Below are 72,089 nucleotides of genomic sequence, written 5' to 3' on the forward strand. Positions count from 1 at the left end.
GGGTGCTCAACCTGTGGCCCTCCAGCTGTTGCTGAACTACAAGTCCCTTGCAAGGCTGACAGTTACAAAGCATGACTCCCAAAATCTGAGGCTGAGGCATGATGGGACTTGTAGTTCCCCAAGAGCTAGAGGGCCACAGGTTAAGCACTCGGAAATCTATGCGTGACCATGGACTGCAATCGCAAATTTTTTACTGAACTCGCCTCCAGGACAAAAAAAAAAAAGATTTTGCGAACAACTTCCCGATCCAGATCAGGAGCCGCGTTATCTGATTCGTACGATCGAAAACCTTAATCACGCCATTTTGAGAATTTGGGGTTTTACTGTCACATGACCGCGGACCGGTAACCAAGCCCGTTTTTTTTTTTTACTGGACTCGCTTTCCAAGAGAAAAAAAAAATCCAGATTTCCTAATAACTTCCCGATCCAGACCACGAGTCGCGTTATCTCATCCGTACGATCGAAACCTGCAAAAATCACGCCATTGTGAGCGATTTGCATAATTGCCCCCGCTAGGTTGGTCTGATTGACTTTTCATTCCCGGGCCGCTGGATTCACAACGCAGCACAATAAGAAATCCGTATAATAGAAGTTCCAGTCTATGCCGGGAATAATCAAACAATGAAATATCTTTCCCCGGACAATGGCAGCAGATACGCTCCGGGGAATTTACAATAGTGAATGAAATTCATCATCATATCAGTAAATATAACCGAGAGAGAAAATATTTTCTGATAAAAGCTGCCGAGCAACACAAAGAACTCCAAAAATATACAAAGAATGGATTGGAGAAACATTTCACTTTTATCAGAGCTGCAGTCTGGATCATGGAGGATTTCATTCATGTCAGAGACCGCCATCTAGTGGATTGAAGCCACTACTACAGGGGTTCATTTACTACAACTTGGAGAGTGCAAAATCTGGTGCAGCTCTGCATAGAAACCAATCAGCTTCCAGATTTTTTTTTGTCAAAGCTTAACCACTTAACCACTTCAGCCCCGGACCATTTTGCTGGTCAATGACAGGGGCCACTTTTTGCGATTCGGCACTGCGTGTCCTTAACTGACAATTGCGCGGACGTGCGACGTGGCTCCCAAACAAAATTGGCGTCCTTTTTTTTCCCCAAGGACGCCTTCTCTATCTCTCTATCCCCCTCATCCTTCCTGGATTCTCTCTCTCTCCTGCCCCCCCCCCACCTCCTCTTTCCCCTCCCCCTCTTTCTGTCGCCACTCTCTCTACCTTTACCCCCCCCCCCCCATTCTTCCTCTCTTTCTATCGCTTCTATTACTCCACTTTTCCCCTCTACTCTCTTGCCGCCCCCCCCCCCTTCACTTCTCTTCTTCTCTCCCTCCCTCCCTCCCTTCTCCCCCTTTTCCACCTCCCCCTCCCTGTCTCTGTCCCCTTCCTCTTTCCTTCTCTCTCTCTCTCCCCCTTCTTCCCATCTCACCATTCTTGCTCCCCCCTCTTTTTCATCTCTCCTCCTGTCTCTCTATTCCCCCTCTCTCTCCCATCTGTTTATCTCATTCTCCTTCTCCTCTTCTTGTCTCTCATCTCACCTCTCCTCTTTTCTCCTCTTTCTGTCTTTCCTCGTCTCTCTTTTCCTCTCCTCTACATGCCCCTCATCTCTCTTCTTCTTTCCTCTCCTCTCCATGTCTCTCCTCTCCTTATCTCTCTCTCTTTTCTCCTCCTCTGCCTGTCTCTTTTCTCCTCCTCTGCCTGTCTCCCCCTTGCTCTCCTCGTGTCTCTTCCCCTCTCCTCTCCTCTCCTCATCTCTTTCTCTCTCCTCCCCCTGTTTCTCTTCCCCTCTACCCTCCTCTCCTCTCCCTGTCTTTCTTCTTTCTTTTCCTCTCCTCTCTCTGTGCCTCTTCTCCTCTCCTCTCTTCCTCTCTCCCTCTGCTCTCCTCTCTCTGATCCCTGTTTATTTATCTCCATCTTTTTTTCTAAATATCCCCCCCCCCCTCTGTGAGTGAGTGTCTCTCCCCTCTCTATCTTGTGCCTGTCTCCCTCCTCTCTCACCCTCTCCACTGTGTGTCTCTATCTGCTCTCTCTCCACCCTGTGTGCCTGTCTCTCTCCCCTGTGCCTGTCTCTCCCCCTCTCTCTCTCTCTCTCCCCTGTGCCTTACTTTTTTCCTCCTCTCTCTCTCTCTCTCTCTCTCTCTCTCCCTCTCTCTCTCACCACTGTGTGTCTCTCTCTCCCCTCTCTATCTCCCCTGTGTTCATGTCTCTCTCTCCTGTGTGCCTGTTTATCTCTCTCCCCCATGTGCCTGTCTCTCTCTCTGCTCTCTCACCCCCCCTCACCTTCTCTCTCTCTCTCTCTCTCCCCTGTGCCTGTCTTTCTCTCCCCTGTGCCTGTCTCTCTCTCTCTCACTCCCCCCTCTCACCTTATCTCTCTCTCTCTCTCCCCTGTGCCTGTCTTTCTCTCCCCTGTGCCTGTCTCTCTCTCTCTCTCTCCTTCTCTCTCTACCCCCTGTGCCTGTTTCTCTCCCCCCCCCCTCGCCTTCTCTCTGTCTCTCTCCCCTGGTGCCTGTCTCTCTCTTCTCTCTCTCTCTCTCTCTCTCCCTGTGCCTCTCTCTCTCTCCCCCTCTCACCTTCTCTCTCCCTGTGCCTGTCTTTCTCTCCCCTGTGCCTGTCTCTCTCTCTCACTCCCCCTCTCACCTTATCTCTCTCTCTCCCTGGGCCTGTCTTTCTCTCCCCTGTGCCTGTCTCTCTCTCTCTCTCCTTCTCTCTCTACCCCCTGTGCCTGTTTCCCCCCCCCCCCCCCTCGCCTTCTCTCTGTCTCTCTCCCCTGTGCTTGTCTCTCTCTCTCCTTCTCACTCTCTCTCCTCTCTCCCCTTGTGCCTGTCTCTCTCTCTCCTTCTCTCTCTACCCCTGTGCCTGTTTCTCTCCCCCCCTCGCCTTCTCTCTGTCTCTCTCCCCTGTTGCCTGTCTCTCTCTCTCTCTCTCCCCTGTGCCTCTCTCTCTCCTCTCTCTCTCTCCCTCTCCTCTCTCCTCTCTCTCTCTCCCACCTGTTTCTCTCCCCCTCTCTCCTCCCTGTTGATCTTTCTCCACCACTTTAAAGAATTGGTCTCTTTGTAGTGATTTCCCTCAGCTGGATGGGGTGGGGGGGGGGGGGGGGGGTCGCTGTGTCCTCGCCATCCATGTACAGGGGGGTCCGGGGGTCTCCAGCACACGATGATTAAACATGGAGTGGGAAGCTCTGGTCACAGTGGAGGGGTGATTTGCATTGAAGTGAGGATGAAGAGTGAATCCCAATTATGGGAGATGATGGAGGACCGGCGGCGAAGAGGCGGATGTGGGTGGGAACAACTCGGATTTTGTAACCCCCCCAATAAGATGGAAATGTAGAATCAATGTGCGGCGGACACGGCTCATTGGTGGCTCCGTCCAATACTGAGGCCTGTCTATGTAGCTCTATAGATGGATCCCGGCACGGGGCTCATAGGAATGTGTATATAGTTCCGCTTCTCTATGGGAGGGAAATAGTGGAGCAATGAGATTATGATTATGATAATGATGATCCCAACCAGTTCAGCCCCAGTCTGCCCAGTTCTGTGTTGGTTACCCAGCCAGGAAATGAATAATGTGAACCTGTCTAATGTTACAAGTCTGCATGAATACATCCCTGACAGGTCACAATATACAGCAACGGGGACCCCTGTCTCCCCCAGGGCAAAAAAAGAAAAAAAATGGGGAATGTTATTAGGCTGCTTCCTGTACTGGTTGAATATTTTTCATTGATTTAAAAAGCAAATACCACAATTGGCTACTAGATGGCGCCAAGTATCATACACATTTCTTACTATACTTAGTGCCATCTAGTGGCCAAATGCTGTAAGTATCATAGGAATTTTCTGTGATGCTTAGTGCCATCTAGGGGAAAAAAAATACAGCAAGTATCATAGGAACTTAGTGCCATCTAGTGGCCAAATGTGATATAATAGGAATTGCCTCTTATGCTTCTGAAAATATCACATTTGGTTATTAGAAGGCGCTGAGTATCATACAAATCTCCTATGATACTTAGTGCCATCTAGTGAAAAAATTCAGCAGGTATCATACAAATTTCCTATGATGACTTAGTGCCAACTAGTGGCCAAATGTGGTATCATAGGAATTGATTATTATACTTAACGCCATCTGGTAGAAAAATACAGGAAGTAGCATAGGAATTTCCACTGATACTTAGTGCAATCTAGTGGCCAAATGTGGTATCATTGATATTGCCTCTGAAATGTCTGAAAATATCAAATTTGCTACTAGATGGCGCCATACAGATCTCCTATGATACTTAGTGCCATCTAGTGGCCAAATGCAGCAAGTATCTCAGGAATTTTCTACAAGCTTAGTGCCACCTGGTGGAAAAATATGGCAAGTATTATAGAATGACGTTCACGTCGTAAGCATTGGCTTGTTGCGGGTTAATTTCGAGCATGCGCACTGGGATACCCCCATGGACGGCGATTGCGCCGTTCAGAAAAAACGTCATTTACGTCGGGTCAAGACGTATTGCCATAAAACACGCCCCCCATCTCATCCATTTGAATTGCGCGCCCTTACGCCGACACAGTTACACTACGCCGCCGTAACTTACGGCACAAATTCTTTGAGGATACGGGAAATACGTTGTAAGTTACGGCGGCGTAGTGTATCTGAGATACTCTACGCCGGCCATAAAGAAGCGCTGCACTTCGTGGATCTGGCCCCTAGTGGCCAAATGTGGTATCATGGGAATTGCTTATGATACTTGACGCCATCTAGTGGAAAAATGCGGGAAGTATCATACTTTGATACTTAGTGCAATCTAGTAGTGGCCAAATGTGAATTTAGTAAGTGCCTCAGATACTTCTGAAAATATTACATTTGGCTGCTAGATAGCGCCAAGTATCATACAAATCTCCTATGATACTTAGTGCCATCTAGTGGCCAAATGTGGCACGTATCATAGGCATTTTCTGTAATGCTTAGTTCCACCTAGGGGAAAAATACCGGAAGTATCATAGGAATTTTCTTAGTGCAATCTAGTGGCCAAATGTGGTATCAGAGGCATTGCCTCTGATATGTATGAAAATATCACATTTGGCTACTAGATGGCACCAAATATCATACAGATCTCCTATGATACTTAGTGCCATCTAGTGGCCAAATGCAGCAAGTATCTCAGGAATTTTATACGACCCTAGTGCCACCTAGTGGAAAAATATGGCAAGTATTAAAGGAATTTCCTATGATACTGCAATCTAGTGGCCAAATGTGGCATTATAGGAATTGCTTATAATACTTAACTTCATCTAGTGGAAAAATACAGGAAGTATCATAGGAATTTGCAATCTAGAGGCTAAATGTGGAATCATAGGACTTGCCTCTGATACGTCTGAAAATATTACATTTGGCTACTAGATGGCGCTAAATATATAAATCTCCTCTAAATCTTCTATGGTATTTAGTGCCATCTAGTGGCCAAATGCAGTAAGTATCATAAGAATTTTTCTACGATGCTATCTCAGGAATTTTTGAAGATGCCTAGTGCCATCTAGTGAAAAATATGGCAAGTATTAAAGGAATTTCCTCTGATACTTAGTGCAATCTAGTGGCCAAAGGTGGCATCATAGGAATTAGCTCTGATACTTCTGAAAATATTACATTTGGCTACTAGATGGCGCCAAGTATCACACAAATCTCCTATGATACTTAGTGCCATCTAGTGGCCAAATGCGGTAAGTATCATAGGCATTTTCTACAATGCTTAGTGCCATCTAGTGAAAAAATACAGCAAGTATCAGACAGATCTCCTATGCCACTTGGTGCCATCTAGTGGCCAAATGTGGTAAGTATCTCAGGAATACGATGCTTAGTGCCATCTAGTGGAAAAATCTGGCAATTATTAAAGGAATTTTCTATGATACTTAGTACAATCTAGTGGAAAAAAATGGCAAGTATCATAGGAATGTCCTCTGATACTTAGTGCAATCTAGTGGCCAAATATGGTATAATAGGAATTGCCTCTGATTATGTCTGAAAATATCACATTTAGCTACTAGATGGCGCTAAATGTCATACAAATCTCCTTTGACATTTAGTGCCATCTAGTGGCCAAATGAGGTAAGTATCTCAGGAGTTTTCAAAAATGCTTAGTGCCATCTAGTGAAAAAATACGGCAAGTATCATAGGAATTTCCTCTGATACTTTGTGCAATCTAGTGGCCAAATGTGGCATCATAGGAATTGCCTCTGATACTTTTGAAAATATTACATTTGGCTGCTAGATGCCGCCAAGTGCCATACAAATCTCATGTGATACTCAGTGCCATCTAGTGGCCAAATGCGGTAAGTATCATAGGAATTTTCTTTGATGCTTAGTGCCATCTAGTGAAAAAATATGGCAAGTATCATAAATTTCCTATAATACTTAGTGCAATCTAGTGGCCAAATGTGGTGTCATAGGAATTGCCTCTGATTCATAGTGCCATCTAGTGTCCAAATGCAGTAAGTATTAAAGGACTTTCCTGTTACTTAGCGCCATCTAGTGGCCAATGAAAAACATTCGACCAGCACAGTAAATAGTGTAAAAGACTTTTTGCCCCACTCACACAAAACAACTGTACATGCCCTTTCCCTTGGCGAATTGCTATGCAATTTTTCATAAATGGACCCCCTAGTGTTTTTTTCCCCCTTTTTGTGTATTTATGTATAACTACTTTTATCTATTTGTTATCTTTTTTTCCATAATTTTTATTGTTTTCTGGATAATTTGTAAAAACAAAAGGTTATCATACAGAATGTGGCAAAAAAACGCTTATATCTGAAAAACATAAAGTGCCAGATCCACGTAGCGGATTGTATTTTTATGCAGGCGTAGCGCATCCTAGTAACGCTACGCCGCCGCAACTTTGAGAGGCAAATGCTGTATTCACAAAGCATTTACCTCTAAAGTTACGGCGGCGTAGCGTAATTCTCCCGGCGTAAGGGAGCGGAATTCAAATCTATGTGATGGGGGCGTGTTTTATGTTAATACGTCGTGACCCGACGTAAATGACGTTTTTTTTTTAACGGCGCATGCGCTGTCCGTAGGAGTATCCCAGTGCGCATGCTCGAAATTAAACCGGAACAAGCCAACGCTTACGACGGTGACGTCATTCTACGCAAATCCCTATTCGCGAACGACTTACGCAAAAGACGTAACATTTTCAAAATTCGACGCGGGAACGACGGCCATACTTAACATTGAGTACGCCTCATGTAGCAGGGGTAACTATACGCCAGAAAAAGCCGAACGCAAACGACGTAAAAAAAAAGCGCCGGCCGGACGTACGTTCGTGGATCGCCGTATCTAGCTAATTTGCATACTCGACGCGGAATTCAAAGGAAACGCCACCTAGCGGCCGGCGTAAATATGCACCTACGATCCGACGGCGTACTAAGATGGCGTACTTTTATTGATTTATTGCTTTATTTGATGTTTTATTTGCGCTGCACTAATTTTTTACTTATTCACTTTGAGATATTTTTTGAGTTATATCTGCAGTGCTGGCTTGCAATTTAGTTTCATTTGTACTTATTTTCCAGCGCTGAATCACTTTTTATTTATTTTTGTACTAAGACGTACGCCTGTCGGATCGATCCCTTATTCCGTCGTATCTTGTTTTGTGGATACAAAAACAAAGATACGACGCGGGAACTTTGAAATTACGCGGCGTATCCATAGATACGCCAGCGTAATTCGTTTGAGGATCTGGCCCAAAATGTTGTTTTCGTTGTCTTTTTTTTTTTCCTGTCTGTGGATAGAACATAAAACGATGAGGACAATAAGGGGCCATTTTTTTGTTTCAATAATAGATTCAGGATAGATGAAAGGAGCCTCAGGAGACATTTAAAGCCCCTTAAAAACCTTTATTTCTCTTTTTTTTTTACTTGTTGACACTGAAACATTTCTCGAAAATTTTACCAAAATTTCCAATTTTTTTGCTGACATTTCTGGTAAATGAAAACTCTGGGTCTTCTTCCCAATAGAAGGATGATGGAGGAGGAGGAGGGGGAAGGCGATCGGTGAACTGTTCTTTTCTCCGACTTTGAAAGCCGTGGCGTATTAAGCGTGCGCTCTACTGGAAGCGAAGCCTTTTCTCTCTCATCCTGACATTTAGCGGACGAGCATCTCTCCCCCCCCCTCCTTTCCCCCCTCGTCAGCCTGTCACACATGACAAGCCCTTATAGCGTGGAGCTGCGCTCAGATCAATGCAGAGACTTCTCATTGGGTGCTGGGGATGGAGCAGGACGCCAGGCGAGGAGCAGCTCCCATCCTCAGTCTGGTGTTGGGGATCTCAGGGCTCGGCTCTGGACGTCGCTGAGCTCCATGGACAGACGTAGAAGGGCCACCCTGGCGCTGACTCTGAATTTCCTCTCTCTCCTCTTCTCCATCACCGCCTTCAGCAGCAGCTACTGGTGCGAGGGGATCCGCAAAGTGCCCAAACCCTTCTGCCAGGGCAGCTCCAGGGAGAAACAGACCTTCTGCATCCGCTTCAACAACTCCGACACCAACGGCAGCAACGTGGTCCAATACACCTGGGAGACCGGCGACGACAAATTCATCGAAAGGCATTTCCACGCCGGGATCTGGTATTCCTGCGAGGAGAACATCAGCGGAGACGGTGAGTGCCGGGAGAACTTAGAGGACCGAGGCTTGGATTTGTTAGTGGTTCGCAGAGCGCCGACGTTGTCCATAGAGTTGTAGGGGGGGGGGGGGAGCACTACACCACAGGAGCTTACAATCCATTACCATAATGTAGTATTTTTATTTTAAATTGATAAAGCTTTGCGAATAATATAACACACACATCAGTCTCTGCACCACAGGAGCTTACAATCCATTATCCCAACCATACTATATAATAATAATAATATTTTTTATTTTATAAAATAATTATTATTATTAGTAGAAGTATTCTTAGGACAATAGAACATAAACATCCAGTCTCTGCACCGGAGGAGCTTACACTCCATTATCCCAACCATACTATATAATAATAATAATAATATATATATATATATATATATATATACATATATATATATATATATATATATTTTTTTTTTTTTTTATAAAATAATAATTATTATTAGTAGTAGTATTCTTAAAACAATATAACATAAACATCCAGTCTCTGCACCAGAGGAGCTTACACTCCATTATCCCAACCATACTATATAATAATAATAATAATATTTTTTATTTTATAAAATAATAATTATTATTATTAGTAGTAGTATTCTTAGAACAATATAACACACGTCCAGTCTCTGCACCAGAGGAGCTTACAATCCATTATCCCAGCCATACTATATAATAATAATAATAATAATATTTTTTATATTTATTTTATAAAATAATAATTATTATTATTAGTAGAATTATTCTTAGAACAATATAACATAAACATCCAATCTCTGCACCAGAGGAGCTTACACTCCATTATCCCAACCATACTATATAATATATATATATATATATATTATAAAATAATAATTATTATTAGTAGTAGAAGTATTCTTACAATATAACTTATACATCCAGTCTCTGCACCAGAGGAGCGTACTATCCATTATCCCAGCCATACTATATAATAATAATAATATTTTTTATTTTTATTTTATAAAAAAAATAATTATTATTAGTAGTAGAAGTATTCTTAGAACAATATAACATACACATCCAGTCTCTGCACCGGAGGAGCTTACACTCCATTATCCCAGCCATACTATATAATAATAATAATAATAATATTTTTTATTTTTATTTTATAAAATAATAATTATTATTATTAGCAGTAGTATTCTTAGAATAATATAACATATAAATTCAGTCTCTGCACCAGAGGAGCTTACAATCCATTATCCCATCCATGAAAAAAAAAATTATATATGGCTGGGATAATGGATTGTAAGCTCCTCTGGCGCAGAGACTGATGTGTGTGTAATATTGTTACTGTTACTACTACTACTAATAATAATCATAATAATTATTATTTTATAAAAAATATATATTAGCATAATGATTATTATTAGTAGTACTATTCTTAGAACAATATAACACACACATCAGTCTCTGCACCAGAGGAGCTTACAATCCATTATCCCAGCCATACTCTATAATAATATAATATTAATGATCATTATTTTTAGTAGTATTCTGAGAACAACATACACATCAGTTTCTGCACCAGAGGAGCTTACAATCCAATACCATACTGTATGATGAATATTACTTTTATTATTATAGATCTGAGAATAATACAACACACACATTAGTCTCTGCACCAGAAGAGCTTACAATTTGTTACCCCAACCATACTTAATAATAATAATTATTTTAATTATTTATTTTATAATATATTATAATATTATTATTGTTTTTATTAGAACAATATAAAACATACACATCAGTCTCTGCACCAGAGGAGCTTACAATCCATTATCCCAACCATACTACATTATAATAATAATAATAACAATAATACAATTAATTAATTATTATTATTATATGTATTATTATTAGAACAATATAACATACACATTACACTCCATTATACCAACCATACTATATAATAATAATAAGATTAATAATATTATTATTATTATTATATTTTTTATTATTATTATTAGAACAATAGAACATAAACCTCAGTTTCTGCACCAGAGGAGCTTACAATCCATTTCCATACTGTATGATGATTATCACTATTATTATATAGTTTAAAGAACAATATGCCATTACACATCAGCCTCTGCACCAGAAGAGCTTACAATCTATTACCATACTGTATGACGATAAATATCAGTACAGTATTATATGTTTATAGCTTCAAAAACAATACTATATTATAATTATTTGTATTAGTGTTAGTATTATTTACCTCAGAGAACAATATACCATATACATCAGTCACTGCACCAGAAGAGCTTACAATCTATTAGCATACTGTATGATGACAAATATCATTATTATTATTATTATTATTATTCATTTATAAAGCTTTGAGAACAATATAACCTGCACCACAGGAGCTTACAATTCATTATCCTGATCCTTACTATATAATTATTATTTGTATTTTTTTTTTTTTTTTTATAGCTCAGAGAACAATATAACACACACATAAGTCTCTGCACCACATGAGCTTACAATTCATTATCCCAACCATTCTATGTTTTTATTATTATTATTATTATTATTATTATTATTATATGTATTTGTATTATTATTTTATAGCTCAGAAAACAATATAACATACAAATCAGTCTCGGCACCAGAGACGCTTACACCACATTATTATTATACATTTATATATCTCTGACATATACTGTAGTGCTGTACAGAGAACACTGAACCAGTCACATCCGTCTCTGCACCAGAAGAGCTTACAATCCTTTACCAAACTCTATTATTATTATTATACATTTCTATGCTTCCGACATGAGCTACAGTGAGTGTTATACAGAGAGCACAGAGCCATTCATATCAGTCTCTGTACCACAGGAGCTTACACTCTAATGTGCCCCCCACAGTCACGCATGATTATTATACATTTAAAAAGCTCTGACATATTCTTCAGTGTTGTACGGAGAACATTGAACCAGAGGAGCTTACACTCTAATGCCCCCCCGCCCCCACAAGTCACACACTATTATCATGATACATTTATATAGCTCTGACATATACTGTAGTGCTGTACAGAGAACACTGAGCCGGTCACATCAGGGCCAGATCCACGTACATCGGCGCATATATCCGTCGGGCCTAGCGTACCTCTGATACACTACGCCGCCGTAACTTACTTTTTTTTTTTTAATCCTCAAAGAATTTGCGCCGTAAGGTGGCGTAGTGTATCTTTAGCGGCGTAAGGGCGCGCCATTCAAATGAATGTGATGGGGGCGTGTTTTATGTAAATACGTCTTGACCCAACGTAAATAACGTTTTTTTTCAACTGCGCATGCGCCATCCGTGGGGGTATCCCAGTGCGCATGCTCGAAATTAACCCGCAACAAGCCAATGCTTACGACGTGAACGTCATTCTACGCAAAGCCCTATTCGCAAACGACTTACGCAAGCGACGTAAAATGTTCTAAATTTGACGCGGGAACGACGTCCATACTTAACATAGGATACGCCTCATAGACCCAGGGGTAACTATACGCCGAAAAAAGCCTTACGGAAACGACATAAAAAAATGCGCCGCCCGGACGTACGTTCGTGGATCGTCGTATCTAGCTAATTTGCATACTCAACGCGGAAATCGACTAAAACGTCACCTAGCGGCCAGCGTAAATATGCACCTTAGATCCGACGGCGTACTAGGACGTACGCCAGTCGGATCTAGCCCAGCTTCAGGCGTATCTTGTTTTGTGGATACAAAACAAAGATACGCCGGAGCATCCTAGAAGTTACGCGTAAACGCTTCGTGGATCTGGCCCATATTCTTCAGTGTTGTACGGAGAACATTGAACCAGAGGGGCTTACACTCTAATGCCCCCCCCCCCCCACAAGTCACACACTATTATTATGATACATTCCTATAGCTCTGACATGTACTGTAGCGCTGTACAGAGAACGCTGAGCCGGTCACATCAGTCTCTGCACCACAGGAGCTTACACTCTAATGCCCCCCCCACGTTATAGACACACACACACACACACTCGGCTGGTGTTGGGTGGATTCCAGTTGCCCGGCTCGATGAATTTTGGAGAAAACACGAGGGGAACATCCCGACTCCTGGCAGATGGGATTCTGGTTAGAATCGCTGAGTCAAAAACAAGATCCTCCGGCGCCCCCATCTGTTCGGAACACAAAAGTGTATAAAAATTCATCAGAAGAAATTAAATAACAGATTTTAATTTTTTTACGTTAATTCTAAGAGCAATAATGTGCTAGGGAACCAATCAGAAACCAGCTTACAGCGAATAAAGAAAACTAAAAGGAGGCGTTGGCAGCGTCTCTCCGCGGGGAACAGCCCCGGGTGGAGAGATGAGATTGTTCAGGCACATCGTGCTGGTTATGTATTTGATGGAGAATTTTTTTTAGTGCCATCTGTCGCCCCCTGGTGTGCGGGTATGGGGTGTTTTGAAGAAAGGTCGTATGACCATCTGCCTGACACTGTGGGGAATATTTATGGAAGGTCATCGTTGATTTTTGTTCATATATCTATTTATAAAGCGGCTTTGGGCAAAAGGTGGGAATAATCTGGCATGATCTGGGCAACTGCTGAGATAAAACGAATTTCAGGATAAGCCACCTAGAGGGTGTAATGTGTGTGACTCCGTAGGCAGTTATTCCATACACCTCTGGATCAGCTGTGGGTATAGAATTGGGTATAGGGGATTGTATGATATTATTATTATTATTATTATTATTATTATTATTATTATTATATTATTATTATTATTATTATTATATTATTATTATTATTATTATTATTATTATTATATTATTATTATTATTATTATTATTATTATTATATTATTATTATTATATTATTATATTATTATTATTTTTATGGTTGAACATTGACCTGTGTCTTTTTTCAACCTCACTAACCATGAAAGTTAAGGGTCTGTTTATAATTAATTTGCATAGCCATGCATCCAATGAATCTGCATGGGCCGCCATCAGGGGGGTACAGGCAGTACACCTGTAAGGGGCCCGGAGGACCCCAGGGGCCCGGGTGGCAACCCCCCTTTTTTTTATTTAAAAAAATGTTTTATTTTATATTATATATATATATATATATATATATATATATATATATATATATATATATATATATATATAATTTATTTATTTTTTTATTAAAGGGCCAAGAGGTCCGCAGGGGCCATTTTTGTTTTAAAAAAAAAAATTTAATATTTTTTTATTTTTATTAAAGGGCCCAAAGGAAGGTCCCCAGGAGCCCGGATGGCCACCCCCTTATTTTTTTTTGTTTTTTTTATAAATGTTTTACTAAAGGGCCCAGAGGGCCCCAGGTGGCCATCAGGTTTTTCAACGACTAGCGCCATTTGGATTCCAAGTCGCTCAGGTGTGAACAGGGCCTAATTGTATCTGTTGCTACAAAGTTGCATGTATTCCTTATGCTCCTCAGCTCCATCTAGTGGTCATAGTGCAGTATTTTACCACTGCCCATAAAAAAGAAAAGAAAAAAGTTCAGAAGGGAAAACAGTGGCGGCTGATGTTTTTTTTTTTTGGGTGGGCGGTAAACACCCCCCCCCCCCATACTGTCGGTTGGTTCACATGCCCCCACCCATGGGCAGTCAGTCATCCAGCCCCGCACGTGCCCCATCTAGGTTGAGGGGGGCAGCGGCCCTACGGGAGGCGGCGGGCGGTAGCTTCCATCGCGCCTCCTTCTCCTAGGCGCCCGATAGGATCACCTGTCCTTTCAGCCGATCGGGCGGTGTTCTGCGCCCCGAGCCCACCCTTTTTCAAAGCCTATTAGAGCCTCAGGCTTAAAAAAAAACACCCCCGCCATTGGAATCCATGTGTCCGGTGCCCTGCATGTAGATTAGGGGGTCGGACGCACAGATGGGGGGGGCAGCGCCCGTGCGCCCCTTATATACGGGCCGCCACTTTTAAAGAACATTTGTTTGGGCTCAGTTCCCACAGAACGAATGTACACGCAGATTCGCTGGACAAATGGCTATGCTAATTTTATCTAAATAGACCCCCCCTTGGTGAATTTTGGCTGATTCCTGATTAACTTGGTAAAGTTCGCTCAATGGGTAGCCCCGCGTCCCTGCTCTGTTTTTGTGGCTGCAATTGATGGGCACAGTAGCTGCGTTTGATGGGCACAGTAGCTGCAATTGATGGGTACGGTGGCTGCAATTGATGGGCACAGTGGCTGCAATTGATGGGCACAGTCGCTGCGTTTCATGGGCACAGTGGCTGCAATTGATGGGTATGGTGACTGCAATTGATGGGCACTGTGGCTGCAATTGATGGGCACAGTGGCTGCAATTGATGGGCACAGTCGCTGCGTTTCATGGGCACAGTGGCTGCAATTGATGGGCACAGTAGCTTCGTTTCATTGGCACAGTAGCTGCAATTGATGGGTACGGTGGCTGCAATTGATGGGAAAGGTGGCTGCAATTGATGGGCACAGTGGCTGCAATTGATGGGTACGGTGGCTGCAATTGATGGGCACGGTGGCTGCAATTGATGGGCACAGTAGCTGCGTTTCATGGGCACAGTGGCTGCAATTGATGGGCACAGTAGCTGCGTTTCATTGGCACAGTGGCTGCAATTGATGGGAACAGTTGCTGCAATTGATGGGCACAGTAGCTGTGTTTCATGCGCACAGTGGCTGCAATTGATGGGCACAGTAGCTGCGTTTCATTGGCACAGTGGCTGCAATTGATGCGCATGGTGGCTGCAATTGATGGGCACAGTGGCTGCAATTGATGGGCACAGTATCTGCGTTTCATGGGCACAGTGGCTGCAATTGATGGGCACAGTAGCTGCGTTTCATTGGCACAGTGGCTGCAATTGATGGGCACAGTGGCTGCAATTGATGGGCACAGTGGCTGCAATTGATGGGCACGGTGGCTGCAATTGATGGGCACAGTAGCTGCGTTTCATGGGCACAGTGGCTGCAATTGATGGGCACAGTGTCTGCATTTCATGGGCACAGTGGCTGCAATTGATGGGCACCGTATCTGCATTTCATGGGCACAGTGGCTGCAATTGATGGGCACAGTGGCTGCAATTGATGTTGAGTTTTGAGCACCAGCCGTCACTGCTCAGAACCCTTGTAATTCATATCTGTTCGGTTTTAAAGGGATGAGGTGGCAACCCTAGGGGGGGGGGGCACAATTTGCCATCTCTGCCCTGGGTACTGGATGATCCCGTCCCAGTACTGGATGGAGGAATCTGTCAGATCTCATTTGCTCAGCCTGCAGAGTGTGGCGAGCTTTGCACTGCGAAGGAGGAAGAGTAAAGCGCAGTCACTATATAATGGGCCAATATGGCCGCCCCCTGCTCATATATAAAGAGAAACATTATTTCTGACCTTGATACTTTTATATACGCCCCCCCCCCCCCCCCCCAATCACACGAGTTTCCTGATGTAAAGATGATAAATCCTTAGCCGTTCCTTGAGCTATTAGTTACCTGACATGAGACGCGCTGCGTTGGCTGATGGCGTTCGCCGACTCAAGTTTAATTAGATGGAAAAGGAAAAAAAAAAAATGAATCCACTTTACTGGAATGAAGAGCCGATCAATCTTCCCCGGGTCACTAATGCTGAGCGAACATCAAATCATTTCTGGTGTCTGCTGTGCGCTGGATTCGCAATATCTGGGAAGGAGCGGTGATGAGCGAGGGGGACGCAGCACCTGGAATGGCCTGGGGGAGGCAGTATAGTGTAATCATTGTGTATATAGTTCAGGGGGTATGAAATCTATCAAGGCAGCAAAGCCCATTTATTATATCATAGAACCCAATCCATGTGTGTGGCTCAGCCTGTCCTGGTCTTACCGACTGACCATTACCCAACTGCGCTGCTGCAAGTCTACTTATGTGGCTGCAATAACCTTACCAATGTAACAATGATAGAGAACGCTAGAGGGAATAATATAAAAATGTAAAACATTGGGGCAGATTCAGGTACCGCTGCGCACTTCTTACGGAGGCGCAGCGTCCCGTTTTTGCCCTGCGCCCCCGCAAATTATCTGCGCTGCACTTCATTCACAAAACAGTAGCCACGTAATTTGCGTGGGCGCTCCTCAAAAATGCCCGGCGTAAGGGCGCGTAATTTAAATGATCCCGTAGGGGGCGTGGATCATTTAAATTAGGCGCGTTCCCGCGCCGAACGTAGTGTGCATGCTCTGTCGGGAAACTTTCCCGACGTGCATTGCGGCAAATGACGTCGCAAGGACGTCATTTGCTTCAAAGTGAACGTAAATGGCGTCCAGCGCCATTCACGATTCACTTACGCAAACGACGTAAAATTCGAACGTCGCGACGCGGGAACGCCGGGTATAGTTTAGCATTGGCTGCCCCTGCTATTAGAAGGGGCAGCCTTACGCTAAACACGCCGTACGGAAACGACATAACTTGCGTATGCAGGGGGCGCGCAACATTGTGAATCGGCGTAAGTATGCAATTTGCATACTATACGCTGACCACAATGGGAACGCCCCCCCTAGCGGTCATCGCAAGAATGCAGCCTAAAATCTGCGTAGCATAAGAGCCTTATGCCACGCAGATTTTAGGCTGCAGTCGGCGTAACGAGTTCTCTGAATCAGGAGAACTCGTTACGCCGGCGCAAGTCAGCAATTGCGCTGCGTAACTATGGTTACGCAGGCGCAATTGCTTACTGAATCTGGGCCAGTGTGTATATAGTTCAGGCGATATAAAATCTATCAAGGCAGCAAAGCCCATTTATTATATCATAGAACCCAATCCATGTGTGTGGCTCAGCGATTTTCAAAATTTGCGTCGTTTGCGTAACTCGTTCGTGAATGGCGCTGGACGCCATTTACGTTCACGTCGAAGCCAATGACGTCCTTGCGACGTCATTTACCGCAATGCAGGTCGGAAAATTTTCCCGACGGAGCATGCGCAGTACGTTCGGCGCGGGAACGCGCCTAATTTAAATGATCCACGCCCCCTACGGGATCATTTAAATTCCGCGCACTTACGCCGGCCCCTTTTACGAAACGCCGCCGCAAATTACGGAGCAAATGCTTCGTGAATGAAGCGTAGCTCCAGTAATTTACGGAGGCGTAGCGTAAAAACGGTACGCTGCGCCGCCGTATCAGTGCGCGCCCCTAGCTGAATCTACCCCACTGTTTATTTTTGAATCAGCCTCTGATTCTGGAGGCTTTACACAGCATTATGGCCACTAGATGGAGCTGAGGAGCACAGGCAATACATATGTCTTTGCAACAAGAGATACAGGGCCAGATTCAGAAAGATTGGCTTAAGTTTAAGCGGGCGTATCGCGTCCCATTTACGCTACGCCGCAGTAACTTAGAGGGGCGAGTACCGTATTCACAAAGAACTTGCGCCCTAAGTTACGGCGGCGTAGCGTAAAAGGGGCCGGCGTAAGCCCGCGTAATTCAAAGTAGGCTGGTAGGGGGCGTGTTGTATGGAAATGAACCCCCCCCTCACATGATACCACAGTGCCCAGGGCAGCCACCTCTCCTGCCCACCCCTTGTCCCAGCCCTGGCATAGTGGCATAGTGGTTAGCACTGGGATTCAAGTCCTAAGCTGGACATTATCTGCATGGAGTTAGCATGTTCTCCCCGTGCGGGTCTCCTCGGGGAGCTCCAGAGCACCCACACACAAGACTTTAACCCTTTCCTGGGGAATCTCAGTGCTGCCCTCCCCATGTTACAGCTGGTATTGCACTTTCATACACCAGCTCCATCATTCGGGGGGGGGGGGGGGGGGTTTCATCTTCTGCCGACAAGTGTGATCCCCCCGGAGAGTCGTCCATCACAGATATTCCGCGATCATTACGGAGTCCCCGGGGGGAGGGGGGGGCTTAGGGGACGACGCCGACTAAATGTCATCCGTCTCCGATGACACCCGCGCCGTCCGCGGCAAAAAAAATTCTCGCAGTAAGCTCCGATGGTTATTAACATTTTCTGCGTGTCGGCAATAAGCCGGCGGAGTTTATTGCGCAGCGCTGCGTATTCAGCACCTGAGTTGTGTTTATTGTATTTTCCGTATCAGCTTCACTCTAATGGAACAACAACGAGACCGCCGGGGACCAATCAGCAAAATGCTCAGCCGGGGTCTGATGTCCTTGCAAATTGCATGGCTGTCCTCCCCTCTGTGAATGTTGATGGACGGCATGGCTCATGCAGGAACAGAGCTGGAACTTGGCATATTATATATATATATATATATATATATATATATATATATATATATATATATATATATACAGGGCCGATCCTGGGCAGGTGCACGGGGCGCAGCGCACCCAGGCGCCACAGAGGTGGGGGCGCTGAAGCACCAGAGTGCTACCCTTCCGCCTCCTCCTCCTCTTCTTGCCTGTGTCCAGAGGCAGCTCTCCCTGCTGGCAACTGACAGGAGCGGATCAGAGGACGAGAGACTGTGCCGCCGCCGCTGTGTTTCCTGCCCAAGTCCATCCTCCTTCCCTCCTCCTGTCAGAGGAGGAGAGCAAAGCAGCCGAAAACCATAGGCGGGAGTCTCTGACCATCTCCTGTATTATATCTGCAGTCTCTGATCATCTCCTGTACTATGTCTTCAGTCTCTGACCATCTCCTGTACTATGTCTGCAGTCTCTGATCATCTCCTGTACTGTGTCTGCAGTCTCTGACCATCTCCTGTACTATATCTGCAGTCTCTGACCATCTCCTGTACTATATCTGCAGTCTCTGACCATCTCCTGTACTATATCTGCAGTCTCTGACCATCTCCTGTACTATATCTGCAGTCTCTGACCATCTCCTGTACTATATCTGCAGTCTCTGACCATCTCCTGTACTATATCTGCAGTCTCTAATCAGCTCCTGTACTATGTCTGCAGTCTCTGACCATCTTCTGTACCATATCTGCAGTCTCTGACCGTCTCCTGTACTATATCTGCAGTCTCTAATCAGCTCCTGTACTATGTCTGCAGTCTCTGACCATCTCCTGTATTATATATGCAGTCTCTGACCATCTCCTGTACTATGTCTGCAGTCTCTGACCATCTCCTGTATTATATATGCAGTCTCTGACCATCTCCTGTATCATGTCTGCAGTCTCTGACCATCTCCTGTACTATATCTGCAGTCTCTGAGCAAAAAATTAACAGCAAAAAATAAATAAAAATAAACATGACGCAAATTGCTGCCTGAAAGTTGGAGTTGAACCCACTTCTATCTTGCCTTCAACATGCTAATGAATTCTTTTTTTTTAAATAAAACTTTTCAGTTTGCGTTAAATGCCTTATTTTCGTCCCAGTGATGTCATCAATGGATCTCTGCGCTTCTCTATGCAATACATGGCTGGGTCTGGTGGGAGGAGCCATACATAGCTTCCTGAAAAGCCCTCAGCAGTGGGATGAGTTATGCAAATATCAAAAGGTCTCCATTGGCGGATGTCAGTCTGGAGGGGCGGCGTTCTTAGGTTCCAATAGTTTGATGTCCTCGCTGTTGGACGTCCTCGGGTTGGATATAATTGGTTGGATGTCCTCGGGTTGGACGTCCTTGGGTTGTATGTACTTGGTTGGACGTCCTTGGGTTGGATGTCCTCGGGTTGGATGTCCTCGGGTTGGACGTCCTCGGGTTGGATGTCCTCGGGTTGGATGTCTTCGGGTTGGACGTCCTCGGGTTGGATGTACTCGGGTTGGACGTCCTTGGGTTGGACGTCCTCGGGTTGGACGGCCTCAGGTTGGACGGCCTCAGGTTGGACGGCCTCAGGTTGGAAGTCCTTGGGTTGGACGTCCTCGGGTTGGATGTCCTTGTGTTGGACGGCCTCGGGTTGGACGGCCTTGTGTTGGAAGTCCTCGGGTTGGATGTCCTTAGGTTGGACGTCCTCGGGTTGGACGTCCTCGGATTGGACGTCCTTGTGTTGGAGGGCCTCGGGTTGGACGGCCTCGTGTTGGAAGTCCTTGGGTTGGACGTCCTTGGGTTGGACGTCCTCGTGTTGGATGGCCTCGGGTTGGAAGTCCTCGTGTTGGATGTTCGCGGGTTGGATGTCCTTGTGTTGGACGTCCTTGTGTTGGACGGCCTCGGGTTGGACGTCCTTGGGTTGGATGTCCTCGGGTTGGACGTCCTCGGGTTGGACGTCCTCGTGTTGGACGGCCTCGGGTTGGACGGCCTCGAGTTGGAAGTCTTCGTGTTGGATGTTCGCGGGTTGGACAGCCTCGGGTTGGACAGCCTCAGGTTGCAGTGGTTATACCGGAATGATGCCTGCACCTACAGGCATCATGCCAGTATCAATTTTTTTTCAGCCGGCGATTCTGAGTAAGACAGCAGTGGTCTGATTGGCTAATTAGCCACTTAATCACTTCTGTGGGTGGCAGAAGGGGGTCCCACCTCCGTCCCATCGCTGCCGCCTCTCCTGGGCTCTCCGGTCCCATCGCCAGGTAAGTAGCTGATCAGACAGATCTGTGTCTGATGATCGGCTGCATTGGAGGCTAGAGGAGAGGTAGACCCTTAGGCAGAGAATTTTTCTCTGCACTCTCACCCAGACGCGGCGCTCAGCCGAGGTTTTTAATCACCGGGGAGAATTGTATACAGCTGGTGCCAAAATTAAAATCAATATTTATTCATTTTACAATGGAGCGCGATGATTGTACGGGAACCGCAAAATCGCCTAAAGCCGCCAGAAGTGGAAGTTTATAATCTACAGCCGGGAGGTGAGTATATGGAGCGAGACGCCCGCGTGGGTGCGATGAGTGGGGGAGGGGTATGCTGTCGCAGAGGAAACTCAGGGCCAGTGTAAATATAACAATAAATAACAATATATTATAGATATATATATATATATATATATATATATATATATATATATATATATATATATATAAATAAAAAAAATTATAAAATATATAATAATAAATATAATGATATAATATACTGTAATATTATAACATGCTACAACTACTACCAATAATATTATTATATATAATAAATTGAATAATACAATAATATCATTATGCACAGGACGTACGGAGATATAAGCAAGAGTTTCCATTTATTTGGAAAGATATCAAGATAAAATATTTGGGAGTTAATATCACAGCATCCCCGGAGCTAATTTACCCACAGAATTTTATCCCGTTATTAAATGATATTAAAATTGATTTAAAGAGAATTGCATCTAGACAAAGATCTCTACTAGGGAGAATAAATTGTTTTAAAATGTTTATTCTCCCTAAGATATTATATATAATTCAAATGTTACCAATCGTATTACCGGGTGCTTACTTTAAAATATTAAAACAGTTATTAAATAGGTTTATATGGCGGAGCAAAAAACCGCGCATAAGTATGGAAATATTAATTAGAGATAAGGAACGTGGTGGTTTGGGGGTACCTGATATTTACACATATTATACGGCTATTCACATGGCACGGGTGGTTGATTGGGTTAGAGATAACAATGAGAAAAGGTGGGTTAGATTAGAAAGTTGCTCAAACAAGTCACTGTTAGGAAAAGAGATTTGGATACCGCCACATTTCAGACAACAAAATACGCACATGCACACGATCACATTGGCATCCATGTCCATATGGGATAGGACACACAAAAAGCATAGATGGGGCTTTAACTCCCCATTAATCCCTCTATTCGACACAAATTTTTTTGCACCAGGGAAAATAGGCCTGTTTGGTAACTGGATTAAAAAAACAGATGCACAATTAAAAGATATATTAAAAGACGGCAAAATTCTTACCTACCAGGAATTAAGTAAAAAAAAAAGAATTGTTTGAGCTGAACTGGTGGCGATATATGCAGCTGACGCATTTTGTAGATTCCTTCCCCTCCCCCCCGAGGTCAGATAGATATTTGCTCCCTTTGGAGCGTTTGTGTTTGGCACCAAAAGGAAGAGGCGGGATCTCCTCAATTTACAAAATTTTGATGGGATTGAAAGATCCCGGTTTCCCTCCTTATATTAATAAATGGGAAGAGGAATTGGAAACGGGTAAAACCGAGTTAGAGGTCAGGAAAATATTAAAAAAGACGCATACTAGTTCAACTAACTGTGCATTAATCGAAATGAACTTCAAATGTTTAGCACGGTGGTATATAACCCCGGTCATAGCACACCGTTTTCGAGATGATACCTCCAAATATTGTTGGAGGAGTTGTCTTGAAGTGGGTACTATGTCACATATATGGTGGACCTGCCCAAAAATTAAAACATACTGGAATAACGTATTATTAGTAATTGAGGAGATAACCGGAATTAAAATACCTCCTGATCCATGGGTCTGTCTGTTCCACGGGACAGAAATGTCAACCAAACAGTACATGAGAACTTTACTTCCCCACGTACTAGATGCAGCAAAGAGTCTGATCCCCAAACAATGGAAGGACCCTATGAGTCCAACAGAGAGGAGCTGGTTTTGCAGAATCAATGATATATATTATGCTGAACAGCTCAGGTTCATGGGAGAGGAAGGAGAAGGAGGATTTAAATTAAAATGGCAGGATTGGGTTAATTTTAAACTTTCACCGAGGTATATAGATAGGATGATATAGTGTAAGAAGTATAACGGGCAAAGAGAGATACAATACGAGACAGAATTTCGGAGAGAGGGGAGGGCGGGAGGGTGGGGTTAAGGGATGAGGGTGGGATGAGGGTCTGTTCGGCTAGGGGAAATTAATGTATTCATTCACATATTTAAGTATTTTTTTTCTCTTTTGTATATTTATTGACATATATTTAAATGCACTTTTGCAATAACAAAATAACCAAAAAAAAAAAAAAGTTTCCCACCACGATGTGAATTAAGGAGACTGCGAATGAACGCAAATTGATTAAGTCTCCTGATAGTTCTCTGAGGCGGAACAAAAAAAAAAAAATAAAGAAAAAAAAAAAAAAAAAAATATTAATAATATACTACTAGTAGTAATAATATAAATAATATAATAATGAAAAATATATATATATATATATATATATATATATATTATATTACTAGTAGTAGCATATTATATATTATGCTACTACTAGTAACAATATTTTATATATATATATATATATATATATATATATATATATATATATATATATATATATATATATATATATATATATATAGATATATATAAAATATGCTACTACTTGTAATATAATAATAATAATATTTTATGAGCCTTTCATCTTGTGTGAACAACGACAGCCAAAAAAACGGTATAACGAGAGCGCCAAACAAGCCGCGGGTGAGGGTCCAACAACTATAAAGTGGCCACAGCACAGACCTATGGATTTCTAATCAATCTGAGCACGAGCGATCACAAGCCAAGTGATCCATCATCAATTTACATATCAGGCCAGGGCAGAAAATGATCAATCATATGGCCTCTCCCAGCCGCCCTGATATACATCTGATCATGAAGATTGCCTGTGGAAATGCAGATGTGATTACCTACTGATTGTATGTCTATTGATCGAGACCCGCCTGTCATGTGTTCTATCAATCCAATGGATTGAGAGTTATCAATCAATTCTCTTGATTGGAGAAAAATCAGTGATTTATACAAAAGCGCATGTCACCACCGTTGGTCTCATCAATACACAAGTGACCGCCTTTAGGCTCTGTTTCCACTATTGCAAACGCAAAGTCGCGTGATTATTTGCCACTGCTTGAAGCAATGCCTGTGTAAACAAGAGGTCTATGGACCTCAAGTCGCATCAAAGTCGGACCAAAGTAGTGCAGGGACTACTTTGAAGTCACACAGAAATGAACGGTACTCATTGGAAATCATGGGGTACGACTTGTCATGCGACTTTTCAGTCCCAAGTCGCATGACAAGTCGCACAAGTGAAATAAGAGCCTTAGGCTCCGTTCACACCTAGGCGTTTTCCTGCGTTTTTCTGCTGTAATTAGTGGTGCAAAGGATCACAGTTAATCCGTGATCCGAACGGGTCACCCCATTCGGATCGGCACACACTGTGATCCGCGGATTGCCGCGGCTCCGGAGCTAGGCCGAAGCCGCGGCCTTTCCTACTGTTATGGCCGCGGCTCCAGAGCTTGGCCGAGGCCTTTCCTAATGTTATGTCCGTAGCTCCGGAGCTAGGCCGAGGCCTTTCCTAATGTTATGGCCGCGGCTCCGGAGCTAGGCCGAAGCCGCATCCATAACATTAGGAAAGGCCGCGGCTTCGGCCTAGCTCCGGAGCCGCAGCCATCTTGGTACACCCGGAGGTGGCCCTCTTCTCTGTTTACACCCACAGAGGAGGAGGAGCCAGCACTCGTGGGACACACCGCTGGGAGCACTACCTGGGGGGGGGGTCTGTCTGCACTACCTGGGGGGGGCTTGTCTGCCTGTTACTACCTGGGGGGGTGTCTGCCTGTTACTACCTGGGGGGGGGGTCTGTCTGCACTACCTGGGGGGGGCTTGTCTGCCTGTTACTACCTGGGGGGGTGTCTGCCTGTTACTACCTGGGGGGGGGTCTGTCTGCACTACCTGGGGGGGGGCTTGTCTGCCTGTTACTACCTGGGGGGGTGTCTGCCTGTTACTACCTGGGGGGGGGTGTCTGCATGTTACTACCTGGGGGGGTGTCTGCCTGTTACTACCTGGGGGGGGGTGTCTGCATGTTACTACCTGGGGGGGTGTCTGCCTGTTACTACCTGGGGGGGGTCTGTCTGCACTACCTGGGGGGGGCTTGTCTGCCTGTTACTACCTGGGGGGGGGCTTGTCTGCCTGTTACTACCTGGGGGGGTGTCTGCCTGTTACTACCTGGGGGGGGTGTCTGCATGTTACTACCTGGGGGGGTGTCTGCCTGTTACTACCTGGGGGGGGTGTCTGCCTGTTACTACCTGGGGGGGGGTGTCTGCCTGTTACTACCTGGGGGGGTTGTCTGCCTGTTACTACCTGGGGGGGGTCTGTCTGCACTACCTGGGGGGGGGGTCTGCCTGTTACTACCTGGGGGGGTGTCTGCCTGTTACTACCTGGGGGGGTGTCTGCCTGTTACTACCTGGGGGGGGGGGTCTGCACCGAGGGGGTTCTTTACTGAGGGGGGACTATAGTTGGTGGGAGGGGGGGTGACACCATTTTTTTCTGCACCGGGTGACACCAACCCTAGTGACGCCACTGCAGTGGGGGAGAAGTGGATATTACAGTGGGGGGGGGGGGAGAAGTGGATATTACAGTGGGGGGGGGGGAGATGTGGATATTACAGTGGGGGGGGGGAGATGTGGATATTACAGTGGGGGGGGGGAGATGTGGATTTTACAGTGGGGGGGGGGAGATGTGGATATTACAGTGGGGGGGGAGATGTGGATATTACAGTGGGGGGGGGAGATGTGGATATTACAGTGGGGGGGGAGATGTGGATATTACAGTGGGGGGGGGAGATGTGGATATTACAGTGGGGGGGGAGATGTGGATATTACAGTGGGGGGGGGAGATGTGGATATTACAGTGGGGGGGGAGATGTGGATATTACAGTGGGGGGGGAGATGTGGATATTACAGTGGGGGGGGGAGAGATGTGGATATTACAGTGGGGGGGGGGGAGATGTGGATATTACAGTGGGGGAGAATTTTTTATTGTTTTTGCCGATCCAAAAAATTATCCGATCCGTGACTCCTGATCCGAGGAACGATCCGAACCGTGAGTTTTTTGATCCGTTGCATAAAAAATGGATACACAAATAGGACATCAATACCGAAATCAAAGGTTAAAAGTTGAAACTTTTCATTCCAACGAACATCATTTTTTCGATCTACACTTCTTCCAATGTGTGGAGTCAGTGAAGGAATCATCGAATGCCCCGAGGAATAATCTTCAGATATACGAACGTTCTGATCAATAATCCGACTATCTGGGGACCCTTATTACTGGCATTGTGTTTACAATTGATTTCAGTTACATTGTGTCACAATGAAGGGATTCCAGTGATTTCTGTCTGACACATTGTTACAATTACTGTCAGCACAGTGCGCAGATCAGACCCGGCTCATCAACTTTTGTTTCATGTTATCTGTATTGTGGAAGGTGTTCTGTAGTCCACAGAAAACAAACAGCCCCCCCCCATCAGATGAACCCTGGTGCCAAACCTAACCCCCTTGTATATAAACAAAACCATGTGATCATGTCAGTAAGCCCCCCTTCTCAAAAAGAAAAATGGAGCCCCAACCTGCTTGGTTACCCCCATACAAGTCCTCTCCCTGTTTAAATCCCTTTCCCAGCAAAAATCTTTGCCCCCCAACCCTCCCAGCTCAAATCCTCTCATTCCTCATATGCCCCCAGTCATTTTTTTTTTTTTTACAAAATATTTGGTGTCAGTAGGGCAGAGGACGGTGTCAGTAGGGCAGAGGACGGTGTCAGTAGAGCAGAGGATGGTGTCACTAGGACAGACATTGGTGTCACTAGGACAGACATTGGTGTCACTAGGGCAGAGGACGGTGTCACTGGGACAGACATTGGTGTCAGTAGGGCAGAGGACGGTGTCAGTAGGGCAGAGGACGGTGTCAGTAGGACAGACATTGGTGTCAGTAGGGCAGAGGACGGTGTCAGTAGGGCAGAGGACGGTGTCAGTAGGGCAGAGGACGGTGTCACTAGGACAGACATTGGTGTCAGTAGGGCAGAGGACGGTGTCACTAGGACAGACATTGGTGTCAGTAGGGCAGAGGACGGTGTCAGTAGGGCAGAGGACGGTGTCAGTAGGACAGACATTGGTGTCAGTAGGGCAGAGGACGGTGTCAGTAGGGCAGAGGACGGTGTCACTAGGACAGACATTGGTGTCAGTAGGGCAGAGGACGGTGTCACTAGGACAGACATTGGTGTCAGTAGGGCAGAGGACGGTGTCAGTAGGGCAGAGGACGGTGTCACTAGGACAGACATTGGTGTCAGTAGGGTAGTGGACGGTGTCAGTAGAGCAGAGGACGGTGTCACTAGGACAGACATTGGTGTCAGTAGGGCAGAGGACGGTGTCAGTAGGGCAGAAGACGGTGTCACTAGGACAGACATTGGTGTCAGTAGGGCAGAGGACGGTGTCACTAGGACAGACATTGGTGTCAGTAGGGCAGAGGACGGTGTCACTAGGACAGACATTGGTGTCAGTAGGGCAGAGGACGGTGTCAGTAGGGCAGTGGACGGTGTCAGTAGGGCAGAGGACGGTGTCACTAGGACAGACATTGGTGTCAGTAGGGCAGAGGACGGTGTCACTAGGACAGACATTGGTGTCAGTAGGGCAGAGGACGGTGTCAGTAGGGCAGAGGACGGTGTCACTAGGACAGACATTGGTGTCAGTAGGGCAGAGGACGGTGTCACTAGGACAGACATTGGTGTCAGTAGGGCAGAGGACGGTGTCAGTAGGGCAGAGGACGGTGTCAGTAGGGCAGAGGACGGTGTCAGTAGGACAGACATTGGTGTCAGTAGGGCAGAGGACGGTGTCAGTAGGGCAGAGGACGGTGTCACTAGGACAGACATTGGTGTCAGTAGAGCAGAGGATGGTGTCAGTAGGGCAGAGGATGGTGTCACTAGGACAGACATTGGTGTCAGTAGGGCAGAGGACGGTGTCACTAGGACAGAGGACGGTGTCAGTAGGGCAGAGGACGGTGTCAGTAGGACAGACATTGGTGTCAGTAGGGCAGAGGACGGTGTCAGTAGGGCAGAGGACGGTGTCAGTAGGGCAGAGGACGGTGTCACTAGGACAGACATTGGTGTCAGTAGAGCAGAGGATGGTGTCAGTAGGGCAGAGGATGGTGTCACTAGGACAGACATTGGTGTCAGTAGGGCAGAGGACGGTGTCAGAAGGGCAGAGGATGGTGTCACTAGGGCAGAGATTGGTGTCACTAGGGCAGAGATTGGTGTCCGTGGACGGTGTCAGACGTTTTTTATTTTTATTTTTTTACAATTTTTTTAGGAGCCCCATTAGGGAGCTTTGGTGAAATATGAGGGGTCAAAACAGGGGGAATCTGCGCCACACAGGGTGATTAGAATGTGCCCAGGCACACCTATGCCAGTGATTTGTGAAGCACTGAACCAAGGACCGCCATGGCACATTGCTCTCAGTACAGGTTCTCTTTAAGCTGTGTGTTCCTGGACATTTAGAGGGACTCGCAGTACTCCCGCCATATGCCTGGCGCTCCGGACCTGGATGAGGTGCCCAATGACGGGTCTCCACCATATGGACTCCCAGCCATCATAACGACAGTTGGCGTTCGCGGCGTCCAAACCTTCCGTCTATACAGTTGGTAGAGCGTGAAGCTGGCAGCCGGATGAATCCTGTTCCTGTCCTGCTGGAACCTCCGCCAAGAACACAATGTTCCGCTGAACAAACCCGTGATGAGGGAAATACTGGCCCTGCCACAGCCAACGTCTTCTACAGAACTACCCCGTCACCACCCAGCAGCTTTGCCCTAAAACCGCCCTAAATTAATTTACAGTTTCCTTCATAGGTCAAGAAGTCTCACCACCCATACCAGAAATCTGTCATAACCCTGGTATCGTTTTTTTCACTATGAGCGATTCTGCATTGGATAAAAGTGGTCCCAGGGGCGCATTCGCCGCAGGATCACTTTTAGAGGGGGCAGGAAAGACGCCCTCTCCCGACACTTTCTGGTCGTTTCTGGAGCCGCTGGTTAAGCCCGGAAGTGGTCTGATGCACCCGTTTACTGGGCAGTAAGTCGAGTGAGGGCAAGATGGCCCCCACTCATCTCTATGCCCTTGGAGGACTGGAGCGACCTCTGATGTCACTTGCGGTTCTCGGGCCAAAACGTTTTATTTTTATTTTACGTCAAAATGCAAAAAGAAAATTCTCTTTTGCTTTTGAAAAGTAAATGTGAGATATTTTCGACCTCCAGATCTTTCCATAAAGAGGACCTGTCCTGCTTATTTCTATTACAAGGTATGTTTGCGTTCCTTGTAATAGAAATAAAAGTGCTGAAAAAATAAATAAAAAGGCACAGTGTAAAATGAAAAAAGAAAAAGTGAAATAATATTTTTTTCTTTTAAAGCACCCCATCCCTTTGTGGTCGCGCACAGAAGTGACCGCATACGTACGTTGCGCCCGCAGTTGTAAACGGTGATCAAACCACACATGTGAGGTATCGCCGCAATCGTTCGAGCGAGAGCGATAATTCTAGTACAAGACCTCCACTGTAACTCAAAACAGGTAACCTGTAAAATTGTTTAAAGGGTCACCTATGGAGATATTTTTAAGTACCCTAGTTTGCCGCCATTCCACAAGCATGCGCAATTTGAAAGCGTGACATGTTTGATATCTATTTACTCGCCGTAACATCATCTTTCACATTATACAAAAAAAATTGGGGTAACTATTGTGTTTCTTTGCAGTGGTCATCAACCCTGTCCTCAGGGCCCACTAACAGGCCAGGTTTTATGTATTACATTGGGGAGATGCAGACTAGAATACTACAATCACTGAGCAGCAAATGATATCACCTGTCATGTATTTCAATCTTGCAAACCTGGCCTGTTAGTGGGTCCTGAGGACAGGGTTGATGACCACTGCATTAAAGGCCCCTGTCACACCTGCGGACCGTGGGCTGGATTCAGAAACGAGATACGACGGCGTATCTCCTGATACGCCGTCGTATCTCTGAGTGCGGGCCGTCGTATCTATGCGCCTGATTCAGAGAATCAGTTACGCATAGATTTCCCTAAGATCTGACTAGTGTAAGTGTCTTACACCGTCGTATCTTAGGCTGCATATTTACGCTGGCCGCTAGGTGGCGCTTCCGTATATTTCCGCGAGAAGAATGCAAATTAGGTAGTTACGCCGATTCAGAAACGTACGTCCGGCCAGGCGTATTTTTTAACGTCGTTTACGTTAGGCTTTTTCCGGCGGATAGTTACCCTTGCTATATGAGGCGTAGCTAATGTTAAGTATGGCCGTCGTTCCCGCGTCGAGTTTTGAAAATTTTACGTCGTTTGTGTAAGTCGTTCGCGAATAGGGCTGGACGTAATTTACGTTCACGTCGAAAGCAATGATGTTTTGCGGCGGATTTTCGAGCATGCGCACTGGGATTTTTTCACGAACGGCGCATGCGCCGTTCACAAAAAACGTCAAATACGCGGGGTCAAGTCAAACTTAAATAAAACACGCCCCCAACATCCCCATTTGAATTAGGCGGGCTTACGCCGCCACACATACGTTACGCCGCCGTAACTAAGAGCGCAAGTTCTTTCTGCATACGGAACTAGCGCCCAAAGTTATGGCGGCGTAACGTATCTGAGATACGTTACGCCAGCAGAAAGATCCGCTGATCTTTCTGAATCTAGGCCCGTATGTCCGCTTTTTCATCTATCCGTTTGCGGATGAAAAAGGGACATACATTGGTCCCTATGAGATCGCGGATATCAGCGGATGAACATCCGCTGACACCCGCCCTCGCCCGCCTCCGCAATGATCCGATTCTGCAGACGGAAGAAAACCCTATTTTCCCTTCCGTCTGCGGATCGCATCGGATGAACACGGACATAGGGTCCGTGTTCATCCGATCCCCCCATAGGGGAGAGCGGAGAAAAAACAGGGCGGTCCCTGCACAGTGTGCGGAGACCGCCCTGTCATCCGCCGGCTCAGCGGGGATCAACGGAGCGATCCCCGCTGAGCAAGCGGAGGTTTACGGGGAGGATCATTACTGATCCGCCCGTGTGAAAGGGGCCTAAGTGTATTTTTTGTTTTTAAAACAAACTGCATTTGAAAAACAGCTGCACTAATACCGTGTAGCATAAAATATTGTAACGATCACCATTTTATTCTCTAGGGTCTCTGCTACAAAAAAATAATTTTATATATATATATATATATATATATATACACACAGTAAAACCTTACACACACACACAAACAAAAACCTTGGATTGAGAGTAACTTGGTTTGAGAGCGTTTTGCAAGATAAGCAAAATGTTTTAATACATTGTGCCTTGATATACAAGCGATGTCTTGATATAAGAGTAGCGTCATATCACCACTGAGTATAAAAAAAGAAGAGAAGAGGAGAAGTTTTTCCTCTGAGAACACCTGAGATCTGAATAGGAGGGGGGAGGGGCTGCCTGTGATCTCCTGATACACCTGTGTGATTACAGAACAGCTGAGTTTTAAAGGTGAAAGCAAAGTTAAAAAGAGCCGCGTGATTACATGATAAGCACTTTTTTTAACGCAGTTTTTTTAACATACATTTTGGCACATTCTTTAACCACTTCAGCCCCGGACCATTTTGCTGGTCAATGACCTTGCCACTTTTTTTGCGATTCGGCACTGCGTCGCTTTAACTGACAATTGCGCGGTCGTGCGACGTGGCTCCTAAACAAAATTGACGTCCTTTTTTCCCCACAAATAGAGCTTTCTTTTTGTGGTATTTGATCACCTCTGCGGTTTTTATTTTTTGCGCTATAAACAAAAGTAGAGCGACAATTTTGAAAAAAATTAAATATTTTTTACTTTTTGCTATAATAAATATCCCCAAAAAAGATATAAAAAAAACATTTTTTTCCCTCAGTTTAGGCCGATACGTATTCTTCTACCTATTTTTGGTAAAAAAAAAATCGCAGTAAGCGTTTAACGATTGGTTTGCGCAAAATGTATAGCGTTTGCAAAATAGGGGATAGTTTTATGGCATTTTTATTAATAATTTTTTTTTTTTACTACTAATGGCGGCGATCAGCGATTTTTTTTCGTGACTGCGACATTATAGCGCTGCTATACTGCATGAAAAATCATGCCCTGTAGTCTTCAATGTGAAAGCCCGAAGGCTTTCACACTGAAGCGGTGCGCTAGCAGGAACGCTCCAAAAGTCCTGCTAGCCGCATCTTTACCGCGGTATAGGAGCGGTGTGTTCACCGCTCCTATACCGCGCCTTCCCATTGAAATCAATGGGAAAGCGCGGTAATACCGCGGTATTAACCCTTTTTCGGCCGCTAGCGGGGGTTAAAACCTCACCGCTGGCGCCCGAATATCGTGGTAAATACGATGGTATAGCCGCTCTACAAATAGCGCGGCTATACCGTCACCGCGGCTCGACGCTGCAATGTGAAAGCAGCCTAATGGTGGACGCTGCATTGACTCTGATGTGAAGGGGGGCTGCAGTGATGGGTGGGGGGCTCTGACGTGATGGGGGGACCCTTGATGTGATGAGGACTATCATGGACATAGTCTGATGTGATGGGGGGGGCGCTGCATTGATGGTGGGGACTCTGATGTGAAGGGGCTCTGACGTGATGGGTGGGGGGCTCTGACGTGATGGTGGGGACTCTGACGTGAAGGGGGGGACTCTGGTGTGAAGGGGGGGGGGTTGCAGTGATGAGGGGACCCTTGATGTGATGAGGACTATCATGGACATACTCTGATGTGATGGGGGGCGCTGCATTGATGGTTGGGACTCTGATGTGAAGGGGGGGACTCTGATGGAGGGGGGGGCTGCAGTGATGGGTGGGGGGCTCTGACGTGATGGGGGGACCCTTGATGTGATGAGGACTATCATGTACATACTCTGATGTGATGGGGGGCGCTGCATTGATGGTTGGGACTCTGATGTGAAGGGGGGCTGCAGGGATGGGGGGGTCTCTGACGTGATGGGGGGGGGACCCTTGATGTGATGAGGACTCTATCATGAACATACTCTGATGTAATGGGGGACGCTGCATTGATGGGGGGGGGGACTCTGATGTGAAGGGGGGCTGCAGTAATGGGTGGGGGGCTCTGACGTGATGGGGGGACCCTTGATGTGATGAGGACTATCATGGACATAGTCTGATGTGATGGGGGGCACTGCATTGATGGTGGGGACTCTGATGTGAAGGGGGGACTCTGATGGAGGGGGGGGGCTGCAGTGCTGGGGGGACCCTTGATGTGATGAGGACTCTATCATGGACACACTCTGATGTGATGGGGGGCGCTGCATTGATGGTGGGGACTCTGATGTGAACTTATTTTCACCAAGGCAGTTGCACCCGCCACCATTTTATTCTCCAGGGCCTGCGATTGCAGAACATTTATAAGGTTTGAGGTTATAAGTAATTTTCCAGCATAGAAATGCAGATTTTAACACATATGTGAAAAAATTCAAGAATTGCTCTGGTAGAGAATTGGTTAAAGGGGTCTTCTACCCCAGTGGTGGTTGTCAACCTCAGTCCTCAAGTACCCTCAACAGGTGATGTTTTGGGAACTTCCCTTAGATAAAAATAGATCTTATCAATACCATGTCAATGATATTGATTTAAAGCAGCTGTGCAAATTAAAGGAAAACCTGAAAACATGGCCCGTTGGGGGTACTTGAGGACCGAGCCAAGGAGGAAGATGGGAGCACAGGACGCTGTGAGTGGCTCATAAATCGCAGATTAGCCTCTGGATTTTCCATTCTTCGCTCTAATAATTGTCCATCATTTCCCCGGAGTGACAGGAGAGAGGGGGAGGGGTCATATAATAATAAAGTCCCTAGTGGTCAATTATGGCCAGAGGTCAGAGGTCACCCCAATCACGACCCTGCGCTGATTGTCAACGCATTAAATATCGAGACAACTGTGCAAGGAAATTATTTTTATTTTTGCTTCCTGAGATTTATTTTTCAAGTTTGTGTATATATTTGTGTATATATATATATATATATATATTAAAAAAAACACAAAAAACAATAAAATATAAAAAAAAAACATGAGAGACAATAACTAACATATAAAAAAAAGAAAAAACACAAAAAACAACAAACAGAAAGAAAAAGCAGAAAACAAAACACAAGAAGCAATAACAAACATAAAAAAGAAGGGAAAAAAAAAGAAAAACACAAAAAACAACAACAAACAAAGAGAAAAAAACACAATAAAAAATACAATAACAAACAGAAAAGAAAAAAAACAGAAGAAAAAAAAACACAAAAAAACAATAAAATATATATATATAAAAAAAAGAAAACAAAACATGAGAGACAATAACCAACATATAAAAAAAATAAAATAAAAAAACACACAAAAAACAATAACAAACATAAAAAAAGGAAAAAAGAAAAAACACAAAAAACAACAAACAGAAAGAAAACGCAGAAAACAAAACACAAGAAGCAAAAACAAACATAAAAAAGAAGGGAAAAAAAGAAAAAAACACAAAAAACAACCAAACAAAAAGAAAAAATACAATAACAAACAGAAAAGAAAAAAACAGAAAAAAAACAACAAACAAAAAGGAAAAAAAAAACAGAAGAAAAAAAACACAAAAAACAATAACAGACATAAAAAATAAATAAAATAAAACACAAAAATACAATAACAAAAACAGAAAGAAAAAACAACAACAACAAACATAAAAAAGAAAAATACAAAAAACAATAACAAACAGAAAGAAAAAACAGAAAACAAAACACAAGAAGCAATAACAAACATAAAAAAAAAGAAAGAAAAAATAAAACACAAAAAACAATAACAAACAGAAAGAATAAAACAATAACAAGCATAGGAAAAAAAACACAAAAAACAACAAACAGAAAGAAAAAAAACACAAAAAGAAAACACAAAAAACAATAACAAAAACACAAAAAAAAATGAAAAGAAAAGAAAAACACAAAAAACAATAACAAACATAAAAAAATAAGACACAAAAAACAATAACAGACATAAAAAAAAATATATATATAAAGTCAGTTTGCCTGACGGGGGAATAACACGATCAATACATTTGATTTATTAGCGCTATTATTAACAATATATAAGAACTCTCTGTGACAGGCGGACCCGATCTACCATGGGAAATGATTTCTAATGAAAGCTCTGTGCAGTGGTTACAAATCTGGAAAATTCTCATTAAGCATGTGACAAGGGAAAGCCATCCGTTCATCCTCAGATACAGGAGGCTGAGGGCATATAAAGTTCTCCTGCAGCGTTTAGCCCCGCCTCCTTTACCATCTGAGCCACCCTATAGGTACACGAGTGTCAAAGCAGCCTCATTGACCAGTGCAGGAGGCAGAAATAAAATTGTAACAAAAAAACTGAGATTCTGGGTTATTATAATAATCCATTATTCTAATATTGAGTGACATTTAAAAAAAAAAAAAAAAAAATTGGAACTATCACTATTTTATTCTCCAGGGTTCCTGTTGGTACATCAGTGTCATGGCAGCTTCACTGACCAGTGCAGAAGGCAAGAGTGAGCAGAGCCCAGGTCCATTTTAACCACTTGTCTACCAGAGCCATTTTTTTATTTAGTTCATTTTACGCCTGAAGATTAGTTAAAACCCCCCAAACCCTGGATAATAAAATGAGGGAAGTTCCCATTTTTTTTTTTATCGTAATAACTGTGCACATGTTTAAAAAAAAAAGTAGATTTTAGTGCACACAAAATTTAGGGTACCAAAGTTTGTTGCCGCCTCACGTAGTTTTAAAGGACTGACATGTTGGGTATCTATTTACTCGGTGCGATCTCATCCTTTACATTTTAAACGTTTTTTGCCCTAAAACTAACTTTAGTATCTTTTTTCCATGAAACTTGATAAACCGGTAACTGGCTAATATTGAGTGACATAAAAAAAAAAATTGCAACTAGCACTATTTTATTCTCCAGGGTTTCTGTTTTTAGAAAATACATCGTGTTTTTTTTTTTTTTTTGGGGGGGGGGGGTTGTTACTAATCGTCAGGCTTAAAATTATTTTTTTAAATGTGTGCAAAAAAAAAAAAAATTCAAAAACTGCCCTGGCAGTGAACGGGTTAAATCCCTCGCTATCAGTCACCATTTATAAATGGCGCTGGTAAACAAATGGTTAATTACCAGATGTGCCATGTCATACCTAGTCTGGCGCTCGCTATGATGGCGACTTTTAAAGCGGAGAATTTTTTTTTTGTTTTTCAGGTGAAAATTGCAGAAGCTTCATCACACTCACCCCTCCGGCGGACAGAGGTAACATTTTCCTTTTCTTTTCTTTTTTGGTATTTGATTGTTTTTTGTGTGCTGACACTTTAAATGTTAAATTTGACCCTTTCTTGGGTTCCCTTTTTTTTTTCTTATATATTTATATATATATATATATATTTCTGTTAAAAAAAAAATACAATATAAAACAGGGAAACTAATAAGGGGGTATGTTTTGATACAAGAACAGATCCGGGATAGAAGAAGGGTGATTTTACCCTCAGGAAACATTTAAAGGGGTTGTAAGGCCCCTTTCACACGGGGCGGATCAGTAATGATCCACCCCGTGAATCTCCGCTTGCTCAGCGGGGATCGCTCCGTTGATCCCCGCTGAGCAAGCGGATGGCAGGGCGGTCCCCGCACACTGTGCAGGGACCGCCCTGTCTTTTCTCCGCTCTCCCCTATGGGGGGGGGATCGGATGAACACGGACCGTCTGTCCGTGTTCACCCGATCCGATCCGCCAGACGGATGGAAAAGTAGTTTTTTCCTCTGTCACACTTTGGCAGATCGGAGCGGGTCGGATGTCAGCGGGCATGTCACCGCTGACATCCGCGGCTCCATAGAGGAGCACGGAGCGCCCGTTCAGGTTCGCCTAAAAAACTGGCAGGCGGACCTGAACGGGCGCTCCGTGTTCCTCTATGGAGCCACGGATGTCAGCGGTGACATCCGATCCGCCAAAGTGTGACGGAGGAAAAACCTATTTTTCCATCCGTCTGGCGGATCAGATCGGGTGAACAAGGACAGACGGTCCGTGTTCATCCGATCCCCCCATAGGGGAGAGCGGAGAAAAGACAGGGCGCGGTCCCTGCACAGTGTGCGGGGACCGCCCTGTCATCCGCCGGCTCAGCGGGGATCAACGGAGCGATCCCCGCTGAGCAAGCGGAGGTTCATGGGGCGGATCATTACTGATCCGCCCCGTGTGAAAGGGGCCTATGCATTACGGTGAAAAAGCCTCAGTGTGAAAGCAGCCTCAACAATCCATTGTATTTGTATCAATTCATGCAGGCCCTTGCACTACATAGTTGACCTAATGAAGGTTGTATGGCAGCGGTCATCAACCCTGTCCTCAGGGCCCAGTAACAGGCCAGGTTTTATGTATTACCTTGGGGGAGATGCAGACTAGAATACTGCAATCACTGAGCAGCAAATGATATCACCTGTCATGTATTTCAGTTATCTTGCAAACCTGGCCTGTTAGTTGGCCCTGTGGACTGGAGTTGATGACCACTGGTGGTGTATGGTCATCTTTAACCACTTCCAGCCCAAGGACGTCATATGACGTCCTGGACTTTCAGTGGGGATATCTGAATGATGGGTGCAGCTACAGGCATCATTCAGATATCCATCTCTTCAGCCGGCGAATCCCTGCACCATAAGAATGATCATAGCGGCGGTTCCGCCGCTTGATCGTTCTTATAGGCGGCGGGAGGGGACGCCCCCCCCCCCTCCCGCCACCATCCAGTGCTTCTCCGGGCTCTCCTTTGCCATCGGAGACCTGGAGAAACGATCCGCCGGCGTCCGATGGAAACCATAGAGTAGACTGGTGACCAGATGGTCACCAGTCATCTCTATGATGGTCGGAGGCCCGGGCGCGATGTTATGACATCACGCCCGGGTCCTGGAATGTAAACACAGCCGCAATCGCGGCTGAAAGCATTCGATCGGTGAATTTTTTTTTCACGATCTCATGCTTTCCAGCCTGGAGGAGAGATGTGAGGTCTTATTGACCCCGCATCTCTCCATAAAGAGGACCTGTCACAAACCATTCCTATTACAAGGGATGTTTACATTCCTTGTAATAGGAATAAAAGTCATAAAAAAAAAAAAAATTTAAAAAAAAGTGTAAAAATAAAAGAAATTGAGTAAAATAAAAAAAAAAATAATAAAAAAAATGTTTTTAAACGCCCCTATCCCCGGTAGCTCGCGCTCAGAAGCGAACACACACGTAAGTCCCGCCCACATATGTAAACGCCGTTCAAACCACACATGTGAGGTATCGCCGCGTGCGTTAGAGCGCCAGCAACAATTCTAGCACTAGTCCTGTAACTCTAAATTTGTAACTTGTAAAAAAAAAATAAGCGACGACTATGGAGATTTTTAAGTACTGACGTTTGGCGCCATTCCATGAGTGTGCGCAATTTTAAAGCGTGACATGTTAGGTATCTATTTACTCGGCGTAACTTCATCTTTCACATTATACAAAAAAATTGGGCTAACTTTACTGTTTTGTTATTTTTTAATTCACAAAACCGTTTTTTTCCCCAAAAAAAGGCGTTTGAAAAATGATTGCGCAAATACTGTGCGAGATAAAAAGTTGCAATGGCCGGCATTTTATTCCCTAGGGTGTCTGCTAAAAAAAACATATATAGTGTTTGGGGGTTCTGAGTAATTTTATAACAAAAAAAATGATGATTTATGCATGTAGGAGAGAAGTGCCAAAATAGGCCCGGTATGGAAGTGGTTAAATAGGTAGATTGCCAGGCTGGGCGGGGAATCAATGGCTGTGTGTAGCTGATTATAACACAGCAGGTGAGAGGCGCCGACACCCAGAGCTTCTATTCTTGAGCAGCAACCACACAGGAACAGACCACTAGCCTTTGGGACTACAAGTAACAGATCAGCCTTGGATGTCTATGGAACTATAGGTGACAGATCAGCCTTGGGTGTCTATGGAACTATAGGTGACAGATCAGCCTTGGATGTCTATGGATCTATAGGTGACAGATCAGCCTTGGATGTCTATGGAACTATAGTTGACAGATCAGCCTTGGATGTCTATGGAACTTTAAGTGACAGATCAGCCTTGGATGTCTATGGAACTTTAGGTGACAGATCAGCCTTGGATGTCTATGGAACTATAGGTGACAGATCAGCCTTGGGTATCTATGGATCTATAGGTGACAGATCAGCCTTGGATGTCTATGGAACTTTAGGTGACAGATCAGCCTTGGATGTCTATGGAACTATAGGTGACAGATCAGCCTTGGATGTCTATGGAACTATAGTTGACAGATCAGCCTTGGATGTCTATGGAACTATAGGTGACAGATCAGCCTTGGATGTCTATGGAACTATAGGTGACAGGTCAGCCTTGGATGTCTATGGAACCATAGGTGACAGATCAGCCTTGGATGTCTATGGAACTATAGGTGACAGATCAGCTTTGCTGACTGTTCAGTCTATAGGCTTATACTGATAAGACTGAGATTGTTACAGAGACCCACCACACTCTGCAACTGGTAGAAGAACAAGGCAAAGGTGGACAGGGATGGATTTTGTGGAAATACATTTTTGAACCTCCTTCTAGCAGATCCAGCCTTCCTGACAGTAAAGGTGGTAGATTCCGTTTCCTTTCTCCTCCTGCTAGCTGCAATGGCATCTTCTGGTCTGAGAGACAATCTATGGGATGATCTGAGCTGCTCCATCTGTCTGAACGTTTATACGGATCCGGTAACCCTGAGATGTGGACACAACTTCTGCCAGGTCTGTATTGATCGTGTGCTGGACACTCAGGCGGCCTCTGGAGGGTATTCCTGTCCGGAGTGTAGAGAGGCGTTCCCGGAACGTCCTGCGCTGAGGAAGAACATAACGTTGTGTAATATAGCAGAGAAATTGTCACCTGCCCAGACTCCACAAGGACCAGCGGGGACCTTCTGCACCTACTGCATCCATGCTCATGTTCCTGCTGCCAAGTCCTGCCTGCACTGCGAGGCCAATCTGTGTGCCGATCATCTGAGAGTCCACAGCAAGTCCTTAGAACACGTCCTACAGGATCCCAGCACCTTCCTGGAGAACCGGAAATGCTCCATCCACAGAGAGCCCCTGAGATATTTCTGCATTCAGGACAAGGTTTGCATCTGCGTGTCCTGCAGCCTGGCCGGCCAACACCGAGGACATTGGGTGGACATGCTAGGTGAGGCCTCCAGGAAGAAGAAACAGGTTCTGAAGGGCGTTTTGGAGAAAATTACCTCAAAAATTGAGGAGGTTGAGAAAAATGTTGAGAGGCTTCAAGCGGAATGGAGGAAAATTCAAGGGAAAACGGCTGATTTGAAGCTGAGAGCCACCACTGTCTTCAGAGACCTCCGATCGTTTGTGGATCTCCTGGAGGAGAAGGTCCTGGCTGAGATCTCCCAGCAGGAAGAGCAAGGGTCACAATCCGTCTCAAATCTCATCCGTGATCTAGAAGCAAAGAGAGACGAGTTGGCCAGAAAGGCGCTCCATGTTGAGAAGCTGTTCGATGTGGCGGATCCACTGATCGTCCTACAGGATCTGGAGACCAGTAGAGGTGACTTTTGTGACATGAAACCTATAGATGATATGAACTTGGATATAACTCACGAGAAGGTCTATGCCGCAGATGAACTGGACGAGAGTCCAATCACAGCGAAGGTCCAAACTTTAACCCTCCTATTGAAAGATCTGAAGTGTGGAGTCACACGGGGCCCGACCGAGCTCTCACTAACTAAACATACAGATTGTAAATGCATCAAGGTATCTGATGACCTGAAATCTTTATCTATTTCCTCAAATGGCTACTATTATTGTAGCTATAAAATCGCAATGAGCACCAGGAGCTTTTCTTCGGGAACACATTACTGGGAAGTTGAGGTTGGAGTATCGGGAAGTGTAGGGGTCTGCTATGCCAGTCTGATCAATGAGAAAAAAATGGAGGACAACGACAAGTCCTGGTGGTTGACCAAAGCAATGAGCTACTTCAACTGGAAAAGTACCACAGATTTCACAATCCTACATAACAAATGTACAAGCCGCCTACCTACCAACCCTTCCGGAAATAAAATCAGAGTCTATCTGGATTATGACGCCGGGCAGATCTCCTTCTATGAGCTCTGCACCCCGATCCGGCACCTCCACACCTTCACCGCCAAATTCACCGAGCCCCTCCATGCCGCCTTCCATGGCTCTGAAACTACATTCAAAATTAACTAGAGGGGGGGGGGGGACTATTTCCAGATTGGTGACCATGGGGCCCCTTACACAGCTTTAGGCATGTGCCCCCTGGAGCAGAGAACCCCCCGCTTCTTTACAACCGCATAAGACCTGGACCATTATGCAGGTTAAGGACCTGGCCCCTTTTTTGCGATTCGGCACTGCGTCGCTTTAACTGACAATCCCGTGGTCGTGCGACGTGGCTCCCAAACAAAATTGGCGTGCTTTTTTTTTTCCACAAATATAGCTTTCTTTTGGTGGTATTTGATCACCTCTGCGGTTTTTATTTTTTGCGCTATAAACAAAAATAGAGCGACAATTTTGAAAAAAATTCAATATTTTTTACTTCTTGCTATAATAAATATACCCCAAAAATATATAAAAAAAACGTTTTTTTTTTCCTCAGTTTAGGCCGATACATATTCTTCTTCTACATATTTTTGGTAAAAAAAAAAAATCGTAATAAGCGTTTATCGATTGGTTTGCGCAAAATTTATAGCGTTTACAAAATAGGGGATGGTTTTATTGTATTATTTTCTTCTTTTTTTTTTTTTTTTTTTTTTTTTTTTTTATACTACCAATGGCGGCGATCAGCATTTTTTTTTTTTTTGTGACTGCGACATTATGGCGGACACATCGGAAAATGTTGACACATTTTTGTTATCTGGATATTTGTCATGTAATATCAATAAATAATATATTGTCTGCATGTCCTGCTGTCTGTCTATTAACATTGCAGGAAATTTGTTTTGTAAGCTGAAGGACTACAAGTCCCAGAATGACGCCACTGCTATTTCACAGCAGTCTGTAGATTTAGGCCCCATGCACACGAGACGCTGCTAAACTCGAGTTCGGAGGCATTTGGGCATTTTTTTCAACTGCCCCTGAACACATTTAATGTTATCCTATGTGTCCATGCACACAATCACGTTTTTTTGCGTTTTAAAGCAGTTGGGTTTATGTCCGTTTTTTCAGACGCAAAATTTTGGGTTCAGAAGCATTTTTTTTTGCGTTTTAAACTTTGGGAGGGTCTACAATGTCTTCGAGATAAGCGCTGACAGCCGCAAACGCTGTAAAACGCCGCTAATCGTGGCAAAACGCTGCGCAATTTGCGGCAAAAACGGGTGTTTTAAACGCCGTCTTTTGCCTTTGAAAACTTAAGTTTAGAGGTGTTTGTAATTGCTTCTCGTGTGCATGGGGCCTAACGGTATAAACCAGGGGTGCCCAACCTTTTGAGGAGCGAAGGCCACTTTAGCGACTTGGTAACCGGTCGCGGGCCACAATGAGCGTAGCGGGCGGATGGCAGGTCTGCTCTGCATATGTATAGCTCCCAACTGTCCCTGATTTGGAGCAATGTCCCTCTGTCCCTCATTCCTCCTCATTTGTCCCTCATTTTGGTCTGAAACATATAGATGTATATAAAATGCACTTTTTATCTATCAAAAAGTGTTTTCCAGCGCTAAACCTTTCATCCAATTTCTAAATTGCTGCATTTGTAAATCCCAAAAGCCAATATAAAGGAATAGTGGTGGTAAAAAAAGCATTTGTGGGTTTAACCAAACTTTGTTTTTTTGTACAATTCTCCTTTAAGGGGGCGTGGCAAGGGGTGTGTCCTATGGCTGCATACTTTTGCTAATAGGTGTCCCTCATTCCCGTCTCAGAAAGTTGGGAGGTATGAGTATATAGAGCAGACACAGACGCAGCCCGCTCTACCCTAAGGGCCCTCCGATCTGCCCAGACAGATTTTTTAAGCAGATTGGATTGCAGATAGGCGGTGTAAGCAGGCACGAGTCTGCTTACATTTGACGCTCTATAGCGGTGAATGGTGGGTCCGATTGGGTGCGCCTGAAAAACAATTCAATGATATTCCAAAACGGCAACCGCACACAGAATATAAAATTCAAAGCCCTCCGTGTGTAGCTGACAGTTAGTTGAAGGAGGGGGGGTGTGTATACTTTTGCACAGAGGGCCGCCATCCTGGAGCGCCGCATTGATTTCTATCATCCTGGTTATTAATAATTCCCCTCCCCCCGGCTTCATATCAGTTAACCAGCATCTCCATCCGACCGTTTTTATTGTCCCGTTACATAATTCATGAGGACGAGCGTCAGAGATGAGCCCGGGCCGCGCCGTCTCCTCGCTCGCCGTAATGGGGATGTTAATGAAACAAACATCGCGGCCGCCTGGGGTACCCGTCCGTGACGCACCGCTCGCATTTCTCCTCCGCGGATTGCGTTTTTATTTTTTTTTACAGTAACACAGGCGGTGTCGCCGGACCACATCCCCTCACCCGCTGAGCGCGATATTAAAGGGGAACTCTTCCTTCTGTAATCATCAGCTGATTGGCGGGAGAGAGCCGGGGGGGGGGGGGTGACCCCCAAATCAGTGCTGGGACAATTTCACCCAGGGCAAAGACACCAAACTGTGCCCCACCTTCTCCCTTAGGGTCAGGGCGCCCCCCTCCCTGCAATAAGCCATTACGCCCAGGGCAGCCATCCCTCCTGCCCACCCCTTGTCTCAGCCCTGCCCACCCCTTGTCTCAGCCCTGCCCACCCCTTGTCTCAGCCCTGCCCACCCCTTGTCTCAGCCCTGCCCACCCCTTGTCCCAGCCCTGCCCACACTTGTCTCAGCCCTGCCCACCCCTTGTCCCAGCCCTGCCCACACTTGTCTTAGCCCTGCCCACCCCTTGTCCCGGCCCTGCCCCCAATCTGCCCTTCCGTCTCTAATACCGGCTCCTCTCCTGGACTGAAACGGCTTCCTCTGATTTCACTGCACACTGTGAGCTTCTCACCACGTGCATTAGAAGCCGCAGAAAGTCAGATAAGCCCCGCCCTCATTTCCTGGCTGGAGGACGTCCTCTAGACATGTGCGGTTCGTTTCGGATCGAATTAAAATTCGGATTAATTTTAGTTTTCCGCTAATTCGGATGTATGAGAATTTCTGTATTAGAATAGTAAGGAATTTAAACAAATCCCCCAAAAAAAAATTCTAATTCAAATGATTTTCGAATCGTTTTCGAATACTTTATGAATTCGAATAGAAAAAAAAAGGAATATAAATAATTTTTTCTATTCTATTTCTTTATTTTCAATTCTATTTTATTCTCTTTGGAAAACGATTCGAAATTCGAAAAATTTGAATCGATTCGAAAACTAATAAAAAAAAAAACGAATTCCGAAAACAAATGAAACTAATTTATGTAAATAACGAATCACGAAATTAGACACAATTTTTTTTCGTTCTGCACATGTCTAACGTCCAGCATTATTTAGATCTTTCCTCCCGGACTTGCTTGTCCCTGGCCCACCCCTTTCATTCATTGGATGTCTCGGCATCGCGTGGGCGTTACCTGTGCAAATGCAGCCTGCCTAGGAACTCCCACTCCTGCAAATGGATTCTCACCCATTTTTATATTTGCATAACCCCTCCCACTGCATCAGGGCTGACGGCTCTTGATAGGAGCTAGTGGTGGCTGGTGGTATGTGGTACCCCCCCATCCCGTCGGGTCACAGGGCCCCCAGTCGGTCCCCAGCCCAGCACTTACCCAATTTAGGTCATGGGCAGCGCTTCCTCCGGGCAGGGCCGCCATCAGGGGGGTACAGGCAGTACACCTGTAAGGGGTCCGGAGGTCCCCAGGGGCCCGGATGGCAACCCCCCCCCCCTTTTTTTTATTTATTTTTTATAAAAAAAAATATTTTTTTTCTAATATATTTTTATTTTATTTTTTATTAAAGGGCCATTTTTTTTTAGGGGTACGGGGGGCCCGGAGATCCCCAGGGCCCCCGGATGACAACCCCCCTTTTTTATAAAAAAAATAAGTATTTTTTTATATATTTTTTTATTTTATATATTTATATATATATATATATATATATATATATATATATATATATATATATATATATATATATATATATATATATATATAATATTATTATTATTATTATAGGGCCCAGAGGTCCCCAGGGCCCTGGATGGCAACCCCCTTTTTATAAATGTTTATTTAATTTTTTTTATATATATTTCTTTTTTTATTAAAGGGCCCCAGGTTTTTTTTTTACCCCCCCCCCCCCCCCAGTTCTCTGCTCCAGGGGGCCCATGCCTGAAGCTGTGTAAGGGGCCCCATAATTCCTGATGGCTGCCCTGCCTCCGGGTGACGTTTCCTCCTCCTCCTCCTGGTGCTTCACAGCGACTTCCCCTGCGTCTCCTCCTCGGCGGTAATGTCACACAACATGGTGGGCTCAGAGCGCAGTGCTCTGCGCCCCGAGCCTACCCTTTTTTTAAGCCAATTAGAGCCTCAGGATCCAATCACGTGCTCCTAAAAAAAAAAAGAACCCATGGGAATCCATGCGTCCGGTGCCCCACATGTAGATTAGGGTCCGGATGCATGGATTGGGGGGGGCTGCGCCTTGCATTAAGGGCCACCTCTGATAGGAGCACTGAGGCAGGGAGCTGTTTTTCAGGAAGCGGCTTCTCCCACCAGCCATGATCTCCCTGTATTGCATAAGGAAGCACAGAGACCCAGTGATATCACCAAGTGTAAAATAAGATGTGTAATGAAAACAGAAGCATTCCTTTATTTTTACATTTTCTGAGCATGGTGATTGGTTGAGGAGGTGGGTAAGGGGGGGGGGGGGATGAGAAAATATAAGCAGGTTTAACTTCAGCATTAATAAATTGTCTTCAGTGGCCGGGAAAACTGCGGCTGGAATTACCATTTATATTACAAAACTTTGCCACAGCGGCAGAAAATCCGCTGCCGGGAAGACGGGAATCTGATCAGAAATCCGGGGATCTCCCCGGGGAGACGTCTTCTGTACGAGGGACGCAAATCCCGGCTTTTCACAGATCAGCATTGGAGTCGGGAAGGAGCCGAGGGACCCGAAAATGGAGTCGCTGCATCTCTAATACGCGTGTCACCGAGAAGAACCCACCATGCTGAGATCTAAAGAAACAAGCAGAAAACAACTCATCCGTTAAGATGGACACACACTATGCAATCTGATTGTACAATCTCTATACAATCTCCTTTCCCTAAATAATGTGAGGGCAGAACTGAAACAATACTTTATCCTCTTCATGACCAAGCTCTAGGCAAATGGTGGCTACAGAGCGATCGCACTTTGCTGGGAGGGCGTCTATTGACTTCCCGTGCGCCCCCGCGGTGCGCATCGGCGAGGATCTGTGATCGGGGTAAAGAGACAATCACAGTGGCTCTTTACCATGTGATCAGCTGTGTCCAATCACAGTGTAAACAGGATTTGCCAGTTATTGGCAGTCCTCTCCTCGCGCTGACAGCGGGTGAGGAGAGGAGAACTGAGAGCTAAGCGGCAATTCACACAGGGGGCATCTACACATCAGTGCTGCCTCATCATCAGTGCCCGTCAATGCCCATCAGTGCTGCCTCATCATCAGTGCCTGTCAACGCCCATCAGTGATGCCTCATCATTGCCCACCGGTGCTGCCCACAGTCTACAGAAGTGAGGAGTATATAAGGTACAGCCAGGGCCGCCATCAGGAATTATGGGGCCCCTTACACAGCTTCAGGCATGGGCCCCTTGGAGCAGAGAACCATGGGGGGGGGGGGTGCTGCCGCGAATTGAGAAGCAGGGGGGGGGGCCCTTTACAAAAAAAATAAGAAATACAGAAAAAAATATATAAAAAAAGGGGGGTAGCCATCCGGGGCCCTGGGGACCTCTGGGCCCTTTAATAAAAAGAAAAAAAAAAGAAATAAAAAATATATATTTATTTATTTTTAAAAAGGAGGGTTGCCATCTGGGGCCCTGGGGACCTCTGGGCCCTTTAATATATATATTTTTTTTATATAAAAAGAAATTACAAAAACAGAGGGGTTGCCATCCGGGACCTCTGGGCCCTTTAATAAAAAATAAATAAACCTGTGGGCCCTTTAATAAAAAATGAATAAAAAAATATATAAAAAAAAATATTAAAAAAAAAGGGGGGGGGTTGCCATCCAGGGACCTGGGGACCTCTGGGCCCTTTAATAAAAAAAAATATATAAAAAAAAAAACATGGGGGTGTTTGCCCTGGGGACCTCTGAGGCCTTTAATAATAATAATGTATATATATATTTATATATATAATGAATAAAATAAAAAATAAAAAAGGGGGGGGGGAACCTCTGGACCTACACAAAAGTTGGCCCTTTAATAAAAAATAAATATATATTTTTTTTATAAAAAATAAATAAAAAAAAGTGGGGTTGCCATCTGGGGCCTTGGGGGCCTCCGGACCCCTAAAAAAAAATACAGCACTATACTATACTATACAGGGTGTGAAGTATATTACTTACAGCACTGGCTACAGTAACGTAATTACTTATAGCACAGGCTACAGATTATATAACATGCTGCACAGTATACAGTGGTGTGATGTACATAATGTACAGCAGCACAGTATACAGTTTACAGCAGTGTGGAGCAAACAACATACAAAACAGTATATGGGATGTGGTGTGTATATAACATCCCACACAGTATACAGTGGTGAGAAGTACATAACATACAGTCCACTACACAACAATGTAAAGTATATAACAAAGTATATAACGTACAGCACATTATATAGCAGAGTGAAATACATACCGTACAGCACAGAATACATTGATGCAAAGTATATAACATGCAGCACAGTCTACAGGGATGTGGAGTATATGCCAGCCAGCACAGTATATATACAGGTGTGCAGACTATATAACATTCAGCACAGCAATGTTATTTATATAATATACAGTAGAGTATACAGAAGTGTAGAGTATATAACATCTCACACAGTATACAGCACTGTGAAGCATATATATATATATATTTAGCACAATGGAGTAAAATATATACTATACAGCACAGCATACAGTGGAATGAAGTTATATAACGTGCAGAGGAGTTAAGTATATAACTTACAGCACAGGCTACAGGAGTATATAACATCTAGTATATCTATAATATATATATATATGTGTGTGTGTTATGTTGTATCGGCTAAAGGCCTCTCCTGTCTCCTCTGCAGGGGTTCTGTGGCTCTCCATTGTGGCCGAGGTCTTGTATATCACATTGCTCCTTACAGGAGTGAGCCTCATGTCTGTGGAGGTTTGTTATTACACGTCAGTAATTGACGGACTCAAGCTCAACGCCTTTGCCGCCATTTTCACCGTATTGTCAGGTAGGTGACTACAGTATGTCCCTTTTCCATATGACTGTGGCCAATGTTCCCTCCTCCATGGATTGTACAAATACATTATTTATCCATTACAGCAGAAACTACAAAACACAGGGTCTGTGCGCCACCAAGTGGTTATAAGTGGTAATACTGATTAGTTTCATTTTTTAGTTCCCGGCCTGGTGGTCCCATTCTTTAAAGTAGCGCCAATGCTGTATCCTGGCCTAGGCCAACAAGGCCCAGGCCTAGGGCAGCACTTTGCAGGGGGGAAGCACAGACAGTGTCCCCGCCGGCTTGTGCTACACTGTTGGGCAAATTAGTTTAGCGCCCCCATAAATCGGCTGCACTGCTTCCAGTTTGCGGGCGGTTGGCATTCTGCAACTGTGGGGGTCGCTTCTAATGTTTTACCATCCCTGTCCCATTGCAGAGATTTCCCTTCACTTCATGTCCTATAGCCAAACAGGAAGTGAGCGGAAATCTATGCAAATTAAGGGAATACATTGCCCCCCCCCCAGGCCATCAGAACTAGTGTCCCCACTTGAAAATTTCAGGGTGGGTCTTAAACCGCAAGGGGTGTGGCCTTGACAGGAAGGGGTGGGTCATATTTAAATTAGGGGGTGCACGAGTTTAGTCAGGCCTAGGGCAGCACAAAATCGGAATACACCCCTGAGTAGCGCTGGTCAACTTTCTTGATTTGGGGGGCCACAAGTGCAGCCCTTAACATCACCAAAGGGCCACACATAATATACAGTGTACCCAGTGTCAGGGACACACAACAGAATATAGTCAAAGACTATGTGCACCATACAAGAGATTGTCAGAGACTGAAGACATGATACAAGAGATGGACAGAGACTGCAGACATGATACAAGAGATGGTCAGAGACTGCAGACATGATACAAGAGATGGACAGAGACTGCAGACATGATACAAGAGATGGTCAGAGACTGCAGACATGATACAGGAGATGGTCAGAGACTGAAGACATGATACAAGAGATGGTCAGAGACTGTGGACATGATACAAGAGATGGACAGAGACTGCAGACATGATACAAGAGATGGTCAGAGACTGCAGACATGATACAAGAGATGGTCAGAGACTGAAGACATGATACAAGAGATGGTCAGAGACTGAAGACATGATACAAGAGATGGTCAGAGACTGCAGACTTGATACATGAGATGGTCAGAGACTGCAGACATGATACAAGAGATGGTCAGAGACTGAAGACATGATACAAGAGATGGTCAGAGACTGCAGACTCGATACATGAGATGGTCAGAGACTGCAGACATGATACAGGAGATGGTCAGAGACTGCAGACATGATACAAGAGATGGTCAGAGACTGCAGACATGATACAAGAGATGGTCAGAGACTGTGGACATGATACAAGAGATGGTCAGAGACTGCAGACATGATACACGAGATGGTCAGAGACTGCAGACATGCTAAAGGAGTTGTTTAAAGATTGCAAATGTATTTACAAGAAATGGTCAGATATTGTGGACATGATACAAGAGATGGTCAGAGACTGCAGAGAAAATACAAGAGACAGTCAGAGACTGCAGACATGCTATAGGAGATGTTTAAAGACGGCAGACATGACACAAGAGATGATCAGAGATTGTCGATATGACACAAACGAGATGGTCAGAGACTGCAGACATGATACAAGAGATGGTCAGAGACTGCAGACATGATACAGAAGATGGTCTAAGACTGCAGACATGATACAAAAGATGGACAGAGACTGCAGACAAGATACAGGAGATGGTCAGAGACTGCAGACATGATAGAAGAGATGGTCAGAGACTGCAGACATGATACAGGAGATGGTCAGAGACTGCAGACATGATACAGAAGAAGGTCAGAGACTGCAGACATGATACACATGGGGTCCATTTATTTAAAAAAAATCACTGATGTGACAAACATTTGCACAGTCGCAATGAAAACTTTATTTAGTCTAACATGATGATTTCCTATTATCATACACACCATCTAGTGGCCATAATGCAGTATTTTCCTGCAATACCTCATTTAGGAATATATTACATTATGGCCACTAGAGGGCACTGATGATTTTAGGAAATGTTTGTCACATTCTTACAAATGTGAGATTATTGGTAAATATTGTACGGTAGGAGGGAATGTTGAAAATAGAATTGGTTTTGAATATAACATAATAGAAAACGTTTCGGAAGTGACTGGTCCTCTTTGATGGTTTGTCTGATCCTTCTATTGGTTGTGTGTATTTTGCAGGATTGCTGGGGATGGTCGCACACATGATGTACACCACCGTCTTTCAGATGACCGTCAATCTGGGGCCTGAAGACTGGAGACCACAGAACTGGGACTACGGCTGGTCATACTGGTACGCAATCCTTGCTGCTCCTTGATTGGGTAGATCGTTCTGTCAGCAGATCGGGGGGGCGGAGTTCTCTGCACATTCATCAAAGGCTAGCTCTATCCTGGACTGGATTGAAAAACATAAGCAAAGGAAACTATGATGTCATCTTGATGATGATTGGTTTCCTTCCACTGAAAATGATGGATCCGGTTCCTGGTGAATTTTTTGGCAACATTTTTAACAAGAAAAAAAAAGCCTTTAACCCCTTCCTTACCAGGCACTTATACCCCCCTCCTGCCCAGACCAATTTCCAGCTTTCAGCGCTCTCACTCTTTGAATGACAATTGCGCGGTCATGCAACATTGTACCCAAATTTACATTTTTATCATTTTTCCCCCACAAATAGAGTTTTCATTTGGTGGTGTTTGATCACCTCTGCGGTTTTTATTTTTTGTTAAAAAAAATTAAAAAGACAGAATAAAAAATTGATTGATGTACGCAGATGAGGCTGCACTGATGGGCACCTATGGGTTGCACTGGTGGGCACTAATAGGCGGCACTGATGGGCCCTGATAGGTGGCACTGGTTGGCCCTGATGGCCGGCACTGGTGGGCCCTGATGGGTGGCACTGGTGGGCCCTGATAGGCTGCACTGGTGGGCACTGAGAGGTGGCACTTATGGGTGACACTGAAGGGTATTGATAGGTGGCACTGGTGGGCCCTGATAGCCGGCACTGGTGGGCCCTGATAGGTGGCACTGGTGGGCCCTGATAGGCTGCACTGGTGGGCACTGAGAGGTGGCACTTATGGGTGACACTGAAGGGTATTGATAGGTGGCACTGGTGGGCCCTGATAGCCGGCACTGGTGGGCCCTGATAGGTGGCACTGGTGGGCCCTGATAGGCTGCACTGGTGGGCACTGAGAGGTGGCACTTATGGGTGACACTGAAGGGTATTGATAGGTGGCACTGGTGGGCACTAAGAATTGTCACTAATAGGTGGCATTGATAAATGGCACTGATGGGTGGCAATGATGGGCACTGATCAGCACTGATAGGTGAGACTGATAGGCAGCACTGCTAGGTGGCACTGATGAGGCACTGATAGGCGGCACTGGTGGGCCCTGATAGGTGGCACTGGTGGGCCCTGATTAGCTGCACTGATGGGCACTGAGAGGTGGCATTTATGGGTGACACTTAAGAGCATTGATAGGTGGCACTGAGAATTTGCACTAATAGGTGGCATTGATAAATGGCACTGATGGGTGGCAATGATGGGCACTGATCAGCACTGATAGGTGAGACTGATAGGCAGCACTGCTAGGTGGCAATGATGAGGCACTGATAGGCGGCACTGGTGGGCCCTGATAGGTGGCACTGGTGGGCCCTGATTAGCTGCACTGAGAGGTGACACTGAGAGGTGGCATTTATGGGGGACACTGAAGAGCATTGATAGGTGGCACTGAGAATTGGCACTAATAGGTGGCATTGATACATGGCACTGATGGGTGGCAATGATGGGCACTGATCAGCACTGATAGGTGAGACTGATAGGCAGCATTGCTAGGTGGCACTGACTGGCACCACTGGTGGGCATTGATAGGTGGCAGTGATTGGCACTGATGGTACTTTATTGCACTGGTGGTCACTGTGGGAACTGGCAGGCGGTACTGGTGGGCACTAATGAGGCTGATGTGCCTCTTCCACTGGGGACCGATGTCCCTTACACAAGAGCCGGTGATCGGCTTTTTTTTCTCCTCACGCTGTCTGCTTGACATCCTTCCGGCAATTGGGATCCGCGCTGTAGCCGTCATTCGGCTATAGCGTGGGCGCCTAGTGGTTAAAAACTGGTGAAATTTCAGCAGCGGCTTCATAAATAGGTGTAGTTGGCAGAACCCGGGAACTCTCCCCCCCCCCCCCCGGTATAAATAGACCCCGACATACACCTTCATTCTGAGCGGAGTTTCTCTATAGACCTCAGTACTATCACAGCGCTCATTTCCTCTGTGAGATTGAATCTTTCATTCCTGGCACTCGTCACCATACAAATCATGGCCGGGACGGTGCTGAGTGCGCGGAGATCGCTGGATTAGGCCCCTCCCCCCCGGCATGGAACTGCTGATTCAGGACTTCTATGGTGGGAAGAATTTGTTTGATGATGGAAAAAAGTCATTAAGTGTTTTATCGAATTCTTTTTGAAGTGATTAGGACGTTCCGACTGGAACTTTCTGTCTGACGAGGAGGAAAAATAAAAGAGATTCCGTCAGCAAAGAGGCTTCAAATCTGCCAGCGGAGAAAATAACAGAGCAGCAAATATTAATTATAGGCCAGTCTAGGGGAAAGTGTGTTTTATATATAATATATATAGATAGCAAACCACCAACGCAGCCACTGTGCCCCATCAAACACAGCCACTGTGCCCCATCAAACGCAGCTACTGTGCCCAAACGCAGCCACTGTGCCCATCAAGCGCAGCCACTGTGCCCAACAAACACAGCCACTGTGCCCCATCAAACACAACCACTGTGCCCAATCAAACGCAGCTACTGTGCCCATCAAACGCAGCCACTGTGCCATTAAGCGCAGCCACTGTGCCCATCAAACGCAGCCACTGTGCCCATCAAACGCAGCCACTGTGCCAATTAAGCGCAGCCACTGTGCCCATCAAACGCAGCCACTGTGCCCATCAAACGCAGCCACTGTGCCCATCAAATGCAGCTACTGTGCCCATCAAACACAGCTACTGTGACCATCAAACACAGCCACTGTGCCATTAAGCGCAGCAAGAAAAATTTTACCTAAGGAAATATTTACTTCTGTGATATCTGGTTCTTTATCTTTTCTACCTGTTATATAACAGGGAAGATATTTCCCCTTGCACACCTAATTTCCTGTCCATGAGTCCAATTAAAGGACTCTTCCTCACCAAGCCGACATGGTTGATAACCAAGCTTTTTATTTATTTTTCTACTTTGCATATACGGTTTTTGTTCTACAAATAAACATTCAATACAGTGAAAACCAATACCAAGGGGACTCCCAGAGCATTATGGGTAATCTAAAGAGGAAGATCGCACTAGGTGCTGCCAGCCTTCAGGCTACCTCTCTCTAGTTGAATCTTCGTACAGACCTGCCTTATCAGCAAGGGGTGTCAGAAACCATGAATCAGACCGAGACAGAAGTACAGTTAAATCACACTTGTTTTATAATAATAATAATAATAAAAAGTTAAACCGAGTAAGCGTAGTAAAAACACAGCCAGAGTTCAGGAACCGGATCGGATAGTCAGCCAAGCCAAATGTCAGAGAGCCAGAGATATACGTAGTAGAACAGCAAGCAGGATCAGGAGCCAGAAGGGATGTCAGCCGAGTAAAGTCTTCAACAGGAATGCAGGAGAAAGTCTCTGTGAAGTTGACCAAGGCGAAGGCAGAGATCATTTGAGCTGGAAGGCTTAAGTAGCCAGGACTGACGAGCAGGATCATCAACAGATGAGTCACTGTGGAGATATAGGAGCTGGCAATTATCCAACAGCTGAGCGGCCAGCTCAGTGAAGGAAGGGCTGAGCTCAGCCCTGACAAGGAGAAGTGTCAGAGAACTTACCCTTCCAGATGTGGCGTTGGTCGCCTCGGTGCGCGGTCCTGTTTCCGCTGGTTCACGTTCTGAACTGCGGGTGCACGAGCCTGTGCGAGCTGGCGCACGCCTTGGATTGTGTGCCCGGTGGTGCGCCGGTGCTCGCGGCCAGCCACTTGGCTCCAAACAGCCTACTGAATCCCCTGGAAGACTGCAGGCCGGTGCTGTCTGATCTTCAGCGTTCCGTTGCCCTATACCTGTTATCTGCCTAATCTGTGACATTTTGACCCTTGGCCTGCTTATCCGGACTCCCCTTGTCTTCCGCCTGCATCTGACCCATGGGTTGTTCTGACCACGCACCTGCCTGCCTCTCTGTACCACGTCTGCCTGTCTGCTGCCGACTCTGCTTGTACCCGACTACTCTACTCTGCTTCTGTCCAGCTCCACACCCGTGGTCCTACCAGCTTGCTCGCTGCCGAGCGGACCCTCTGCTTCTCCTGCACCCGGTTCCTGAGCTGCTTACCCGCAACAAGTGTCCAGGCTCTCATACCCATCCGCACTCCCGTGCCTCCTGTTCCCACTTCCAGGAGTCGCGAGTCGGATCCGTACGGGGACCTTCCTCTGCACTATCGTTCACGCCGGAGCAGGTACGTGTAAGTCTGACAGGAAGGAGTCACCGCTCTGACTTATTCACTTGCAGGTACTTTGAGCTACTGAGCTCTGTGAACGATAGGCTTTTTTAAATAGAGCCACTAAGAACAGAGAGGGAAACAGTTGAGTAAGCCTGGAGCTCCATCTACTGGGTGTGTGAGAAAATACAAAATATCACTGGGAATTATTTTTTTCAACATAAAATATGTTTAAAATGTTATTATTTTAGCTCTGAAAATTAAAAAAGAATAAAATAAAAATACATACCCCTTAAATGTTCCAATGAACGTTAACGTTGACTTTTTCCTTCCTCCTGCAGCCTGGCGTGGGGCTCATTCACATGCTGTATGGCCGCCTCTGTGACCACCATCAACAGATACACCAAGACCATCCTGGAGTTCAAACAGAGGCGGAGGAACCTGGAGAGGACACTCCAAAACAAGCCAAAAACCCCGGAGCAAGACGGCTCCCGGCCCGTGTGGGACCTCTACATCAGCACCATACAGAACAACCGAGAGGGACTTATCGATCAGCGGATGGATTTATCGGTCAGCAGCCAAAACCCCACAGCGCACGGGAACGCCAGCCACTTCCCCTACAGACAGTGCGACGAATATTGCTAGTCTTATTTTTTTTTTCTCAGAGAGTCGTTATTATTGTCCTTCTATACTTTTTCTAATAAAATCCTGCAATCGGACCTTCCTGCATCCTGCCTGCTCTGTGATGTGCTAGCGAGGATCGAATGGTCGTCCGACCAAATGCAGCGTGAACTGCACAGGCCAATTTACTAAAGATTTTATATACAAAAAATGGGCTGCTAAGGTGCCGGAGCCAAATGTGAATGTAATCAGATTTCTATTTTCACTTTTTAAGGCTTCTCTCAGTCATACGAGGTAATAATGGGGTCCCCAGAGGGGTCTGAAGAATACATAGAAGGATCAAAGCACTACAAATAAAAAATTAAGTCCAAAAAAAAGTTTATTTCTCACAACAAGAGGTCAGAAGAAAAAGCAAAACGCACTTTGGAGGCCCACGATTCCTTCTTCATCGGGGCTAAGAAAAAAAAATATCATAAATTCAGGATCAAAGACCACCACTCTGTAACCAATAGAAATTGTTCAAAATGATACATATGAATAGAAGTATGTACAGTATATGAATAATCTATCCAAACGCATCATCCTAATAAATAAAATATATTATATTCAACTGTATCATATCATCAAATCTGGAAATGATGTCTATACATACTGTATTTCTCATATATAGCAATATAATAAAAATAATAATAATAAAGGTTATATTACTAATAAAGTAAGGCAATGCATATAATAATAATAATAATGATGATAATCTAAACCAATGCATATAATAATAATAATAATAATAATAATAATAATAACAATAATGTTTATAATACTAATAAGACAAAGAAAATAATAATAAACTTAGACAATGCATATAATAAATTATTATTAATAATAATAAAGTAAGTCAATGCATATAATAATAAGCCTGTCGGATCTTAGCCAAAAGCCGTCGTATCTTGTTTGTGAATCACAAATTAAGATACGAAGCGGCAAATTTGAAAGTACGCCGGAGTATCAGCAGATGCTCCGGCGTACTTTTTCTGTGAATCTGGCCCACAGGCGGGAAAAAACGAAGGAAAAAAAGTCAGTAGTTATTAAGCTATTTTCCTCCAGGTCAAATGTTATTCATTAATATTATTATACAGGATTTATATAGCGCCAATAGTGTGCGCAGCTCTTTACAATATGGAATAGATTGAATAATACCGCATTATGGCCACTAGATGGAGATGATTACCATAAGAAGGAAATACCTAGTTACTATGATCATCAGCTCCATCTAGTGGTCATTTCCCACGCAGATCATTCCCTCCAGATTTCTAAGAAGCCGCAGAACCCTTCCTGATGCCCTTTAAAAGTGACCCTGTCGCTAGTATATGCACTACAAACTGGTGCTGCCAAAGAGGTGGTAAGTACCGCCACCAAGTGCTGTGCGCAGGCTATTGCATTCGGGTGTGCACCCCAAAGCTCGCATGCACGGCAGTGATACAGCGTCAGCTGCACTGGACAGTGATTGAATGGGAAATGCTCTGTACTGGGTTGCATCCTGTTCATTCACAAACTGAAGCCTAGTAAACTGTGTTTACTAGGCTTCAGTTATGAATGAACACAGCGAGTGATCTGTACCAATCACTCACCGTGCTCGTTCAGAAAAGGAAGCGGCCAGTAAATGACATGAGCCCGGGCAGCAGGGGGAATCTCCACCACATCCCCCCCCCCCCACCTTTCTGAAATATGATCTCTGGTGTACTAAAATACAAAGGTAACCCCGGTGGCGACAGGGATACGATACAAAATAAAGTCTGCCCTTAAAACAAGAAAGCCCAACGCGTTTCGATATGCAACAATCACACATTCTTCATCAGGCTGTGATACTGACCATTGGGGGACATGAAGTGTGAGCTGAAAGAACTCCACCAATAAGATTCTTCCTGGAAGAACAGACTGTGGACAGTGTCTTGAAATCAATAATTATAAATTATAAAGTACCTGAGAAGAAATATATATATATATACACTTTATTGTCAAAAGTATTGGGACGCCTGCCTTTACACATACATGAACTTTAATGGCATCACAGTCTTAGTCCATAGGGTTCAATATGGCGTTGGCTCCGCCCTTTGCAGCTATAACAGCTTCAACTCTTCTGGGAAGGCCGTCCACAAGGTTTAGGAGTGTGTCTATGGGAATGTTTGACCATTCTTCCAGAATGATGTTGGAAGAGGAGGCCTGGCTCTCAATTTAATTTATCCCAAAGGTGTTCTATCGGGTTGAGGTCAGGACTCTGTGCAGGCCAGTCATGTTACTCCACCCTAAACTCGCTCATCCATGTCTTCATGGCAGTGGCCACACTAGGGTTGGTGTCACCCGGTGCGAAAAAAAATGGTGTCACCCCCTCCACTAACTACAGACCCCCCTCCCGCAGTATAGATTTCCCCTCCCTCAGTACAGACCCCCCCCCACTAAGTACAGACCCCCTCCATCAATATAGACCCTGTCCCCCTGTATAAACCTCCCCCTCAGTACAGACACCCCCACCTCAGTGCATACCCCCTCAGTGCAGACCCCCCCCAACAGTACAGACACCCCCCCCCCCCCAGTGCAGGCTCTCTCAGTTACAGACACCCCTTCAGTTACAGACACCCTCCAGTGCAGACCCCCAGCAGTACAGACCCCCCTCAATACAGACAGACCCCCCTTAGTTATAGACCCCCCTCAGTTACAGACTCCCCTTAGTTACAGACACCCCTCAGTTACAGACACCCCCTAAGTTACAGACACCCCCTCAGTTACAGACCCCCTCAGTTACAGACACCCCTCAGTTACAGACACCCCCTCAGTTACAAACCCCCCTCAGTTACAGACACCCCCTCAGTACAGACACCACCTCAGTTACAGACCCCCCTCAGTTACAGACCCCCCTCAGTTACAGACACCCCTCAGTTACAGACACCCCCTCAGTACAGACACCCCCTCAGTACAGACACCCCCTCAGTTACAGACACCCCGTCAGTTACAGACACCCCCTCAGTACAGACACCCCCTCAGTTACAGACACCCCTCAGTTACAGACACCCCCTCAGTACAGACACCCCCTCAGTTACAGACACCCCCTCAGTACAGACACCACCTCAGTTACAGACCCTCCTCAGTTACAGACACCCCCTCAGTTACAGACACCCCCTCAGTTACAGACCCCCTCAGTTACAGACACCCCCTCAGTTACAGACCCCCTCAGTTACAGACACCCCCTCAGTACAGACACCCCCTCAGTTACAGACACCTCCTCAGTTACAGATCCCCCTCAGGTACAGACACCCCCTCAGTTACAGACACCCTTCAGTTACAGCCCCCCCTTAGTACAGACACCCTCTCAGTACAGACACCCCCTCAGTTACAGACCCCCTCAGTACAGTACAGACACCCCCTCAGTTACAAACCCCCCCTAGTGCAGACCCCAGTAGTACAGGCAGCCCCCCCAGCATTAGACGCCTCCCCTTACCTTACAGACCTCAGAACAGAGCAGCAGATTCACACAGCGGTGTGTCCCTCAAGCGCAGGCTCCTCCTCCTCTGTGGATGTAAACAGAGGAGTGGGCGGCAGCTTCCTTCCCGCTCCGCTGAGGGACACAGCCGCGGCGTGGCACACAGGGCAGCGGGCGGGCGGTGTTAGTGTGGTGCAGCTACCTACGGGTGTCACCCCTCTGGTGGGTGTCACCTGGGTGGGGAGAAGACGCATGGAGGGGAGAAAACGCATGAAAGACCCTGCTGTCACCCGCTACCCCACTGAGACAGGGTAAGAGCCGGGCAGATGGTGAGCGGCAGGGGGGAACACAGTGGCAGCATTGGATGGCACAGTGGGAGCATTTGATGGCACAGTGGGAGCATTTGATGGCACAGTGGCAGCATTTGATGGCACAGTGTGAGTATTTGATGGCACAGTGGCAGCATTTGATGGCACAGTGGCAGCATTGGATGGCACAGTGTGAGTATTTGATGGCACAGTGGCAGCATTTGATGGCACAGTGTGAGCATTTGATGGCACAGTGGCAGCATTGGGAGCATTTGATGGCACAGTGGCAGCATTGGGAGCATTTGATGGCACAGTGGCAGCATTGGGAGCATTTGATGGCACTGTGGCAGCATTTGATGAGCACAGTGGCTGCAATTGATGAGCACAGTGGCTGCAATTGATGAGCACAGTGAGGCTGCAATTGAAGAGCACAGTGAGGCTGCAACTGATGTTATTTTTTTAGAATTTTTCAATTTGTTTGCGCCCCCCCATAATTTTGGAGCATCAGCCGCCACTGTGAGGCACGGTACTTGTGCTGAATATCAGAATGGAATTTCGCAGTGACAAGGAACCAAAGAGAGTTAAATACAAATTCCTTTGTTCTCCGGTGTCACCAAGTCCGGAATCTTGAATAGCCGGTTTTTGCTTTTCTCTTAAACCCAAGAGAACTTCTCTTCATTTCAGCTATGGCCTCCTACAGTAAAGGATGTGCAGAAATTTGTTCCAGGTGTCAGACACCTTTTTCGCCTCTAAACGGTGGACATTTCGTGGCGCAACATGGTTCAGAAGAAGAGTCGGACATGGTGGAGACACCTGGACTATCCTTATGCCTGGATTGCATACGCGGGGCCACCCTACGAGGTAGACCACACCCGTCTACATTTACTCATCCAGAAGAGGAGGAAAACGAGATATTTTGTACATTTTGTCTCGATGGTCCAAATCTAGCTGCTAAAACCTGCGTTCAGTGCGAATCTTCTCTGTGTGATAACCATCTGAGAGCCCACTGCCAGTCCGAGGACCACATACTAATCCCCCCAACATCTTCCATCAGCAAAAGAAAATGCCCCGACCACAAGAGGCTCCTGCAATATTACTGTTGCGAAGACGCAATCTGCGTCTGCATGGACTGTTGCCAAACCGGAGAACACAAGGGGCACCGGACTGAGACACTAAACGGGGCTTTCGAAAACGAGAAGCGGAACCTGAGGATTCTTCTGGAGCAACTGACCTTAACGAGAGAGGAGGCTGAGAAGAGAGGCCAGAGTCTGGAGGAACGCTGGGAAAGGGAGAAAGAAAAAGTGGCCGGTGAGAAAGTGAGAGTCACTTCCCTGTTCAGAGACATCATGAGACATCTGGAGGATCTAGAGAGAAGACTTCTGGATGAAATCTCCAGGCAAGAAGAGCAGATCTCCCAGTTGGTCTCCAAACTTTTCCAAAAGCTGGAGATCCAGAAGGACGAGCTTTCCGTGAAAATGCGTCAGATTGAAGAGCTGTGCGACGCAGCCGATCCACTGACCGCCTTGCTTGACGCCAAGTCCCAGGCCGACGACGTTTCCGAGTATGTAGATCATGTCAAGATGGCCTGGCCATCGGATGAAAATATCCTCCCCCCAATGAGGGAGTCCGTTCACGGTTTGGCTTCAGTCACCGTGCACAAAAGCTTGACGGACATCATAACCCAATCCACCAAACTAAAGGGTTTCTTCCTGGAAGAAGTCTCCGATATCAAACTGGATGAGAAAACATCGGCTCGGGATTTGGAGATTTCGGGGGACCAGAAGACCGCGTCCTGGAGCTCCGCCAAGCCGCTGAAACCTCGAATGAGCATGCGCAAAAAGAACAAGCAGATCTTTGAGTGCAGCCAAGTGTTGAGCACCAGAAGCTTTTCCTCCGGGAGATACTTTTGGGTGGTGGAGATCGGCGAGGAAGGGGGCGTCCGGCTCGGGGTGACCTACGCCAACCCGATCAGGAAAGGGACCAAGTTTCACATCGGGGAGAATGAGAAGTCTTGGTGTTTGCGTGTGTGGTATAAAAAGTACTCAGCGATTTACAACCGGCGGCCCGTCTCGCTGGACTCGCAGGTGGAGTGCAATAAGGTGGGGGTCTTCCTGGACTGCAGGGCCGGGCAGCTGTCCTTCTACGAGTTGGGCAGTACAATCCGCCACCTCCACACCTTCACCACCACCTTCACCGAGCCCCTCTATGCCGCATTCTGGGTCCATCATAGTTGGGTGAAAGTCATCAGCTGAGACCAACTCTGTCTCTAATCAGTCGCATCGGAACTCCTGACCTGCAGGCGTGTACCAGGACAGAGACTAAAGATGGCCATCTATGTGACAATCTGATTGTACAATCTTCTTTTAGTTCTACCAAAATCTTGGCAGCACTAGGATCAGGGTCTTCTTTAATATTGATTGGAAATTTCTTGGGCTCCCCCCCATGCAATTTTGCTCTCCACCTGCTCTGAGACATACAATAAATATCAGCTAGACTTAAAATCAGTTCACTGTATCAGATCAGTCAGTGATTGCGATTGGTTGCCAAAAGTTACAGCGTATCATTACCACTTACTGACTGGTTGCTAGAGGCTACAGCACACATTACGGCTCACTGATTAGTTGCTAGAGGTTACAGCACACAATTTCTTCTTGTTGATTGGTTGCTAGAGATTACTGTACAGTAAAACTGCTCACTGATTGGTTGCCAGAGGTTACAGCATATCTTTACCGCTTACTGACTGGTTGCTAGAGGCTACAGCACACATTACGGCTCACTGATTCGTTGCTAGAGGTTACAACACATGATTTCTTCTTGTTGATTGGTTGCTAGAGATTACTGTACAGTAATACTGCTCACTGATTGGTTGCCAAAGGTTACAGCATATCATTACCACTTACTGACTGGTTGCTAGAGGCTACAGCACACATTACGGCTCACTGATTAGTTGCTAGAGCTTACAGCACACGATTTCTTCTTGTTGATTGGTTGCTAGAGATTACTGTACAGTAATACTGCTCACTGATTGGTTGCCAGAGGTTACAGCATATCATTACCACTTACTGACTGGTTGCTAGTGGCTACAGCACACATTGCGGCTCACTGATTCGTTGCTAGAGGTTACAACACATGATTTCTTCTTGTTGATTGTTTGCTAGAGATTACTGTATAGTAATACTGCTCACTGATTGGTTGCCAGAGGTTACAGCATATCATTACCACTTACTGACTGGTTGCTAGAGGCTACAGCACACATTAAGGCTCACTGATTCGTTGCTAGAGGTTACAACACATGATTTCTTTGTGTTGATTGGTTGCTAGAGATTAATGTACAGTAATACTGCTCACTGATTGGTTGCTAAAGGTTACCACACATCATCTCTTCACTGCAGAGGGGCGTGATATACATATGAATGCCTCCTTTATTTACATATGAATGGCAGTTATTTACATGTAATCACGTGGGGCTAGATTCAGAAAGAATTTACGTCGGCGTATCTATTGATACACCGCGTAAATTCAAAGCTGCGCCGGCGTATCTTCTTTCTGTATTCAGAAAGCAAGATACGCCGAAATTAGGCTAAGATCCGACTGGCGTAAGTCTCTTACGCCGTCGTATCTTAGTTGCATATTTACGCTGGCCGCTAGGTGGCGCTTCCGTCAATTTACGCGAGGAATATGCAAATTAGGTAGATACGCCGATTCAGGAACGTACGTCCGCCCGCCGCATTTTTTTACGTCCTTACGTTCGGCTTTTTCCGGCGTAAAGTTACCCCTGCTATATGAGGCGTATCCTATGTTAAGTATGGACGTCGTTCCCGCGTCGAATTTTTTAAATTTTACGTCGTTTGCGTAAGTCGTTCGCGAATAGGGCTGTACGTAAGTTACGTTCACGTCTAAAGCATTGACGATTCGGGGCGTAATTTCGAGCATGCGCACTGGGATTCTTTCACGAACGGCGCATGCGCCGTTCGTAAAAAAAATGTCAAATACGTGGGGTCCCACTGAATTTAAATAAAACACGCCCACATCATCCACATTTGAATTAGGCGGGCTTACGCCGGACCTCATACGTTACGCCGCCGTAACTTAGGGCGCAAGTTCTTTATGAATACGGAACTTGCGCCCTAAGTTACGGCGGCGTAACGTATCTGAGATACGTTACGCCAGCATAAAAATACGCCGGGCTATCTGAATCTAGCCCAAGGTATGCAGGTGAGTCATCTGTACACAACAATAGGGCAGAGCTGGGCAGCATTAGTAGCAGCACTTCACACTGAGATATCAGGACACAGCACAGGATTAAAACTTCAAGGGACAAGGGGAATTTAAACAGGGATAGTTGGCAAGTATGAGGCAGCTGCTTTGGGCCCCACAACAATGACAGGGCCCAGGGCAGCTGCCCCTTTTTCCCTGCCTTAACGACGGCCCTGGCTAGGATCTGCCTCAGAGAGTTCAGACAGAGCAGATCATGTAGGAAGGTTTACATTACAACATTTTGGTAAAACTAAAGGAGATTGTATTGTATTGGATATGATGATAAAGCGCTGCGTAAACTGTTGGCGCTGTATAATAATAATAATAATAATAATGGTGTGTGATGGAACTGTATTACGCAATTGAATTGTATGGTCAAGTTTGGAAAGTATTCAATATTGTTTAGTTATTTTTAGCCAGATTCACGTAGGAGGGCGCATCTTTAATTCGGCGTGGCGCATCCTATTTGCACCATGCAGACGTAACATAGTGAGGCAAGGCCAGTATTCACAAAGCACTTGCTCCGTAAGTTACGTCGGCGTAGCGCAAATGGGCCGGCGTAACCCTGCCTAATTCAAAGTAGGCATGTAGTGGGCGGGCTACATTTAAATTAACCGTGACCCCATGTAAATGAAGGCCGTTCGTACGGCGCATGCGCGTGCATGCTCAGAATCACCTCGCAAATACTCAATGCTTTCGACGTGAACGTAACCTACGCCCAGCCCCATTCACGTACGCCTACGCAAACGACGTAAAATACGACGGCTGTTCCGTCGTCCATACCTTGCATCTTTTTGGTGGTTTATCTTTACGCCGGAAAAACGCCTTACGTAAACGGCCGATCTTACTGCGACGGGCGTACGTACGTTCGTGAATCTGCGTATCTTGCTCCTTTACATATTCGACGCGTAAATCCACGTACACGCCCCTAGCGGCCAGCGTAAATATGCAGCCAAGATACGACGGCGTAGGAGACTTACGTCGGTCGTATCTTGGCAACAGTGAGGCGTATCTCAGTTTAAGAATGCGCGCAAAGATACGACGGCGCGCATTCGGACTTACGACGGCGTATCTACTGATACGCCGTCGTAAGTCTCTCTGAATCTGGCTATTTATTTCTATTATATTATGTTTTTTAATCTTGTTATTTTGGGCTGGAGATCTTCTGCTTCACCACACATTGATCTTTAATCTCTTGACAAAGAAATACAAGGAATTGTTTCTTAGCACTTATGTCCCCCAAAAACAGATTCATTGTATCCATGTCATAGTTCTAGGGGTCTTTGTGTCATTCAATAAATATCAGCTACACGTCTCAGGCCCCGTACACACGACAGAGTTTCTCGGCAGAATTCACCGAGAAACTCGGTCAAAACCCGGATTCTGCCGAGAAACTCTGTCGTCTGTACAGTTTTGGCCCGATGGAGCCGCCGAGGAGCTCGACGAGAAAATAGAGAACATGTTCTCTATTTTCTCGTTGTTCTATGGGAGAAGGCGGCCCGCCGAGCTCCTCGGCGGCTTCATCCCAAAACTCGACGAGGAACTCGACGTGCTTTGCACGTCGAGTTCCTCGGCCGTGTGTACGGGGCCTACGACAATGTTCTTGGTGGAATTGCGTGAGCCGAAATCATGAAATGACATGTCATGAATTCACCCCGGGGGAAGGGAGGGGAAGGGGGGGCTAAGGAGGGGGGGGGAGGGAAGGCAGGGGGGGGGGAGAATGTCTGTATTATGTAAATTGTTTCCCTCTAAGCTGAAATAACTTAAATATCTGATATCTATGACTGCTGCTGTTAAATAGATTCCAAATGATAATAATAGTACAGGAAAACCTTGGATTGCGAGCAAAACTCGTTCCAGAAACATGCTTGTAATCCAAAGCACTTGTATATCAAAGCGAATTTCCCCATAAGAAATAATGGAAACTCAAATGATTTGTTCCACAACCATTTATTCATAAATCCTTCAATTTATAGTCCATATAAAAAGATTGTAGCAATGTGATTGGTTGTGTAACCATAAAGGGGCAGATCCTCGTACAGCGGCGCATTAATGCGCCGGGCGTAGCGTATCTAAGATACACTACGCCGCCGTAACTTACTTTTTTTTTTTTTTGGAATCCACAAAGAATCCGTGCCGTAAGTTACGGCGGCGTAGTGTATCTTTGGCGGCGTAATGGCGCGGAATTCACATGGCTGTGATGGGGGTGTGTTTTACGTAAATACGTCGTGACCCGACGTAAGCGACGTTTTTTTTTTAACTGCGCATGCGCCGTCCGTGGGGGTATGCCAGTGCGCATGCTCCTCGAAATTAACCCGGAACAAGCCAATGCTTCCGACGGTGACGTCATTCTACGCACATCCCTATTCGCGAACGACTTACGCAAACGACGTAAAAATTTCAAATTTCTAGGCGGGAAGGACGGCCATACTTAACATTGAGTACGCCTCATAAAAGTAGCTTTAACTATACGCCGGAAAAAGCCGAACGCAAACGACGTAAAAAAATGCGCTGGGCGGACGTACGTTCGTAGATCGCCGTAACTAGCTAATTTGCATACTCAACGCGGATTTCGACAGGAACGCCACCTAGCGGCCGCCGAAAAATTGCAGCTTAGATCCGACGGCGTACTAAGACGTACGCCTGTCGGATCGACCCGAGATGCCGTTGTATCTTGTTTTGTGGATACAAAAACAAAGATATGACGCGGGTAATTCTTTTGTGGATCTGCCCCCTGATATCTATAACTGCTGGTGTTAAATAAATTCCAAATGATAATAATAGTACAGTAAAACCTTGGATTGCGAGCATAACTCGTTCCAGAAATATGCTTGTAATCCAAAGCACTTGTATATCAAAGCGAATTTCCCCATAGGAAATAATGGAAACTCAAATGATTTGTTCCACAACCATATATTCATAAATCCTTCCATTTAGAGTCCATATAGAAAGATTATAGCAATGTGATAGGTTGTGTAACCATAAAATGTCCATCCACAAATGGAAGCCTGCGCAAGGGGATTAGAAACAAAATCCAGCAGGAGCTCCAGAGTATAAAAGAGAAGAGAGGCGCCTCTAAGTGTAGCAATAAGTTGCTAAATGTTGTATTTTCATTAAATGTAACCATATCGCTACACTTAGAGGCTCCTCTCTTCTCATTTATACTCAGTTGTGACATGATGCTACTCTTATATCAAGACATCTCTTGTATATCAAGTCAAAATGTATTTAAAAAAATGTTGCTTGTCTTGCAAAACGCTCTCAAACCAAGTCACTCTCAAACCAAGTCACTCTCAATCCAAGTCACTCTCAAACCAAGTCACTCTCAATCCAAGTCACTCTCAAACCAAGTCACTCTCAATCCAAGTCACTCTCAATCCAAGTCACTCTCAATCCATGTCACTCTCAAACCAAGTCACTCTCAATCCAAGTCACTCTCAATCCAAGTCACTCTCAAACCAAGTCACTCTCAATCCAAGTCACTCTCAATCAAGTCACTCTCAATCCAAGTCACTCTCAATCCAAGTCACTCTCAAACCAAGTCACTCTCAATCCAAGTCACTCTCAAACCAAGTCACTCTCAAACCAAGTCACTCTCAATCCAAGTCACTCTCAAACCAAGTCACTCTCAATCCAAGTCACTCTCAAACCAAGGTTTTACTGTATTATATATATTTTTTACGTTGGTCCCGATCGCACAATTCATCGGAGCTCCTCGGAGGAACTTCAAGAGCCGAATAACAATCACATGTGTGTGACATTCCCGGGATGGATCTGTACAGACAATTGTTTACCTTGTCGCCATCATTCCAAAGGAATCTGAGAGTGCCGGGAGGATTAGAGTGTGAGCTCCTCCGGTTAGAAAATGATGTGGCTGGCTCTGTGTTCTCTGTACAGCCCTACAGTGTATGTCAGAGCTATATGAATGTATAATAATAGTGTGTGGCTGTAGTGGGGACATTAGAGTGTAAGCTCCTCTGGTGCAGAGAATGATGAAACTGGCTTAGTTTTCCCTGTACAGCACTACAGAATATGTCAGAGCTATATACATGTATAATAATAATAATAGTGTGAGACTATGGGGGGGGGGGGGCACTAGAGTGTAAGCTCCTGAGGCTTAGTAGTGTTTGTACAGCCCTATGGAATATGTCAAAGCTATATAAATAACTAATAATAGTGTGAGACTATGGGGGGGGGGGGGGGCATTAGAGTGTAAGCTCCTGAGGCCCAGTGTTCTCTGTACAGCACTATGGAATATGGCAGAGCCATATAAATGTATAATAATAATAGTGTGAGACTATGGTGGAGAGATTAGAGTGTAAGCTCCTCTGGTGCAGAGACTGATGTGGCTGGCTCAGTGTTCTCTGTACAGCACTATGAATATGGCAGAGCCATATAAATGTATAATAATAATAGGGTGTGACTGTGGTGGTGGGGGGGGGGGGGGATTAGAGTGTAAGCTCCTGAGGCTCAGGGTTCTCTGTACAGCCCTACAGTATCTGTCAGAGCTCTATGAATGGATAATAATGTGTGACTGTAGTGGAGGAGGGGTAATAGAGTGTAAGCTCCTTTGCTTCACAGACTGATATGAATCCTCCAATACACATCATTATATTGTCGGGATGATCTGCAGAAATATCTTTTTATTCCACTTGGTATTTTCTAATTTTCCATTGCCATCCATTGCCATCCATTTCCATGCCATTCCATTGGCGTCCATTTTCCAGACGCCGGATTCCGTCTCATACCGACCACCACACACTGAGATCTTCTATAAGTCACATTCCATTTCTCCGGGAAGATTGGGAAATTTTCTGCCTGAACTCATCTGGATCTCTTTCTGGTCTGGTGACCTCCCAATAATGGCGCTCCAGTCGGGGGAGGGGAGGGGGGATATCGGAGGCTTTATAATGGGATTTTCAGATGCATTCTTCTTTTCAGTCCGTGTATTTATTGTATATTGTACACACATTATAGATCCCCCTCCTCCACCTGTGTACAGGGTGACCACACATTATAGATCCCCCTCCTCCACCCGTGTACAGGGGGACCGCACATTATAGATCCCCCTCCTCCACCTGTGTACAGGGTGACCACACATTATAGATCCCCCTCCTCCACCCGTGTACAGGGTGACCGCACATTATAGATCCCCCTCCTCCACCCGTGTACAGGGTGACCGGCACATTATAGATCCCCCTCCTCCACCCGTGTACATGGTGACGGCACATTATAGATCCCCTCCTCCACCCGTGTACATGGTGACGGCGCATTCATTTCCATAGGCTTCCCATTGTAGCTCTGGCTGTACTTTAGGGTCGTTGTCCTGCTGGAAGGTGAACCTCCTCCCGGTCTCAAGTCTTTTGCAGACTCGGTTTTCTTCTAAGATTGCCCTGTATTTGGCTCCATCCATCTTCCCATCAACTCTGACCAGCTTCCCTGTCCCTGCTGAAGAAAAGCATCTCCACAACATGATGCTGCCACCACCATGTTTCACAGTGGGGATGGTGTGTTCAGGGTGATGTGCGGTGTTAGTTTTCCCCACACATAGCGTTTTGCTTTTAGGCCAAAAAGCTCAGTTTTGGTCTCATGTGACCAGAGCACCTTCTTCCACATGTTTGCTGTGTCCCCTCCCCCACATGTTTGCTGTGTCCCCTCCCCCACATGTTTGCTGTGTCCCCTCCCCCACATGGCTTCTCACAAACTGCAAACAGGACTTCTTATGTCTTTCTTTCTCCAATGTCTTTCTTCTTGTCACTCTTCCATAAAGGGCAGATTTGTGGAGAGACCACTAATAGTTGTCCTGTGGACAGATTCTCCCCCCTGAGCTGTGGATCTCTGCAGCTCCTCCAGAGTTATCATGGGCCTCTTGGCTGCTTCTCTGATGAATGCTCTCCTTGCCCGGCCCGGTCAGTTTAGGTGGACGGCCATGTCTTGGTAGGTTTGCGGTTGTGCCATACTCTTTCCATTTTCCGATGATGGATTGAACAGAAGCTCCGTGAGATCTTCAAAGCTTGGGAGATGTTTTTATAACCTAACCCTGCTTCACAACTTCATCCCTGACCTGTCTGGTGTGTTCCTTGGCTTTCATGATGCTGTTTGTTCACAAAGGTTCTCTAACAAACCTCTGAGGGCTTCACAGAACAGCTGTATTTATACTGAGATTCAATGACACACAGGTGGACTCTATTTACTAATTAGGTGACTTCTGAAGGCAATTTGGTTCCACTAGATCAGACCTGGGCAAACTACGGCCCGCGGGCCGTATACGGCCCGGCGGACCTTTTAATCCGGCCCACCCCCGCCGCCGCAACCTACTGTTATCACCGCGGCGGGGAACATAACAGACAGCGTTCGTTTGAACAGCTGTTTTCCCCGCCGCGCATAGACACTCCCCCTTGGACGGATCTGTCCAATCGCGAGCAAGGGGGAGTCACATAGACACTCCCCCTTGCTCGCGATTGGACAGATCCGTCCAAGGGGGAGTGTCTATGGCATAGACACTTCCCCTTGGACGGATCTGTCCAATCGCGAGCAAGGGGGAGTCACATAGACACTCCCCCTTGCTCGCGATTGGACAGATCCGTCCAAGGGGGAGTGTCTATGCGCAGCGGGGAAAACAGCTGTTCAAACGAACGCTGTCTGTTATGTTCCCCGCTGCGGTGATAACAGTAGGCAGGGCCGGGAGGGGTCACTGTGCCCATCACACGCAGCACATGCAGCCACTTGTGCCAACACATGCAGCCACTTGTGCCAACACACGCAGCCACTTGTGCCAACACACACAGCCACTTCGCCACCATAAATTGTCGCCACTGTGCCAATCACACGCAGCCACTGTGCCAATCACACGCAGCCACTGTGCCAATCACACTCAGCCACTGTGCCCATCACACGCAGCCACTTGTGCCAACACATGCAGCCACTTGTGCCAACACACGCAGCCACTTGTGCCAACACACGCAGCCACTTCGCCACCATAAATTGTCGCCACTGTGCCAATCACACGCAGCCACTGTGCCAATCACACGCAGCCACTGTGCCCATCAAACGCAGCCACTGTGCCAATCACACGCAGCCACTGTGCCAATAACACGCAGCCACTCTGCCCATCAAACGCAGCCACTGTGCCAATCACACGCAGCCACTGTGCCCATCAAACGCAGCCACTGTGCCATCACATGCAGCCACTGTGCCAACACACGCAGTCACTGTGCCATCAATTGTTGCCACTGTGCCCATCACACGCAGCCACTGTGCCATCAATTGTCGCCACTGTGCCCATCAAACGCAACCACTGTGCCATCACACGCAGCCACTGTGCCATCACATGCAGCCACTGTTTAATCAATTGTTATTGATTAAACAGTGGCTGCCTGTCCCCAGCCTCTGTCCCCCTCCTGTGTCATGTCCCCAGCGTCTGTCCCCCTCCTGTGTCATGTCCCCAGCGTCTGTCCCCCTCCTGTGTCATGTCCCCAGCGTCTGTCCCCCTCCTGTGTCATGTCCCCAGCGTCTGTCCCCCTCCTGTGTCATGTCCCCAGCCTCTGTCCCCCTCCTGTGTCATGTCCCCAGCCTCTGTCCCCCTCTTGTGTCATGTCCCCAGCCTCTGTCCCCCTCCTGTGTCATGTCCCCAGCCTCTGTCCCCCTCATGTGTCATGTCCCCAGCCTCTGTCCCCCTCCTGTGCCATGTCCCCAGCCTCTGTCCCCCTCCTGTGCCATGTCCCCAGCCTCTGTCCCCCTCCTGTGCCATGTCCCCAGCCACTGTCCCCCTCCTGTGCCATGTCCCCAGCCTCTGTCCCCCTCCTGTGTCATGTCCCCAGCCTCTGTCCCCCTCCTGTGTCATGTCCCCAGCCTCTGTCCCCCTCCTGTGTCATGTCCCCAGCCTCTGTCCCCCTCCTGTGTCATGTCCCCAGCCTCTGTCCCCCTCCTGTGTCATGTCCCCAGCCTCTGTCCCCCTCCTGTGCCATGTCCCCAGCCTCTGTCCCCCTCCTGTGCCATGTCCCCAGCCTCTGTCCCCCTCCTGTGTCATGTCCCCAGCCTCTGTCCCCCTCCTGTGCCATGTCCCCAGCCACTGTCCCCCTCCTGTGTCATGTCCCCAGCCTCTGTCCCCCTCCTGTGTCATGTCCCCAGCCTCTGTCCCCCTCCTGTGTCATGTCCCCAGCCACTGTCCCCCTCCTGTGTCATGTCCCCAGCCTCTGTCCCCCTCCTGTGTCATGT

General features: G+C 45.9%; 2 protein-coding genes across 2 annotated transcripts; both read left to right on the forward strand.

The window, feature by feature from the left end:
• Positions 1–8,160: 8,160 nt before the first annotated feature.
• GSG1L2 (GSG1 like 2) lies at positions 8,161–55,930 on the forward strand. Its single transcript, XM_040330885.1, has 5 exons — positions 8,161–8,641; positions 36,475–36,522; positions 48,509–48,661; positions 50,928–51,039; positions 55,553–55,930. The coding sequence occupies exons 1-5, from the start codon at positions 8,191–8,193 to the stop codon at positions 55,854–55,856; spliced, it is 1,068 nt and encodes a 355-aa protein (XP_040186819.1). The 5' UTR covers positions 8,161–8,190; the 3' UTR covers positions 55,857–55,930.
• Positions 55,931–60,301: 4,371 nt separating this feature from the next.
• On the forward strand, positions 60,302–61,867 carry LOC120918377 (tripartite motif-containing protein 14-like). The gene has a single exon (XM_040329922.1). The coding sequence runs from the start codon at positions 60,302–60,304 to the stop codon at positions 61,865–61,867; it is 1,566 nt and encodes a 521-aa protein (XP_040185856.1).
• Positions 61,868–72,089: the final 10,222 nt, after the last annotated feature.

The sequence above is a fragment of the Rana temporaria genome, chromosome 12 (genome assembly GCF_905171775.1).
Source record: "Rana temporaria chromosome 12, aRanTem1.1, whole genome shotgun sequence".
In the NCBI taxonomy this organism is placed as follows: domain Eukaryota; kingdom Metazoa; phylum Chordata; class Amphibia; order Anura; family Ranidae; genus Rana; species Rana temporaria.

What these genes read in the sequence shown, in the direction of transcription:
- LOC120918377 (XM_040329922.1), top strand. Translation starts at nt 60,302, where the DNA reads ATGGCCTCCTACAGTAAAGGATGTGCAGAAATTTGTTCCAGGTGTCAG.
- GSG1L2 (XM_040330885.1), top strand. Translation starts at nt 8,191, where the DNA reads ATGACAAGCCCTTATAGCGTGGAGCTGCGCTCAGATCAATGCAGAGAC. An exon ending in GGAGAACATCAGCGGAGACG is followed by an intron (nt 8,642 to 36,474) that starts GTGAGTGCCGGG and finishes TTTGTTTTTCAG; the next exon opens with GTGAAAATTGCAGAAGCTTC. An exon ending in GACTACGGCTGGTCATACTG is followed by an intron (nt 51,040 to 55,552) that starts GTACGCAATCCT and finishes TTCCTCCTGCAG; the next exon opens with CCTGGCGTGGGGCTCATTCA.